Raw genomic sequence first — 60948 nt, 5'->3', positions numbered from 1 at the left:
CCATAAAATTAATTATCATCCTCTATATAATGCAAACTTAATAAAATTCATAAATTAAATCTTTAAATAAACTCATATTTTCATCACTAACAACGTCATATAAAGAATGAAAATATGAGTTTATTTGAAAATTTGAGTTACGGATTTGATGAAATTTGTATTATATTGAAGAATATCATTAATTTTATGGGTTTTGGTTATAAAATTTGATGATTTTTTTGTAAAAAAAAAAATAACATTGTTGACAGTTTAAAACATAAAAGATTAATTTGTCACTTAAAATTAAAATAAAAGGACCAAATCGAAAACAAAAAAAAAGATAAATGACTAAAACATTAACCGAAATTAAGTTAAGGAATCACGAGTGCTATTTAGCCTAAATTATAATAAATGTATAACTTAATTATTTTCATAATTTTATTTAAAAGATATTTAAGAGACACACTACTAATAAAATATATATATATATTTCTTTGAACTAATTGATTCGAGGAAGATCATATTTTAAGTAATTGACTAATAACAAACGATTGTCTCGTGTATGATTTATACCGTAAATAATCATCTGTATAATATAATTTTTATCAAATAATTAATGATTTATAAGATATTTAAAAGACACATCACTAATAAAATATATATATTTATTTTTAAATAATTAATTTGTGAAAGACTATTATTTAACTAATTGATCAGTGACAACCACTAATTTGTCTCGTATATGATTTACGCATAAAATTATAATTAGTATATTATAATTTTCTAAAAAATTTAATGCATAACATATTGAAGAGACAAACTACTAATAAAGTACATATTCTTCTTTTAACTAATTTATTTGTGAAATAAGATTTATTTTTAACTATCTGACCAACATAAAACATCTACCCCGTATATGATTTTATATTTATTTATCTTTTAGTTAAAATATATTTTTAACATCATTTGATGTACACAATAAAAAAAGAAAAGGTTACAAACTTAAACAAATTTAAGGTGTCACTTGGTCCTCCATCCAACCTTGTAGGTTTTAAATCGTTGACTTAAAGATCAACTATCTTAGGATCCCAAATCAAATCTTGATTAATCCCTCTAATAACCTATCAAAAATATTCACATTCTCCCAATGTTTATCATCTTTCAATAGACACTCAGAGCTTAAATTGCTACAATCTCTAAGTATTCTCGCACTTTATACTTCCAATTCCACTTAATAGTAACATATGGTTCAATACATCAAAGTTTAACTCCTTATGTTTATCGAACATCACTAAAAATTCACATTTACCCATTATTGTTTCATCTCAAATCACTATCCATGCTTATTATCTCCTAAACCTCTACGAGATTTGTCACTTACCAATAGAATATATAGTCTCACTCTTATAATCGTCACAAGATTCATAATTAACTATCTAAGTCGCGAATCTAGTTTAACTCGAACGCTCGACCTTATGCCTCAAGGTATCCATTATTTCTCAAAGTATCCTTTATCTATCCCAAGGTATTATTCACCTATAATATGCATTACCCCTTTAAATTCAATACAAGCCTATTTTGTTGACACCTAAGCACCAAATGCTATTCCAAACAGCAGCCCCGTCTCAACCTTATCCTTGCCTGGACCAATGTGTCTAAGCAGTTCAGAGACACTCGTTGACTAATGTTGTATGTTTTAACTACTCTTCTTACTAAAGTGCTACTAGGCACATTGTTTTGAATAAGAAACAATAAACTACTTAAGCATATTGTGCTTCACCCAAGACAACAAAAGACAAAGCACATATCGACTCAAGCTACTTGCTCCAACTAAACCCCGACTCTTGATCAGTTTAGGACACCCGACACGCAAACCCAAGAAATTTAAACCGAGACTCTGATACCACAATGTAACACCTTGAATTTTAACAGTGAAAATGTAACTTTAAAAAAAAAAAAAAACAACTAAATACTTTAGGCTAAAATATTAATAATAGTACTTTAATTTAAATGAGAGTAAAATATTTAATTATAAAATTCTTTTCCAAAACTGACGATTAAAATTTTAGTTGTATTATATAAAATGGTTTCGATATAAATAACTTACTTACAACCGAATAATTCACATTGATCCAAAAAAAATTACAACTATTTCAGATACATAAATTCCATTGCAACAACAACATTGCAATAAGGAAGGAAGAATAAATAAAACTCTTGATTAAAACCCTAAGCTGATCTTGAACTCTAACTGAGGATGAATGAATACTGAGGGTCCACGGATAGCATCAAACCTCACTGCTTTCAATTGTCAATCCAAAATCATGGCTCTGTCACATCTTGCAAATAAATTACGGGTCTTACAAGCAATGTGACCAGAAGCAAATTATACCCCGAGACAACATGATAAGAGGAAATTAGAAAAAGAAGAAAATCAAAAGTATAACAAATCAAAAGAAAAAAAAAATCAAAAGCGAAAACAAATCAAAAGCAAAACAAAATAAAAAACAAAACCCAAATAAGGAGAAGAGACGACTCATAAACATAATAGAGAATCAAAGACATAATCCTGTTTATGGATGATTTAGGGAATAACAATTAGTATATTACATTTAACATAAATTCTATTAATCCTTAACATAATTGAATCAATCAAACAACAATCCATAATGGATGATTTTCAAAGAGTTAAATGCAATTTTTTTTTATAACATTTTCTATATGCTATAAAACTCACAATTTTCTATCGCTCTTATATTTTAACGAAACCCAACATCAAATCCATAAAATAATTTCAAATCAATAAAATAGAATAGAAATTGAACCCATAACCAAATTGCAAAATGTGAAATCAGGTCTAGAAAATAACCCACAGTTTACCAATAAGGGATCCTTTAATTCGAGCTGAGTTGTGGAATTCGCCTGCTTTTCCTAGTCCTTAGCTCTACTGCTTTATATGCATTGGTTTGAATTTCTGACTCTCAAATCTGCTTCGTATCCTTCTTCAATGATACTTTGGACGATTACTGAATTTTGAAATGATGAAATAGACCTCCAAAGAGTTCTAAGGGAATTAGAGTACCTCACGTAATGTTGTTTTTGAAAAAATTTATAAGGGAAGAGAAAAATGAAAAATGGAGAAGATGACGAACAATGACTAATATTAGTTGTGTTTCAGAATATTTATAGAGAAAGTGAAATTTGTTGGTGAAAAAAAAGGTGTACTCAATGGAAAATAAAATTGTAGTTTTTGTTAGTTAAGTCTACCCGTTAGAGAAAGAGAGAGATAAAAGAGAAATATGACTGGTTCCTTCTTTGACACTTGGGTTTGTCAATTCTACATCTTTCCTACCATAACCTTGATACTAATTTAATATTACTAAAATATCGTATTAATAAATAATAAGATTCTATTAATCTAATTATTTCTTTAATCTTGTAAATATTTTATTTTAATAATCTATTTTACTGACATAATTTTTAATAATCTAATTTTAAAAATCTAAATACTATAATATTCTTTTAAGGTAGTGAGAGAGCTGTTATAATTTATCTTTTAAATAATTGATTCATGAAAAACCACTATTTACTTAATTGATTAATGCAAATATTAATTTGTCTAGTGTAGATGATTTATGCATAAAATAATAATTAATCTATTATAATATTCTTCAAAATTTTACGTTAGAACTCATTCTTCAAGAAACACACTATTAATAAAATACATATTCACTTTTTAACCAATTTATGCACATAATGAACTTTTTTAACTAATTGATTAATTAATGACAAATATTTATCCTGCGTACAATTTATACATATTTCTCTTTTAATTAAATGATTTGTTAAACAATCTTATTAAATACAACTTCAGTACATGAACTTTGGTTATTTTATTCTTGGACGAACATATTAAAAAATAATAAATTTAGATTGATTTAGTCTTTTTCACCTTTCATTTATTAAATAAAAACAAAATTTGTTTAATCCATATTTTTGAGTTTTTAAGGGTATAAAAAAAATATTATTAATTAAACCTCGATTTACTAAAAGAATCAAAATTTTCAGACAAAAGTAAATAGCTTAAAGAACCAAAATCGGATTGTAGGGAGGTAATAAACAATGAAAGATATTTGTTCTGATTTATACATAAAGTAGATTTCCAATAAATACTTTATTAATTAAATACATATTTATATTTTTCATGTGTAAGATAGTGTATTACAATTTTATAAACATCTTTAAATTTGAATTAGTTAAAAGATATTTAATATACATCAATAAAATATATATTTATTTTTTAAATAATTGATTATTAAAATACGATTATTTAATTAATTATTTGATAGGAGATATAATTTATAAGGTTGACTTCACGAGTGAGATAGAAAATTAAAATTATAAAATAGAAATTTATAATTTATAAAGTTGACTGTGACGTGGAGGTTCAATTTCAACACTTAAAAAACTAATAATAATACTAATTACTAATATTGACTTTTGTAAAAAACTAATTGTTTAGTGCCGCACATTAATTTAATTGTCTCGAGTATGATTTATGAAAAAAAAAATGTTGTTAGTATAATAATTATGTATAGTAAATATAAACAGTTTGATGCCAACGGTTATCATAAAACATTAATTATTTAATTGATAGAATTTACAATTAAGTATAATGCTTATATCAATTACTTATATTGGTGTAAAATTGAATGCCAAATCTTTTTCTCATTATTTTATTCCTCAACCTTTCATTAACAAAGCAGTACCATCAAATTTACACATTTATTTATTTTACTTAAAAAAAACAGAACGAAGATAAGATTAAGATGAATACATCCTGATCCTAATCCAGAATTGAATTTTCCTTTTTCAATGCATTTAGATAAAATCAAATTAAAATATTTCATTCCTTGTTATTAGTAATTAATTATTTAATCTTATTTTTTTACTCAATTAATTACTTAATTTAATCGCCCTATACTAATAACTCAATTAGTATTGTATTGGATGGTAACGAGCATTAGTAGCGGATCGAGTTTGTTACCACATTGCCAACAACACTATCTACACATGCAATTACCGTTTCACTGCAATTCGTTCACTTCAAAAAATTTCCAACCACTATAAATACACCACGCACATTCAGCGAAATAATATATCAAAACTTTGAGTTTTATAATACTTCCTTTACATTTCAGCGTGATCATTCAATTTTGCATTTGATTCTTTGATTTCGTTGCTATGGATATTGATCTTTCTCCTCAATTGGCGAAGAAGGTGTACGGAGGTAATGGTGGATCGTATTACAGTTGGTCACCTTCCGAGCTTCCAATGTTGCGTGAAGGGAACATTGGTGCTGCAAAATTAGCTCTTGAGAAAAATGGTTTTGCTCTTCCTCGTTACTCTGATTCTTCTAAAGTTGCTTATGTTCTACAAGGTACGGATCATCTAATTATTATTATTATTTTTTATTTTATTTAAATTTGATCATTTCATTATTGCATGTTAGTTATTTAATCTAACTATGGATAATTTTTAAAATAAAATAAAATTAGATTACCTTTTCTTCGTTATTGAGGATCCTTTTATTTTTTATATAATCGATTATTGATTGATGAGCATTTTTGTTCCGATTTATTTTAGTGTTTATTGAGAATCATCGATCAAAGATTTAACTAGACTGGTTTTTGATCGTTGTTCTTTGCTGAGGTTCTATAATAATATATTATTTTAAATCGCATCACGATCCTTGAAATTGTAGACAATTGTCCTCAATTGAGGTTATGACTGCAATTTAAGTGTATGTTTGGTTTCTGCAAAACGGCAAAATCACTGTGAACCATTGTGATTTTGCAAAAATTAGTGAGTGTGCATGTTTGGTTTTGTTGTGGGATTGCAAAATTAGGGTGAGCCATTGTGATTTTGCAAAATCTACATAATGTAGCTTCAACTAAACCACGACGACTTGCCGTGATTTTGCCATTCCCACCATAGAACCAAACATGTCCTACGCGATTGCGGTAGTTTACCGTGATTTTGTCAATTTCAACGGGAAATCAAACACCACTAAAACTATGATCACCATCAATTGTAAGCGTTACTTTTGGATTATTGTATAAATATGCATGTATGGAGTCTTAAAATTCTTGTTTGTTTTTGCATACATTATGGTTTTTATTTCATAATTTTTGTGTGTGTTTTGAGTATTTAATTTTCTATTTCATACAGCTAGTGTGATTACTGATATTCATCATGTGGTAGTAGTATTGTTGTGATGATTAGTGGTGAAAACTTGTTGAAACAGGAAGTGGAGTTGCTGGAATTGTACTCCCAGAATCAGAAGAGAAAGTTATTGCAATTAAGGAGGGCGATGCTTTAGCACTCCCCTTTGGTGTTGTGACATGGTGGTTCAACAAGGAGGACACTGAGTTGGTTGTTCTGTTCTTGGGAGATACTTCGAAAGCACACAAAACTGGCGAGTTTACCGATTTTTTTCTGACTGGTTCTAACGGAATTTTTACTGGATTTTCAACCGAGTTTGTGGGGAGAGCTTGGGACTTGCATGAAGAAAACGTGAAGACCCTTGTCGGAAAACAATTGGGTCAAGGGATTGTGAAGCTTGATGGAAGCATCAACCTTCCTCAGCCTAAAGAGGAACACAAGAAGGGTTTGGCCTTGAACTGTTTAGAGGCTCCATTGGATGTTGACATTAAGAATGGTGGAAGGGTTGTTGTGTTGAACACTAAGAACCTCCCTTTGGTTGGCGAGGTTGGTCTTGGAGCTGACCTTGTGAGGATTGATGGAAGAGCTATGTGCTCTCCTGGATTCTCTTGTGATTCTGCTTTACAGGTTACTTACATTGTTCGTGGGAGTGGCCGTGTTCAAGTTGTTGGTATCGATGGCCGTAGAGTTCTGGATACAACTTTAAAGGCTGGTAATTTGTTCATTGTGCCAAGGTTTTTTGTCGTCTCAAAGATTGCTGACAATGATGGAATGGAGTGGTTTTCTATCATCACTACCCCTAAGTGAGTTTTTCTTATCTCTTAACTTCATTGCAGATATTTTCGTTATGTACTCCCAATTTTGTATTTATATTTGGAATCAAAAGTTCCCTCGATATAAGAGCTTTGATGTGTCTGAGTTTGGTTTCATGGTGGGGAGAGCCAAAAGTAATTCTTGACACATAAATTATGTTCGGGTGATGTCGATTGAAATTTATTTTGCCTCTTGAATTGATTCTAACTTCAAACTAACATTCGTAGCTTTTGACTAATTTTACACTCAAATGCATCTTCAAATACTTTTACATAGATGTATCCAAACATAAACCACTCAATTTTTGTCACCACAAAACCAAACATACACTTCTTATTTCTTTTACATGTAGATATTCAAAATATGTGTGTAAGGCTGGATTATGAACAACTAGTTACCATTTGCGTATACTTGATCTGGTTTATTTTGGGGGAGGGGGTGTTAGTTACACATGTTAATGGTTAGTTGGGTCATGTTTATCCTTTTTCCCTTTGCAAAAAAAAGTTGGGTCATGTTTATCTTTACAATTACTAATTGAAGTGCAATATAACTTTATGAGTAGCACTAGTTTTTATCTAGAATTGGAGTTGCTATGTCAGATGCTGTGCTAGTTTAGTTCTATTCATTAGTTTAGTCCTATTAATGAATTTTACTTTTTCGAAAAAATATAAGATCATATGAGTAGTAATGAAGGAAGCTTATTTTTCTTTGTAACTTGTTGTCAACATATTATGCTTATGATGAATACTTATTGTGGTTATGATTGTTGTTCTTTCAGTCCTGTATTTACACACATGGCTGGAAGCTCATCGGTGTGGAAGGCGTTATCACCGACGGTTCTGCAGGCTGCTTTCAACGTCGATGCAGAAATCGAGAAATTCTTCCGTTCAAAGAGGACTGCTGACGCCATTTTCTTCCCTCCTTCAAATTAAAGTAGAATGGAAAAAGTGTTATAAGCCATTGACAATAGTATATTTTATCTAGTAGCAGCTGTTTGAATTTGCTTGATGTTTGTTCATTGCCTCAATTGCTTGTTGGGCTGACCTCAATTTACTCTTTTCAAGATACAATTTTTCTATAATGAGTTTTACTAAAGACAATAGCTGATAAATAAAATTCAGATTCTCTAAATTTGCAATAGTTTACAATACTTGCGATGCAATCAGGATGGTAATGTTTTTTTCACGATGGAAAGAAAGAAGCAACGAACAAAGAGAGGAGATGAATTAAAATATCAGATACATTTTATTTTTATAATATTATTTAAAATTAAATAATTGTGTACTTGTATTATCTTACGATTACAAAACTATATTTATCAAACTTTCATTTTAATCGGTTAACTTTTTAGTTTCATAATTTCATTAACTGAATTTAATAGTTCCAAAAAAATTAATTAGTTTCATACTAGTGTAAATTTATTTTAATGAGCGATTTAGAAAGAAAAAAAAAAAAAAAGTAATGAGAAGGAGCAGCGTTGGCGAAAGAGAGTGAACCGTTAGAACCCTCTCGGGTGTGGTCTTGGCGGCATCGGTCGAAAATGGCGCCATTGAACTCATTGGAGAAAGAGTATCCACTCATTGACGCTAACTTCCAAACCTTTTGCGCTTCCCACGCCATTTACTCCGGTTCCTTTCCTCTTCTTCCCCCCCCTAATTTTCCCTATTTCATCTTTCAAATTCATCTAACACCATCACTCTTACTTTTTCTTCTTCACAGTTGAAGATTTCCTCCTTCACGATCTCGACGCATTATTCGCTTCTGCATCTAATCCATCTACTTCACACAGACTTAAACAGGTTAGGGTTAGTTAGTTAGCTATTTACCTACGCACTCACTCTTCACTAATCGAATTTTTTATTTGTTAATATTATGTTTTGCTTCTGTTATTAATTAATGTGTATTGTTTAGGGAATTCATCAGCTTCTCTCTATAATTGATGCTTTACATCCACCATTGATAAACGGTTTGCAGCTTATGGAAGATGCTAAACAGAATAAACATGTTTTGTCCACCGGTTGTGAAGGGTACTCTCAGTTTAACCTATAGTTGATGTTATTAAATATAGTATTATGTTAATATGCCTGCCTTGGATGTATTCCCTGTCCTTAAATGTAAGCCAAAATGGGGCAAATAAAGTTATGTATTTGGTCCGAATTTTAGACCAAATGCTTCAACTTTATTTGATTTGTTTTTACTTATATTTCGGACGGAGGGAGTATTATTTTGAAAAGTTATTAAGTGCATTTTGGAATTGCAGTTTCCTAAAATCAGGATGGCACTTTGATTTTGCTACAGCTCTAAAGTGTAGCTTTTGCCAAAATTATGTTGGCGTATCATGATTCCGCCAAACTCACCGTCAATTTAAACATGCACTAAATAACCGTGTTTGCATACCACATTTATGCACAGTTTTTCTAATACTTATGATGTGCAGATAAGTGCCATAATAGGAATTTAAGAAGGTTGAAAGTGAAATGCAACTCATTTACATTCCACCCTACAAATTTTATCCACTCTTATGGCATGAAATTGAGACGACTCAAGTGATTTTCCACCATTTTCACTCTTGTCCTTATTTTTTAGCAATTAGAAGAGTGTTTTATTTTGTCTATGGTGTTCAAAACTTTGCAGTTTATGATACTGAGTTCTTAAATTTGGTTTTTAATAAGGTGTAAGTGGCTTGAAAGTAGCACTGCTCAGTATTTGAATCTGTTTAGTTTAGGATTGATGCGTTGCTAGGAGGTGGATTACGCGCAGGACAATTAACTGAACTTGTTGGGCCATCCTCTTCTGGCAAGACACAGGCAAGAGCTCACTTCTTTTCCGTAGAAATCATATTTTGAGTAGGATTGTTTATAGGTTGGGGCAGGTCTGCCTTATCCCTGCTGGGGATACCCATTTCTAATCATTGGACGGAGATTCTTATTTAGAGGCCGGGAGGGGGGCATGGATATGCCATGGCACCCCCCAATTTTGTAATTTTCTAATTTTCTAATACAAATGTTATGCAATTGGTTATTTTTGAAAACATATATTCATAACGCTCATGTTTGTCCCCTCACATTATGTTTCAGACTCCCTTATTGTGTTTATCCATGTGGAAATGTGGCTTGTGCATATTTAATTGGTAACTTAAAATGAAATTTCCCAACAGGGATATTTACATGGATTTAACATCATGTATACCAAGGTTGTCTGATCATTCAGAACTAAAACTAAAAAAACCCGTGTCGTTTATTTATTTTTCTAATAATTAATTCATACAAATTATTATGTTCTGAATGATGTAAATTTAGTAAAAAATTATTATTATTATTATTATTATTATGATAGATGGTTATTATTATCTCACCATACATACTGGATCTCAATTAAAAGCTAAATGGAACTCAATTGATACAAATCGTTGTGCTTTTCTATTTTGGACACAAATGACTACAGGAATCTTGATTTTTAATGAATCGCATATTGCCCTTGAATTGTACAGTTCACATTCCCCGAAACAAGCTGGGTTGCCCAACCCAGGTTCCAAAATGCAAGTTAGTATTTCTTTCTAGAGGGGCCTAATCAGCCAAAAACAATATTTCAAATAACCCGAGTCAGAATCACCATTGAAGAGCCTAACACACTGCGTTTTTGGTCCCTAATCCCTCGCACAATGCATTTTTTTAATTCTTCTTGCCTGCACAGTGCCTTGCTTGAAGAGATAGGTATAAGAAACTTAAATGCCAAAGTTGATATGGAGGGGGGTAAAATTGAAGAGATAGTTGGAGATGCGGATGAAGAGCTAAGTGACATTGACTTTGGGGATGATAAATAAGACCATAGTGCAGTTAGTAGATTCTGTTTTTGAGGAGTTGAACGCTTGAACTTTGTATAGCCAGCCACTTTTTTTGTCATTTGATTTGGGACTTTTAATTTTGAAGTATTTTGAAGTACATATATGGATGATTTGTTAACTTATAATTTTTGTGCATGTTACTTATTTTTATGCCAAAGTTGATATGGAGGGGGGTAAAATTGAAGAGATAGTTGGAGATGCGGAGGAAGAACATGAAATATCAGAGGATGAAGATGAGCTAAGTGACATTGATTTTGGGGATGATAAATGAGACCATAGTGCAGTTAGTAGATTCTGTTTTTGAGGGGTTGAACACTTGAACTTTGTATAGCCAGCCACTTTTTTTTGTCATTTGATTTGGGACTTTTAAATTTGAAGTACATATATGGATGATTTATCAACTTATAATTTTTGTGCATGTTACTTGTTTTTACTTAAAAATTCCATATTTTTATTGATCATATATCGTACATTTATAATAATATTTGATCAATAATTCAGAAAATAAGTTATTATATTGACTATTTGAATCTTGAATGGATAACCACGTTATAGACTCATTTGACAAAAAAAAAAAAAACTCACTACAAAAAAGAAAAAGAAATTTATGTTCTTATTCATCTTAGGTAAGACAAAACTTCGCAATATATATACAAGTTAAGTACAAAAATGTATTTCATGGTTACTTGCATGGCTATGATCTCTTCTTCTACTCCTTGTTTATTAAATGGGTACTGTCAATATCTCACTTTCCCCATCAAGGCATTTATTTGGTCCATAATCCTGGGTGTCTTAAGAATAAGTGTATAAAAGTAAATGGTTTACCTTGGTCTGTAGATAATCTTTCTGCTACCACAGGTCTCCAGCTATATCATCATTGACATGCACATAATGCCACTGCATAATCTCTTATTTGGTTGACATAATATAAATTGTTATCTTTTATATCTTCATATCTGTCTTGTTCAAGTATAACCTTGGCTTTGTTATGAATAATTATTAGGTTTGTCTGATGTCTGCCTCAACTTTTGCAAAGCATAAGGGTTCAGTTATATATTTAGATACTGGCAACTCATTTTCACCTCAGCGTATTGCACATTTTGTTGGACAGTCTTCTGATTGTGTCTCAGGCAATCAGGTTACTCTGGATTCAGGCTTATCGTCCATTGTTTGGTTCTTGTTTGTTAACTGGTCTTAAATTTGTTTTTTAATAATTCAACTCTTAGGCAGATCGTAGATCTCTACAGAAAGTATTGGACAGGATAATTTGCTATCCGGTGTTTGATGTATATGAGATGTTTGATATGCTGCATCAACTGAAGATCAATTTGACATCTGAGGTTCTCCTTGACATGAATAATTGTAACTGATGCAACTTAATTGCTTTTTAATTTCTTTCTATCAAATAATTGACTACTGAATACTGGCACAGATTGTCAAATCAGACCGTCATGTACAGCTGCTTATTGTTGATTCAATATCTTCATTGATTACTCCCATCCTTAGGGGCAATGGTCCTCAGGGTATAGTACATATTTGCATGTAAAATTCCTTGGTATGCTTACCATTTTACATTTTATTCCCTTTTGTATACCTTTATATCTTGTTCTAGCTCAGAAATGAAAGATACTAGTGGGCACTTGGCAAATTATATTATCAGTTATTCATAATTATGGATCATCATAGTTGTTCTAAACTGCCAATCAAATTACATAATCAGTAATATAGTGTCAGTCCTTAAATTTCCTTGAGTTAATAATCTATTCGACATATATATGCTTTTAAAGGTCAAGTAACTGAGTTTTTAATTTGATCAACTCTGCAGTTGTTGTCCATGTTCATTTTTTAGAAGTTTCCATCCCAATTCCATTCATTTTATCCAATTTACTTGTTTTCTTAATGATCTGTTTAGAAGGAAATTTCTTGAGTTAATCAGCAGTTATGTGTGATTTCAGGACACGCTTTAATGATTTCTGCTGGGTTTTTACTGAAAAAGTTAGCACATGAGCATAATATTGCAGTATTGGTAAGTTTTGTTTTCCTCTTTCTTTCTTGCCAATGATAGTCCTCTAAATAATTGTGTGAAAATCCTTCTAATTAAAAGGATATTTTCTTGGCTCATCTTATGTAACTCTTATTGATATGAAAATCCTTCTAATTAAAAGGATATTTTCTTGGCTCATCTTATGTAACTCTTATTGATATGGATTGGAAATGTAAATTGCTTTGTTTCTTCAATCTGATCTGTCTGACCAAATATGATATTTCAGTTAAAGGTTTGGACTGTATCTTTGAAATGTGTAAGAAACAATAAATTGACTGATCCCTTCTTGAGAATTCCTCATCATGGGAACAGGCTACGTCTAACCATATTGTCTGACCTAATGCTTAGCAACTGTACTTCTCATCCCTGTTTCTCCTTCATCCTTTGTTTTCTCTGAGATGTTATTCTGATTCTTATTTAAAACCATGTTTCTAACAAGATTAAATTCTATACAGTTGTTTTTTCATATTAAATAGTTTCTACCTTAGTTTAGTGCCAATGAAATTTTTAAGTTACTTTTAGGACATTTTAAGTTAGGAACCTGGTATACTTTATTAGGTAAAACAAGGGACCCCCCCTCTTAATTACACTGAAATGTTACTAAACTTCGGGTTTCTCCACCAATGTATCTTACCTTCATAATCAACTAAGTTGTAAAGACATCAAAGCAAGAAGACATAATTAATGAGAGCAGTGTAAAGACAGACAAGGGTTGAGTCACAACAGGGCTTAATTATATATTTAGAAAATTTCAAACATAATTGCAATAATCTGTATTGGCAGGGCAGTTATATTTCCTTCTTTTAACACATTCAATGATACAAATTTTGAAGGTAACAAATCATGTGGTGGGTGGGGAAGACGGTAACTCTAAACCAGCACTTGGAGAGAGTTGGAAGAGTGTCCCTCATGTACGGCTTCTACTTTCACGTGATTGTGGAGGAAATGTCTGCAATATTTCAATAATAAAACATCCAGCTATGGTATGTGTTTGATCAGAAAATTTCTTTATGGTGTGGTATACGCAAGGGGTATGTTTTCCATATGTTGATAGGCTGTGTGGTGTGGTTTGTTTCTATTTTTCAACTAAATTTTGATTTATGGATATGTTACTCCCCATTTCTTGGAACTGCATTATTCTTGGGGTACCATTTGGCCATTGGGATTCTAATTTTGTTTTTTTGTTGAAGATTTGAACCAGTTGTTAAAAATTGAAATTAATCAGTTTGAATTTACTGTTCTGTTTCAGGCTTCTGGTAGGACTGCATCTTCCATCCGTCTGTTTGTTTGAAACTATTCTCGCCGCAAAATGGCGTTGCATCAAAGGAATGTTGTATTTTATAGAAATGTATGTGGAAGCTTATGCTGGTACTGGCACCGGTACTGTTGTCTTCAGAAAATATGGACCAGAAGAACAAACGTGCTAATATATTTTTGCAACAAAAATTTCTATGATTTAATTAAGATCATTTATGTTCTAGTCGCTTCTTTTGATTATAAATAATGGGAATTATAAAAAGGCTAACTAACAATAAGAAAATAAAACTCCTCTCAAATCCTCATTCAAGATATAAACAGAAGCTTCAGGCACTCAAAACTACCATTATGAGCCAGATTAGCAAGGCAGTTAACACTATGATTTGTTTCTCTTTAAGTATGATTAGATAGAACAAGCCCAATGAAAAGAAATCAGCTGCATGGCTTTGTTAAGTAGAGGTTTGAGATGGACATATTAGCATGCATTTTGACTTATTGATCGTTACTGAAGAATCAAACTCAACAATGATCTATATACTATATATAAGGTAAATATTAAGATTAATGTCTTTTTTCTTTTAACTTTTTCCCCATTAAACAACTTTATTTTTCTATAGTGAATTGAATAACATTTTTTTAAAATATTTATATAAAAAGATATCCTGCTTTTTTTTTGGTAATATTTTTCTTTAATTTTAACTTTCTTTTAAACTATTTTATTTGTTCTTAAAGAGTCTAATGATGCACACTAATTATAGAGAAGTGAGGAATCTACCTGCAACATATCGAATGTTTTGCAACTATTATATGAATCGTATTTACAAAGTAAAATCACTTATTTTTTATTCTACATCAAACGGATCAATATGTCTCAATTATAAGTGTCACATTTGTTTGTTTCGCCCATTAAAAAATAGTATAAATAATAATAAATTGTTTTAGCAAATTATCTTTAATATCTTAGTAAGAGATGAGGCATAAACGTTGTTGTGCTCATTCACACGACCATTATACTACACTTGTGCATGAGGAAATAATCACTTCATTTTAGCTTTGGAAATTTGGAGTTGAGTTTGAACAAATAAATAGTGTGTATTCGACCAAAATATTTATGTTTTGTTTAGCAGTAATTTATTTTTCTAATAAATAATTTTTTTTATAATGCATTATATTTGTTCACTTATAACTATTATGAAAATAAAAACTTTATTCTGTTCTATTGTATAATATGCAATCGATCAACTGTGAACTTTATCTTATAATTTCTTGTTTTTGTTCATTTTAAAATAGAAGGGAATAGACAAATTAATTTTTCAAATTGTAAATATCAGTCAAATTAATTTCTGAATTTTGCAAATTAGTAAATACATATTTTTTAATGTAAAATAGTAATTAAAATAATAATTATTTAAATTTTTATTGTTAGAAACTATAATATGACATGCTAATTGAATATTTAATTTCTCTATGTTTATCTTATATTAATATTGTCACAACGTTGTTTGATTTTTCGATGAAATTTAAATATTTCATGGAATAATGTCCATAATTAATCTATGCATAATTACATTTACTCAAATTTATCTATCAGATAATAAAATTTCATTGACATCTCTGTCTTCGAGAAGATAACATTGATGTGAGATAACATAAATAAGTCTCATATTCAATTACAATGCCACGTTAAAATATCTAACGACAAAAATTTACCAATGAACCATTTTGATTGATATTTCATAACTTCAATAATATATTTATCAATTTACAAAATTCAAGGAGTAATGAGACCAACTCTTACGATTTGAAGAACAAATTTGCATATTCACTCTTTAAAATATCCAAGCATACTCTATTTCTTCTCTGTCTAAATCTAGCACAAAACAGCATAACATTACACGAAACACCAATATTGTTTTGACTGTAAAACATAAGTTCGTTCATTCATTCAAATTCAATGATAATATATAAATAAAAGACATGATAAGTTAATAGGCAAGATATGCAGTAAGGTGCAAGAGAGTTTCAAGTCCATCAGTGTTGTGTTGCTGACCGGTAACAGGAAATGTCTTAATAATAGCAAACCCTTTTGCATTCACATACTTTCCTGTTCCTCCAATGATGGCAATTTGTGATTGTGACACTTGTGTTCTGTGTACTCCAAAGAAACTCAAACTATCTGCATAACCATTCTCTTCAAACTTTGCAGTGAAACCCATTACTTGACTTATTCCATCCACTGAACTTGCTATATAAAATCCTCCTGATCCCAACTCTTCCCCTTCTGTTATTTCATCATCAAATACTGTCATTGTACCAAACATCAGCTTTTGCACTGTCGTTCCTTGTGGTACTTGATTCATATTCGTCAACGGGAAACCATTTCCATTGTTCCCGTTATTGTTATTGAACACGCTCCCTGTGTTTCCGCTCAGTCCGGTTAGGAAAGGAAGGTTGTTGTTGTTTAAAACTCCGTTGTTGTTATTGTTTTGGGAAATGCCGTTGTTTAGAGGAATGTTTGCACCGTTGGGCTTTGCGAATGCGACTTGAGCATTGAGGGCGGGATTTGTTACGACTCCGGTCACTGCTCTTGCTGTTGGATTGGAGCCGCCGAGAATGTCATGCATGAAAAATGACAGTGTGTGGTGCTGCTCGGGAATATCACTGGTTGTGGCTGCGACTGCCGGGGCACCGAGTGGAGGGAGAATGGAAGAAACAGGGGACTCTGCAAAATCACCAGCTGGTTCTTCTGGTGTTTCTAGTTCATTGAGGATTCGGCTTGAAGTTGTGGAAGTGACTGTAAGGAATATCAATGCCATAAACATTATGGCTTTGAGTGGTATAGTGGTAGCAATAGTGTCAAAGCGTGCCATGTTTGTTAGTGTTTGATAGTTCAATATTGCGTTTTGATGTGATGATAGAGTTATGGGAACATGTATAAATAGCAAGACTTGAAACACCACTAACAGTAATGTATTATTATTATACAACAAAATGATGGAGTTGATGAGAGGAGTTGTTGTGTATATATGGAGCTGATAACTATCTTTCAGCCCTCCCTCCTTCTCATTGTAGTAGTTAGAACTAAACATCAATTATTATATAAATAATCTGTCACTGGGAATCTCAAGCCAATAAATTCTAAAATACTGATTAATTCTAAATAAATGACAAACCATCAAGCATCATCCTGTATGTAGCTGCATTTGGCTCACAACCATAACATTTTGTAAGCTTCCGTCGTCTTCCCTTCCTTGCAAAGATAATTTATCAATACACTGCATGTTACAACATCTAGGCTTAAGCCGCCTTTTTTTCGTCACAAAAACCCAATGAGACTATTATAAGTAACAACACTTGGCTGTACTCTATTCAGAAGCATTTCATCAAACACTTCACACACTTTTCCTCACTCACCTTTCGCCAACCACCCTTTGATCATTATATTCAACGTGATTGTATTTGGGTCAGGCTCCCCGATGTCCGCGCATTCACGCATTAGAGACATTAATACTTGTTAGATCAAGATCAGACAATTTAAATTTAAATTCAATATTTTAAAATTATAAAATTTAAATTAAAGTTAGTATTTTTTAGAATGTTTGATTAAGATCCAACGACTACTAATGTGTCGAACGCGTGAATGCGTGTACTTTTCCGACAACATGGCTGCAACGAATCTTATTTTCAAGTAGATTTTTTTGAAGCGCTTTGAGTGACTGCAAAATACATACGAAATTAAATTATTATTATTATTTGTTTACTATCATAAAAATTATTATTTTTTAAATGATGTTTAACTTGTTTGAACATAATTATTATGTAGAAACTATTTTTTAAATTACAAAATTACGATAAAAGAAATAAAAAATTGTTTTGTTTGAAAAAATATTTTAGTGAGGATTAGATGGTCGCTGTAGGTAATTTGGTAAAAACAACCATCGATTTTTAAGGAGAACATGATCTTCTCCTTACTATAGGATCCAAAGTCCAAACCCACAAAAAGTTACATTGTCAAAATTAAACTAATGCCCAACCTAAAGAAGATGTAACAAAGAAAATATATTGGGAAGAAAAAAAAGAGAGAAAGATAAAATACATACTACAAATGTAGATAGTGGAAACAATATTGAACTACATACTACATATTTCTTCCATTACCGCTATACCATAAAGTCAGCGGTAAACAAAAATCTTCTTTAAAAAAATTTATGAATTGAAAGAAACTTTGATATTTTCAAATATTTATGGTGAAGTAGTAGTATAAACTAATAAAAGTATCTATTTATTTTTTTTATGGTTTTTAGTGTTACTATAGCATAAAACAAGTGTAGAGTATTCAAACATATTAGAAAGACATCAACATTTTTATCTTCTTCGAAAATTTCGAAATGTAAGATTATGTTTTGAAAGTTTGGGTTTTGAAACTTTAAAAAAAAAAAAATATTTTTGAAATTTTAAAAGTTTCGGAACTTTGCATTTCGAAACTTTTTTTAAAAGACGAAAGTTTCGAAAATATTTTATAAATACAATAAGTTGTATTTTGAAAATTACATATTAATTCAAACTTTTCAAAGTAAACTCATTTTGTATTTCAAAAATTTTATAATCAACCAAAGTTTTAAATTTTTTATAATAATTTTTACTAAAGTATCGAATGTGTGATTGAAAAAAAAAATCAAATTTTTATATATAATAAAAAGGTTAAAATAGTATCTTTAAGTGTTTTAGGAGGTGAGAGGTATACGTGAGATAGTGACAAGTAAAAAATTCAGTCTAATGAAATTTTACTTATAAAAAAATTGATATACCTAATTTGATATGTGTTGTCACACTAGTACTCCCACTATTTCTAAATATAATACTTTTTTGAATTTTTTATCGTCATTTTTTATAAGATAACTTTTCAAATGTTCAACAACAGTACTTATTTCTTTCTCGACATATCCCTAATTAAATTACATATTTTTTTGTAATATGTAATAAAGATTATGGTAAAAGTATTAACTAATTAATTAATCTCTTTATCAAAGGGTAAATTTGTAAAATCATATTAATTGTAAAAAAAAATTAATACTTCATCAAACTTTTTTAATTATCGCGATTTACTTAAAAGTTCTATATTTAAAGACGAATGTAGTAATTACTATGCTAGTAGTTAATATTCTCTCCAATCATTTTTATATGAGACAATTGAGTTATAATTTAATCAACAAAAATTAATGTATTCAATCAACATGAATTAAATATATCAACTTTTATTGATTAAATTATAACTAAATTATTTTTTATAAAAAAAAACGAAGAGAGTAATTGATAAAGCACAAGCATGACATAGATCAAAGCTACAAATCAAAGGAGAGAGACGTAACTAACCAAACTAGGGGAGGGGTGTTTTCTTTATAGGTGAGGGAGGGTTGATAGTATGTAGTTCAACACTTCAACTAACTAACTAACCTGTTGGGGATACTAGTCAATATAGTGAAACAAATGCATCAACTAGGATGTTGAATTTCAATGAATTATGTAACTAAATGTAAGGCCATAGAATTAACACTTGGTTGATATTAAAGTTCAGAGCCTTGGTGTGGAAGTTATACACGATGCTCATAAGTTTCATGAAACAATATTTTGGATTTAAAGATGGATGCAAGTTTTACAAAGGAAATGAGTTAAGAGTGGGAGAAAAGATCAGCCGTAATAATAGTTCATTGTCTTCCAACCCTTTGCCGTCGTAGAACTTTATTGTATTCGGGGATAAAATATCTTTTATACGTTCCTTATAATATTATTCACTTAATTATAGTTTTAATTTCTTTATTTTTATTAATTTGTAAAATAAATTTTTTATTTAAAAATTTGATATTTTTAGTCTATTTTTATGATTTTTTAATTTAAAAAATAATGACGTGTGATATTTTAAATAACGTGACATATAATACAATAATGTAGAATGATTAACACTAGCTGTCAAAAAAGCCTTCAACTTTAAAGTCTTCTTAGTTTTTTTTTTATTAAACCCCTAATATTAGACTCTCTATTAAAATAATTTTTTAAAACTCACAGCCTACTATTTCATGAGGCTTAAGAGAGGGAGCTCACTTATAGACCTCCAATATTTTGTTAATTTTAAGATTTTTTTAAAAAAAATTTTCAAAATTTATTTTATGGAGACTTCACCATAAATATTTGTAAATATCAAAGTTTCTTCACCATTAATTATATTTATTAAAAGATCTCCATTAATTTTTTTTAATAATAAACATATTTGTAATATCTCAATTTTTTTTAACTATTCACGTCCTTTAACTTATTTAGATTTTATTAACTCTTCACGTCCTTTAATTTATTTAAATTTTGTTGACTATTCACATCCTTTTATCTCACAGAGAAGTAACTTTTAGTATTTTATATAATAATATCATTTATAAAGTAAGATGGTCATATAATAGATTTTGGTAAAGTTGCAATAATAATTATTTTATTATGGAATAAGTTTTTATCATACATGTTTTTTAATTTTTTACAAGCCTTTGTAGAAAAAAAATTACAAGTCACATTTAGTGATTACTTCAATTTATTTGTTGTTTGTTTAAGATATAGGTTCGAGATATCTCACTACATAAAATAATAAGTGTAAACCTTTTGACTAGCAATTTTTCATATATTTTAAAATTTAATATGAAAAAAGTTATTGAAAATAATTATTAATTTTTTTTTTGTTTTAAAAAAATTTACCCCTTAAAATAATAATAAAATATATTAACTCAATTTTCTTCCCGTGCGTTGCACGAGTGTACGATCTAGTTTTAACCGATGAAAATTTTATAAAGTTCACCATTAGATTGAAAGTTTATATCATATATATAGATTATTTATGTAAAATTTTGCACAAATTTAAAATTATTTATATATTATTGAGGTACATCAAAATTAATATCTTATGTATTTTATATTAAACATTGTTAATTTTTATTAGTCTCAATAACCAATCAAATGACTTTAGATTTGTGCAAAATTTTACATGAGTGATCTATATGATATAAATTTTCAATTTTTTTATATATAAAAAAAAGAAAAAATAATACATGCACCATCAATGTACATTTTTTACATTAATGTTCAATCATAGTACAATATTTTGTGGCTTATCTTTAAGTTGGAGTTATAAATAAACTTAAGTGAATATACCACGACTTCTCGTTGAATATCCGTGTAAAACTATTTTACACCTACAACATATGGTCATTAATTAATTCTTAAAAATCTATAAATAGAATAGATAACAATATTTTTATTAAATTATTTTTATTAAATATTGATGTATTCACTATTATAATAAATTAAATGTAAAGTGAAAAATATCAATTTAAAAATATGAAAGTACAATTAAAAAAAGGTAACTAATATTGTGTGAAAATTGAAAATGTCAGCATTTTAAATAATTTTTTACTAATAAAGCACTCATTGTAAGACGGAGAGATTAGTAGATAAAATTAATAGTTATATTTAAAAATATATATAATTCATAAAAGTTGATTTAGTCTACACTTTAATATAGTTTCAGAATTAAAAATAAAATATATATTTTGAAATTATATGATTATATAGTTTTGTTTTATATGAAAATAGTTAGATAGCATATCCTCCCGTGCAAGTTGTTACTGAATTAGGCACAGAGATTAAGAGTGGGGACATGATTCTATATCTACGATTAAAATTCGGCAAATTATACTATGAAATGATGCTTGAAATTTTAACAACCGTCGATAAAACTTTTCAAAATTATAAGTTTATAATTCTAGTTAGGATGAAACAATAATCTGATTAATTGATGTTGGTTTAAATTTCAAAACGTGTTTCTGTGGTTTTGCATCGTGCCCATTCGTAGAATTAATGAACCCATAGTGACCAATATTAAACCATCTAGATATTTAAACTTTTCCTTTGTTGTATTTTAGTGCCCAATTATGGACGTATAGAAGACTATTGAACACTACATCGATTTGTTCATAGCCTGAATTTTTTTTCTGGGCCACCTAAACTAATTAAAATTGACACTTATACCAAATCATTTATTAAGGAATTATAGAGTTACTACCCTCAGTGTTTAAAATTAGACCTTGCTTGGACATAAATATTATTTTACCATAATTAGATTGTGGGGGAGGTAAGTAAAAAATAAGAAAAGGGAATTATGTTAGATGTTAAGTTTATGGTTAACACTTGTTCTGATTTAAGTGATTTATGCTCAAAAGACAAAATTTTATAAGAAATTTAACAAATTTTTATTATTATTGTTTGACAAGTTTTTTAGGAATATTTACAATTGTTCTAGATAGCGAATCTTTATCTTAGTTATTATAAATGACAATTTTCATGAATTAATAGTATCAACTTTAGATTTTGTATTGCTTAAAGGAGTGTTAAAGATAACAACTGAAAATCAGATTATCCCTCATCATAGGTTTTATAGATGATGCAATGAATGGTTCATCGATTTGTACATATTATAAAACATGTATTTAGTACTTGAAAATGAAAATGCTACAAACATGAGCTAATACTATCCTAAATTTCATAGTTTATTGGGTGAAACAAAATGTATTGAAAATGATAGCAACTTCATGTCTTTAAAGATTTGCATAGGTTTTGGTTTTTATGAAACCTAAATAAAATATTGTGGATATGAAGTTAAATAAAATTTGAAGATATTAACATTTAAATTAGATAAGTGTGAGTAGAAAACTGAAACTGAACCGACAATCACATAATGCATATTAAAAACTCTAAAATTAGTTCAAAAAATAGAAATAATTTAGTTCACATAAAATAAATAGTTCATCCAACATAAAAAACAAAATTTAATTTGCATAGAAACCAATTCGATTGGTAGAGATTAACAATTTGGTTTTACAAATACAAGTCAATTTAGTTTGAAAATACTGAATGTGATGCACCGATCCTTAAAGTGTTTATCAAAATGTTAAGATTTTGGTTTTTTCCTTTTCTTATTAGGGGTTGTGGTGAATGTGATACTCAGAAGTAAATGAGTATCGCATTGTAAACAAAACATATGAAATATCAAACATAATACTAGAAATCTACCACAATGCCGTATTAATCAGAGCAATATTATTATGTTGTCCAAATAAGTACTGATAATATCATTGGCACATCAGTGTAAACTACTATGATACTATAATTGAACTACTTAAGCGCATCTTCAATTGGTTCCTACATATTGAGATCCTCTATTGCAAGCTCATTGTCTACTCGCAGAGATGATCATACAAGCAACCACAAAAGATACAAACAAAGCGAGTTAACCAAATTCAACAACATTTAGTAACACATACACATCATCATCCTCATCATAATATTTAACACATATCAACGGCTAGCAGTTATATCATTCATCATCATGCACAACATACATATAATATACATCATCAACGTAAAACAAGTAGATAAAGCAAGTTTATAGAATGTATGTTAGCTTTTATGCAACCTAATTACTACTTCGCATTATGGATCCACCATTTGGATATTGACAAGCAAATATGCTATCTCCTTCCCGTCGAACTAGACAGTTTGGTCAAGGTTAATTTGTGTTTTACAAGTTACCCCAACGGTGCCCCACATTTATATAAGGACTTCCCTACCAATGCATCCCTTATAATCCTCGATCTTATTTATAATCTTAACACTTCATAGCATCTAATCAACAATTTGTTTACTGAAGTACATGAGTTAGTCCATGTTGTGACTATACACTCACTATGATTAACTATAAATGTCACTTTTGGATAATTAATCATCATCAATGATATCAACATATACAAAAAATATAGTTAACATCGATACAATTATAATTCACATAATTGTTGATTTAACCCTTAGCACCAATCTATTTTACATATATTATCATATGTATCATCGATTTAAATCATATATCTAGTATTTTTTATATGTACAAGGCATACTTTATTATGTTATTAACTGTATAATATAATAAAGTTTATAGAATAGATAGTTTGGTTAATAGAACATCAAGTGTGACTTAATATTGAGACCAATTTAACATTGAGAACACTATTCTTAAAATATCCATAGTCAAAGTATTATTGTTAATTAGGACGACAACAGTACATCGAAGCTATTACGTGAGTAGACTAATGACCACATCTCATAGGTCATGGATATGAGATATTAAGTCATCAATTAGGTATAAATATTATGAGTAATATTTATACTAGATAGACCCTCCATGAGAATTCTACATGATTATTATGCACATGTTATTAACGGTTCTCATGCGAATGTGGTGAGAAGTCATTCGACTTAAAATCACTACGACCCTACACGGGGAGTTGCAAGCTTTAAGGGCATCATACATTGTTTACAACGTGATAATCATAAAAGTGGCTATTTGATCTGCAATAAACCAAATGAAGACAAACAACCATAATATGTCAAACCATATGAGTTGAGAGAGAGAGACCTAAATGACCAAAAATCTAGAGATTATAATTCTAACAAAAATAACTTGAGGTAGATCATGTTTAATTTTTTATTCTAACTTATGCTACCCTCAAATAATGCATTATGTTTTTAAATTATTCACCATCTCAAAATATGCACAATTTTTGCAACATAGCATTTGAACCAAAATATAAGATAATTTTATTAATGTTCCAAATAACAGTAAATACATTTTGGTTCAAAAAATATTAACCATAAAATAAAATAGAGGATTGAAATAAGGATGTTTCAAAAATATCCCCAAACTTCTCAAGAAGTTGACAATTAGCTGTTTTAGCTCATAATCTTTCTCCCTCAATATTTGACTCTATAATCTTGAAATGAGTTTTCACCAATTTTTGCAAAAAAAAAAAAATGAATCATGAGATCTAAATTTACGAGTAATTTCAGGAACTAGAAATCTGGAAGTTTCTCAACCTATCCCTTGAGGAACAAATGAGTCAAACAATAGAGGAGGTGTAGGAAGTACTCGATCAATTTCAACAACCTTGTTGACATTGATGGAGAAAGTGAATATTTGAGACATTGCACATGATAGTTGTGCATTTTGATTTGGACTCACAAGAGGATAAGGTGGAAAAAAGAATGTGTGTTGTGTAGTGATAAGAGGTTCTTGTTCACCGAGTGTTTCTTATGTAGATGAGATGGTTCCTTCGTTTTCTTCATATTTGTTTTAGGAGTTAAAGATGATCTTCTTTTATTTGAGGCATTTGCAGAGGAGGATTTGATGATAACCTTTTTGGTTGAAGGTTTATCAGCAGAATTGGGCCTCATTTGATTTATGTTTCAAGCAAAAAAGTCATTGTTCATATGAATGGAGTGTTCATAATCTAAAGTGAATTTGAAAATATTTGCGTGAAACAATTTTGATACGATGCTAACCTGACAATCTGTGCAACATTCAATATGAAGCCAAAAATGATGTTTTCTAAGTGAAGAGGACGCTCATACATGAGATGATGGATTAACAATCAATCATTTCTAGTGACATTTTCAAAGCTTCTTGCTATAGGAACAATAGCGTAAACACAAATGTTGTGAATAACTGTTCATATTGGTAGGAGGTTTATGGGGATTTCTTAAGATGGTTTTTAGGACATTGGTACGAGTGGTATCACATAGAGAGTACCATAATTTAGTGAAGATGTGTTGACTTTCATTTCAGGAGAAAGTTCAATGTGAACTTCTTTTAGGACGACATTGAGGACATTGTCACCTTTTGAAACATTTGTTACATCATAGAAAGCTCTAACAAGTTTAGGATATTGAGGTTCAACAAATTTGAGGAGTGTTGTCCATCCTAGTTGATTAAAGATCTCTTCAACATTGAATACTCATTCCTTAAGGGCTTCAATATCAATTGTTTTTCCATTAACTACAAGCTTGTCTTGCCATTTTTCAAAATTTCTTGTTTTCAAATCTTGTGAGCTAATAAGAATAGTTTTGGTATTGATCTGAGGAGTAAGGGACACAAAATGAGTTGGTTTGGGGGAAACTTCCTTTAAAAAGAATATTCTTTTGTGTTAATTTGAAATAAAAATTGAAAACAATTTTTTTGAAAAATTCCCTTAAGGAAGTCGCCTATGCAAACTCGAGTTCCTTATGGAAGCCTCCATTTGCAAAGGTGACTTATAACTAAGCAAAAAATGGGGTATTATGGTATATAGTTTTGAAAATGGAGTAGTTTGATAAAAAATAATTCAAAATTGGGGTAATGAAAAAAAAAAACCTGATTTCTTACTCATTACATTTGAGAACAACGGTTTGCAATTGACACATACTCATTGTCAGTAGTGGATAAGACAATGGTATTTTGTTTTTTGCATGATCAACTGATAAGAGCTTGACCAAGAAATTGACAGACTCCACATATACTTTTTCTTTCTACTTTGTCTCTAACACAATCATCATCACAATAAGCTGTAAGATCAAAATTTGATCATTTTCTATACCATATGCCAAGATCGGTAGTACTAGCAAGATATCTAAAAATTATTTTTACAAAAATAAGATGGGATTGTTTAGGTGATGATTGGAATCTAACACACATACCAACTGCAAATAATATGTCATGTTTGCTGGTTGTCAAGTATAATAGTGAGCTAATCATTCCCTTGTATTCTTTTTTAGATATGGGTTTTCCTTCATCATCTTTTTCTAACATTGAGGATGGATGCATGGGAGTAGCCATTACTTTGACTTTATTCATTTTATATTTTTTTAGAAGGTCTTTTGTATATTTAAAAAAAATAAATAAAGATGTCATTTGTCCATTGTTATATTTATAATCTAAGAAAAAAAATCTTAATTTTCCCATCATACTCATTTTTGATGATATGTTATTCTTATTGCAACATTTACCCTTAATTGTGTTCCAACTAAAGCAGTAGAAAAGACACCATATGAGATATGCATTGGTTGAAGACTAAATATGTCTTTTATGAAGATTTGGGGATGTGAGGTTTATGTGTAACATTTGATTTCTGATAAACTTGGTCCTAAATTTGATAAATGTATATTTGTGAGGTATCCTAAGGAAACTAAATCATACAATTTATATTCCCCTTTGATGACAAATTGTTTGTTGGGAGAATTGATGTATTATTGTTCAAGTAGAACAAAAACCTCATATGTCTGATAGACCACACCATTAACTTTAGAGATATGGACTTAGCCTGACTTAGAAGGGTAACATGTTACTTATGGATCAAGATGAGCCCACAACCTAACAGGAAGCCATGATTGTCCTAGAATATGTGAAATGGTTTGAAGCTATAGGGTCCAAAATGGAATCCATGTACACTAACTAGGTATGAACCTTGGTTGATGCACCTAAAGGGATAACACTCATAGGGTGCAAGTGGGTCTTCAAGGTGAAGATTGACATAGATGTTAAGGTAAATACCTTTAAGACAAGGCTAGTGGATAAAGGTTTTAAACAAATTTGTGGTATAGACTATGATGGAACATACTCTCTTGTAGCAATGCTTAAATTTGTTTGGATTCTACTTGCTATTGTTGCATACTATGATTATGAAATTTTGTAAATGAACATTAAGAATGCATTCCTTAATGAGAATCTTCTCGAGCATGTGTACATAATACAACCTGAGGGTTTTGAAATTCCAAAGCATGTTAGAAATGCATGCAAGCTACAAATGTCCATTTATGGGTAGAAGCAAGGTTCTAGAAGTTGGAATATGTGTTATGATGAAGCTGTAACACAATTTGGATTCATTAAGAATGAAAATGATCCTTGTGTCTACAAGAAGGTTAGTGGGAGCACAATAGTGTTTCTGGTCTGGTATGTGGATGACATACGCTTATTGGAAATGATATTCCTATATTACAAAACATGAAAATGTGGTTATGGAATTGCTTCTCGATGAACGACTTACGTGAAGCCTCATGTTTATCAGGAATTAGAATCTATAGAGATATATCACACAAGTTGCTTGACCTAAGTTAATGTACATATGTTGAAAAAGTGTTTGGGCACTTCAATATACACGACTCCAAGAAAATACTCTTGCCTATGTCACATGGCATATACATGTCCAAAGAATAATGCGGTAATTCATCAAATGAGAGGGAACAAATGAGTAAAATTCCATATGCATCAACAATAGGATCTATCGTGTACGTCATGAGATGTACTAGGCCAGATGTCTCGCATGCATTGAGCATGACGAGTAGATACCAATCAGAACCCAAGGAAGGTTACTGAACTGCAATTAAGAACATCCTTAATTATTTGAGAAGAAATAAGAATTCGTTCTTAGTTTATGGTCGTGAGGAAGAGCTCATTGTAAAGGGTTACATTGATGTTGGCTTCCAAACTGATAAAGATGGATTAAGATTGTAGTTTGACTATATGTTTTGCTTGAATGATGGCGCTATGAGCTGAAAGAGTTCAAAGCAGGAGGTTTCGTTTAATGAAACAAATGAGGTTGTTTATATCATAAAGTTAACTATTGAACTAAATATAGTTTTTAGCATTGTGAATCCAATTGACCTTCGTTGTAATAGTAATAGTGAAATCAGACAAGCTAAGGAACCTAGATCTCACCAGAGATCCAAACATATACTTCATAAATTTCATCTTATTTGAGAGATCATCAATAGAAGAAATGTGAAGATTTACATAATTCCTACCTTGGATAACATTGATGACCCACGTACAAAGCCACTTGCACAACAAAAGCATGATTGTTCCATTAGATCAATGGGTATTAGGAGTATGTCTAGTTGGCTTTAGTGCTAGCGGGAGAGTGTTAGAGTTAGCGCTAAAAGCCAAAAGAAATTCCTTAGTTATTATTTGTATCGTGACATTTAATATTATTTATATAGTAATACGAGAAATTTTGTTGAACCAAGTTGGATTTCCTCTTGTGTTTTTTATGTTAACAAATGTATTTTATGAGAAAAATTTGTTTGGATTAACGAATTTATTAAGTGTGCAACAATTAGAACAAGAAAATCAAAGGAAGGTACTAAAGGAAGAGATCAGAGGAAGCTATTAGAGGAAGTCGCCAGAAGAAGTCACCAAAGGAAGTGACCAGATGATGAGATCAAAAGGATACGCGCCTGCCTCTAATCATATGCCTCTAAAAGCAATGTGCATTTGAAGGTTACGCATACTACCTTTGATGTTTGACTCTGAAGTTTGGGTCTGAAGATTGACTTTGAAACTGAGTCTAAAGACTTAATTTGAAGTAAGTCTCTAAAGCCCTTGTGTGCCTATCTGATGTGCACATACCTGAATCAAAGAAGAGTATGAATATTGATTTGCATTATTAAGTTTTTTTTAACACAATTTGAAATTAGATACGATTCAAAATTATAATTGAAAGAAATATTTGACCAAAGTGAAAAGAAGATATGACTAAAATATTGTTTAAAAGAAGATATGGTCAAAATATTGTTCGCAAGAAGATATAATAAAAATATTATTCACAAGAATATATGGTCAAAATATTGTTGACGAGAAGATATGACCAAAATATTATTCACGAGAAGATATGGTCAAAATATTGTTCACATAAAGATATGCTCAGAATTATTAACATTGTTAATCTTAACTTGAGGATATACAAGTTCTTGGGAGGTTTTTATGAATGGATTTTAACAAATAACACTGGAATATACTTTCTAAAAGAATGATCCAAATATATATTTAAAATTAGTAGAAAGTACATTGAGGATGAGATGAGACTTTTTTAGCACAACTTTGATATTTGATTGTGAATTGCTTTCTCCTTTATTTTTTCCTGAGGATAAGATCAACTCAATTTATAGAAGCCATAACGCTTCAAATATGAGTAGTAGTACAATATATCTTTTTGAGACTTATATGTTGCACATTCTCATATCAGTACGAGGATGAAGATTTTATTTTTTCTATGCTTTTTAGTTTTCCTTTTCCCAACAATTTGAAGGGATTTGCCTTACATGTCAAAGACACCACCTTTATACTTTCAATTATTTTTCGCATATGTGATGATGATTATTGAACTTTAGTATTCTTTAATCATATTTTTGGCAGTTGGATATCCTTATTGCTATTATGTTAGAGCTAAAACTAACATCATCTTCTCTTAATGATATATTAATATCTTAAGAATCTTTATATGATAAAAAATATTAATGACTTGTTTTTAAAAAAATTAATACACTCAAAAACACTAATTAAATAACACATATAATTCAAATCTTTAATTTTTAAAACAATTTCAATTATCTTAAAACATTTGAGAAAAATTGTCTTTGAAATATTCCACAATAACAACACAATCCTCCAAATATAGAAGCACCACACCACTTCAACACAAGTGGATGAAGAATAATATAAACACCTTTTTCGTCTAGTATTAGCACTTCTAATCGGTAGCGATAGCGATTTCGAATTCAAATCCAAAATGAACAATCAAACAAATCAATTATAACAAACTATTATGAAAAGGAAGGAAGTCGATAAATAATTCATAAACCAATTTCAAGAGGAAAAAGAATAAAATCCAAAACTACATAAATGGAAATCCGAAGATCGAAGCTCTTGTAGCAATAAATTCGCGTGATGATGGCGAGGAAAAACCTAGATCCAAAAGATTCCCCTGATACTCTCATTCAAGCAGCAAATCAAAATCAAAATCTGTAGAAAATAGCAAATCTCAAATGAAAAAGAAAAAACTAAACCACATGAAGAAGCAGGAAACCGCATTGAAGGTCGCTAAGACAGAGACGCTTATAGAACTGAGAGATGACGCTTATTGAGGCTTTAAAGATCACGAATATGGAGACATTGAAGGAGAATGGCGAGAACGATGATGGACGCCTTAGGGTTTGCTTCTCTCTTCTCAAGTCTTCTTTTAATTAACATATCAATTTCGCTACAACGGTTTGTCAAAAAACTTAACTGTTTTTTTTTTTTACGTAAATATCCTTTTTTTATTCTAAAAATTTAATAAAATTGCTCTGTGAAAAAATATACTAAATTGCCTACGAGGTTAGAATACGACCATAACTTAAATTTAAATTTTTTTTATTTAACATTTGATTAATGGTTAATTTAATTAATAAAAAATAATTAAAATATTTTAAAAAATATATATTAATAAAATTAAATACAATATATTGGAGTAAAAATAGGAAATAGTTGTTTAGAAAATAGGATTGTGTTGGTATTTTATCTGCAAAATGTTAGAGACATTTTATTTATTTTAGCACATGCACTGTATTTTATTATATTAAATATATTTTGTTTTATTTTATTAAAAATATTTTAATTTTTTAAAAATATTTTTATTAGTTTTTGTTTATTAAATTAACAATATTTTATTATTATTTTTATTATTATTATTATTACTATTATTATTATTATTACTATTATTATTATTTATTTGATCGGAGTAAAAATAGGAGGGAGTCGTTAACAAAATAAAATGATTTTAACACATCTAGTCAATCGCATTAATATAATTTGATGTATTTTTTTTTAATTTAATATATTTTATTTGATTTTATTAATATAATTTTGTTTTTAAATATTTTAATTATTTTTTATTAGTTAAATTAACAATTATTCAAATGTTAAAATAAATAAAAAATTAAACTTAATACATGGTCAAAAATAAATAATTTGGTTGTATATTGAGATGCGACCATGAAAAAAAAAAAGGACAATTTGATATTTTTTTTTTTAAATCATGCAATTTGTTTAAATTTTTGAAAATAAATACATATTTACATAAAAAACCAAAATTAACATATGTTTTTGTATTATATAATTTTTAAATGAATAAAGTAATTTTTTTTAAAGAAAATTTTATAAAGTGATACAGGTAAATATTAGTAAAAATTTATAAATATTAGTTCACAATAAAATCCATAGTAAAATAAAAAAAATTGTTAGGTTTCAGCTGCGGATTTTTATTCTAGTCTAACTTTCTTATTACTTGTTGATTCCGCAGCAAAATCTTTATAGTATTTTTAAAAATTCAATTTTTGAATTGATCTGTTTGTTTAATTTTTTTTTTAAATAAATTAACTTTTTATAATTTATTTTTTATTTTTTTTTATAACGTCTTAAAAAGAAAATTAAAAATAAAGTTTTAAATAAAAAATTGGTTTAAATAGTTAAATATTATCTTAAGTATTTTATCTATTTATTTATTTTTTGATAATGAAATTTTAAAAAGAGATTAAAATTAAAAGCTATTTTGAGAAGTTTTTCATAAAATTTTTTTCAAAGATACATTTTTTTTGAAAAAAAAGTTATAATTTTTATCATGTTAAAATATTTACTAATAAATATCTCAGGTATTGAATATCAAAATTACTTTTTAATTAAATAACAAATGTGTATAAAACGACTTCTACTATTTTTAATTAAATTATCGTAAAAATCATTTGAACCCAATGAAATTTCTTCTGCAGCTAAAAAGCTAATTTATGTGTGTACCCACACCATATTTGGCCAATAAAGTTATTTTGTTGTCTTGGTCTATGGTATTTCTTCTCTCTCACAGCGAGTGCCGTTTAAAATTTATATATATATATTAAAAAATATAATAATTAAAAGAAATAAATAAATTATTTTACCAAATTATTTATCTAATTATTGATACAGATGCAAAGTATTAAAATATTTTGAAAATTATATATATTATAATAATTAAAAAGTAATATAAAAAAATAAAATAAAAAACTTTTAAAATTATAAATAATATTTATTTTAAAGACACATTTTTTTTCTTCTAAAGTAACATTTATTATGAGAGAGCAATTACATAACTGGTTTATAAAAAATCAAAAGAAGTAAAGTAAAGATGATTTTGTAGGAATAGATAGGTCTATTCACATCGGGACGATATCTCTAACCGCCCTTCTAAGATATCAAATAAATGTTTCTTTGCATTCACGTTTTCACATTGAGTTGAGCATAATCTACATTTTTAAGTTTCCTAAAAATCAAGGTCAATATACATTGAAACATGATAATGACAATTCCACAATTAAATCAAACAAATGTAAAGTCAAATTTATGATAGATTAATTTTAGAGGTTACCATTTTATTAAATGTTCAAAAAATAAATAAATTATTTTATATCAAAACAAATTTCAAACAATCCAACCATCACCTCTTTTCTTTGTTTCCGACCACTAAAATATGCAGCTCTCCTCACGAGAGAAGTTTATAATTCTCTTTGTTTGACATCGATTCAATCACCAAAATAATAAAATTAAACATGTCACAAAAATCAACTCATATTTATTTTTGTTGAATTATATATTTTTTTCCAAAAAACATCAATTATACTAATCGTGAGTATGTGCTTAAAAAAGTGATTAAACTTAAATAATTAATGAATTTTAGGTAAAGACTAAATGTATGGGAGAATTCGAATTCAAGTCATAACTAGAACAATTCTTAATCATAATTCACTTAATTATCTCTAAACTGGACTTCAAAAAATGAGGGACCATTCTTCCAAAACAATATCGATGCAAAGTATGATAGATTATTTTTAGAGGTTACTACTTTATTAAATGTTCAAAAAATAAATAAATTATTTTATATCAAACATATTTCACACAATCCAACCATCACCTTGTCTCTTTGTTTTCCACCACTAAAGTATACATGTCTTTTTGTGATAGAAATTTATGATTCTCTTTGTTTGACGTCGATTCAATCACCAAAATAACAAAATTAAACATATCACAAAAATCAACTCATATTTATTTTTGTCGAATTATTTTTTTTCTTCCAAAGAACAACAATTATACTAATCATGAGTACGTGCTTAACAAAGTGATTAAACTCAAATAATTAATAAATTTTAGTTAAAGACTAAATGTACGGGAGAATTCGAATTCAAGTCTTAACTAGAACAATTCTTAATCATAATTGACTTAATTATCTCTAAGCTAGACTTCCAAATATCAGGGACCATTCACCCAAAAAAGTATCATAATTAAAAACAGAAAAAAGTCATGGGTATATGAAATTATGAATGATACAAAATTTATTTTCTCTTTTTAGAAAATGACTTAATTGTCATATTTCACAATAATTTTTACGTGTCAATTTTAAGTTGCATTTAGAAAAAATTACTTAAAATAAATCGCATATTTTGTATAATTTTATATTCGACATATAGTTGGTAGAACAAGCATAACAAATTTTAATTGATTGTGTACTATAATTTTCCAAAGTCAATCTACAATTGTGTCGTATATACATTGAAACTTTATCAAGTTCATCATCCATTGTAAAAGCAGCTGTGAAAGATTCCTTACACATTTTTTTCAAACCCCATTTTTTTCTTCCTTACCGGTAACAATCAATTTTTTCAATTTTTACTTTAACACATCCTCTTGTTATCTTCAAAAAATATATATCTTCTTTGATTGCCAATACCAATTCGTGTACGTATTCTAAAAAAACCATGCATAAATATAAGTTTAATTCACAACACTTCTATGTTTTTAATTCCAAATTAAACCAACATGATTTCTTATTACTCCTTATTAGCTATGATTCTTCTCCTCCTTGTCTTTCTTCTCCAAATTTTCTCATACTTCAACAAAAACAAGAATTCATCATCACAACCGAATTTACACCACCCTCCAAGCCCACCATCAATACCAATAATTGGCCATCTCCATCTCCTCAAACCTCTCATTCACCATTCTTTTCGAGACCTCTCCGAACGATATGGCCCTCTTATATCTCTTCGACTTGGCTCCGCTCGATTCATAGTTGTTAATTCACCATCACTCGCGAAAGAGTTTCTCAAAACAAACGAACTCATTTACTCTCATCGTAAAATGAATATAGCTATCAACATGGTTGTTTACGACGACGCAACTTTTGCTTTCGCCCCTTATGGGACATATTGGAAATTCATGAAAAAACTTAGCACAATTGAGCTCTTGGGAAATCGAACCATCAAACAATTTGCCTCGGTTCGAACCCAAGAACTCCACAATTTCATTCAAACTTTGGCAAATAAGTCTAATTCTGAAGAAAGCTTGAACCTTACTCAAGCTTTGGTAAAACTTTCTAACAACTTAATATCGCGGATGATGTTGAGCATTGAGACCTCGGGAACCAATAGCCAAGCTGAAGAAGCGAGGATATTGGTTCGCGAGGTAACACAAATTTTTGGAGAATTTAATATTTCAGATTTTATAGGATTTTGCAAGAACATAGACTTGAAAGGTTTTAAAAAGAGGGCAATGGACATACATAGAAGGTATGATGCTTTTTTGGAGAAGATTATTTATGATCGAGAGGAATTGAGAAAGAAAGAAATGGTAGAGGGTCGAGGGAATGAAGAAGAGAGAATGAAAGATTTTCTTGATATTTTGCTTGATGTCTATGAGGAGAAAGATTGTGAGGTTAATTTCACTAGAAATCATATCAAATCATTGATCTTGGTACATATATACTCTCTCCTCCTTATGCTTTTATATTTTCTAGAAGATTGTTGATATGATATTTGAATTGCCTTCCTTCAAAAAAATAATATTTTTAACTGCCTTACTTTGAGTTTATACTATTATTTATTCACATACTCCCTCATTTTTGTAACGACGGAGAAATTTAATTATTTCACATATTATTAAAAAAAATAGAAGAGAAAATAATATTTTTACTATACTTATTTAGTAGTATTTTTAATGCAAAGTAAAAGATATTAATTTAAAAATAATGCAATTGGTATTAATTAAAGTGTACAATAAAAAAAAATTATTATTGTTTTTAAAATTGAAAGATCATTAGTTTTGAAACAATTTTTTTTATATAATCATTTATTGTGGTACGGAGGCAAAAAGTTTTTTATGTATAAATAAATATTTTTATTTTTTTCTAATCAATGTTAATAATTAATAATTAATAATATTATTAGTATTTTGGTGAAGGTGAAAATCAAACTTAAAACTTTTTTATTATTACACTATTTAACTCTTCACCCCATTTACTAAACCAAATTATATCCCCATACATTATATATTATAAGTAATTAATTAATATGTTTGTCTAAATAGAATTATTAAATAATTCTTCAAAAGTATTGCTTGTTTTGGAAAGTGTATGTTGAAAACAACTTTGGTTAGTTACACGGTTATGGTAACCGTTATTTTTTAGCAACAACCACCCTATAGTTATATTTTGTTAGGTATGTTGATTTTTGATTAATATAGATAAATATTACAGGATTACTTTACAGCAGGTACTGACACTACTGCCACGTCAGTGGAATGGACAATAACAGAACTATTTAACAATCCAAGTGTGCTGAAAAAAGCACAAAAAGAAGTGGACACAATTGTAGGAAATGAAAGATTAGTGAATGAAGCAGACACTCCAAATCTTCCCTATATAAACTCCATCATAAAAGAAACAATGAGACTTCACCCTCCAATACCAATGATTATGAGGAAAGGAGTGAAAGATTGTGTGGTTGATGGGAACATAATTCCAAAAGACTCAATAGTTTGTGTCAACATTTGGGCCATGGGAAGAGACCAAAAGATATGGAATAATCCATTAGAGTTTAGGCCTGAAAGGTTTTTAGAATATGGTGAAGGGAGTGATATAGATATTAAAGGTCATAACTTTGAATTATTGCCATTTGGTTCTGGAAGGAGAGGTTGTCCTGGTATGCCTTTAGCCATGCACCAATTGCCTACTGTAATTGCTGCTTTAGTACAATGTTTTGATTGGAAAATGCTTGATTCTGAAGGTACAATTTTAGAATATGGAAAAATGATCGATATGAATGAACGGCCTGGATTGACTGTTCCTAGAGCCAATGATCTCATTTGTATTCCAGTTGCAAGATTTAATCCCACTACTTTTCTTCATGTTTAGTAAAAGATATTATTGTTCATGTCTTTCTATTATGTTGGGATCTTCTGCATCGGTTTAATTGTATGTTTAAAGAGACAAATTTTATGGTGTAGTTGAATCTTTTGTATTTTATGGAATTTATATATAGAATGCAACAAATATTTAGTACTTCAATATTATTTCCACCGTTTGTGTTTTGTTGTATAAGGAAATTATTACAATGTTAAAGCATAGTGGCAGTTATGCTAAGGAAAATAATTTGTATACATCCATACAATTCATCAACGTCCATAATAAATATAGAGTATGATGTGATACAAAGAGATATATATAAAGAAAATGTGTTGTCAAATGAATGTCTAAAATTATGAGTGTTTATGTATCATTGTTGTTATGCTAAATATCTACAATAAAGTGATGCAATTGTCCCCTTCTTCTAACTTTCGATTATTTTCCATCGAAATCGCGAGCGCATTCATTTCATCACCGACATCAAAGATGTCTTTAAATCATATATATTATTAATGAATGGATTTTATAAATCAATTAAGATTAGTTCAATTGATAAAAAGTTGACTCACACTCATAAGGTCGTAGATTCAAATATGATTGTCAATGTGAAGACTTCTTTAGGTGCTCAATAACAAATTTATTTGTCCACGTGTGAAACAATTATGTTCACTGTTTTCTCAAAGTACATCTTATTCTACTCAATGCTTCAAATTAATTCATGTTGACATTTAGGGTCTATTCTCTATACCATCCACTAATGGATCACAATTTTTTCTAATCATTATTAACGAGTATTCATGGTATATTGAGCTCTTTCTAATGAAACGTAAACCTGAAACCTGATAATTCCTTTTTCAATCAAATCAATTGTCATTTTAATGCTAAAATTGATCAATCAGCTCTCGTACTGGAGATATTTTTCACTAGATTTTAAAATACTCCTTACAAGATTTTATAACTAGGATTTTAATGAAGAGTTTTCTAAAAATATCTTATAGATTTGTATTATTGAATGACAAAATATAATAAATAAATAAATTATATATAAAAAATAGTACATTTTAGCAACAACTCTCATATTTTATATTAGTGAAAAAAAACTCTTATATCTTATAATAGATTTATCCTTTAAACCCTAAAAAATAATTTTTTGTGTTAAATAATAGATTTTTTTTTTTGAAACAAACACACTCATTATTACCTCTTAAACAAATATGAAACGACTACTCATTCATTGACTAATTGAACGCTACCGAATATGGAATGACTACCAAATATAGAATCGCTACCGAATATGGAATGTTCACTGAGTGATTGCCTAATTGATAGAATTTAAAATAGGAAATAATATTATTAATATAATAATAATAATAAATAATATTAATAAATAATAAAATATATATAGGCCGGTCTGTCAGACCTAATAGGTTTTTTTATAAGCCTGAGTCTGACCTATTTAAACAAATAGGCTTTAAAAACAGCATGAACCTAATTTTTTTATTAAATAGGTCATGCAAGACCAGATCATAAGTAGGCTAGACCTTAGGCCCATGACGGACGGCCTAGCCTATTCCCATCCCTAAGTGTAATGGACAATCTCAGAACTATTTAACATTTAGATGGTGCTGAAAAAAACACAAAAAGCGGTAGACATAGATGTAAGTAGAGCTGTCAAAAAAGCCCCCAACTACTAGGCCCTTAATTTTTTTTCCTATTAAACTCTTAATATTAGGCCCCCTATAAAAATAATTTTTTTAAAATCTTGGCCCATTGTTTCATGGGGCTTATAGGCCCCCAATATTTTGATAAGATTGAGATTTTTTCTTGAAAAATTTTTGAATTTTTTTTTTTTCGAAAAAATTAAAAAATAATTTTTTTTCTCAAAAAATTTTGTGAGAAAAATAAATAAAAAATTCTCGAAAAAAATCAATTTTTATTCTCCAATAAAAAAATTTCGAAAAATAAATTGAAATTTTTTTATCGGTAAAAAAATCGAAAAGAATTAAAAAAAATTGATTTTTTTTTTTTAAAACGTGGCCCTATAAGCCCTCTGAGCCCCCAAAATTTTAGGGGGTTGTGACTTATTTTTTGGGAGCCTTTTAAATTATAAAAAAAATTGTCCCTCCAACATGTGGGTTGGGGCCAATAATTAGAGGGTTTGTTAAATTGACAGCTCTAAATGTAGGAAAGGAAATAGTAGTGCATGAAGCAGACGCTCCAAACCCTCCCTATATAAATGCCATCATACAAGAAACAATTAAACTTCATCCCCCCACCTAATACCAATTCATATGAGAAAGGGAATGAAAAATTGTGTGGTCGATGGGAACATGATTCCAAAAGGATCAATAGTTTGCACCAACATTTGGGCCATAGGAAGAGACCAAAAGATGCGCAAAAGCCCATTAGAGTTTAGGCCCGAAAGGATTTTAGAAAGTGAAGAAGGAAGTAATATTGATATGAAATGACATAATTTTGAATTGTTAGCATTTGGTTCAAGAAGAAAAGTTGTCTTGGTATGCCTTTTGCTAATTGCCTACCTTAATTGGAGCTTTGATACAATGTTTTAATTGGAAAATGCTTGATTTCAAATGTCGACGTTTTTGTCTCTCTTTCTGATTTTTTAACTAAAAAATGATGACGTGAGATGTTTTAAATAACGTAGAATATGATATGATATTGCAAAATGATTAACACTCATGAAATTAGAATAAAGCATAATAAAGACTTAGCTTTCAACTTCGGAAATTTTTCATATTTTTAATTTAATTAATGACATACGAATAAATAATGTATCTAGATGGTTATATATCATAGAATTGTATGTTATGTTATTAAAAATATGTCAATTTCACATTTTTTAGTTCAAAAATTTGAAAGATACACCAAAATTGTCGATTTTTAAAATAAGGAGACCATTAGTTATAATATAGAGACTAAAGTTGCAATTAAGCCTATAATTTTTTTGTGGGTTTAGGTCTTGTGAACGGATTTTCCTTGAAAATTGATGGCCATTTTCATCAAATTATCGATTGGTGATTAAAAATTTAATTTTTATGATTGTAAAGAAAAGGAAATTGCTTTTTTTTCTTCTTCTTCTTCTTCCTAGCTTCTCTCTTTCTAAAAAATGAACAATATTGCTACCCACACTCCTCAAATTTCTAAAAAAACCAAAATGCCCAAAATATCCTTTGATATTTATAATATTTTTTACAATTTTGCTAACTCATAACTCACATTCATCACCATTCATCACATCTCATAACTCATATATCAAAAAATCACCATACCTCACCAACCCTAACTCATAATCATTCAAAACCCACACCACTCACTTATAATCTACACCTCATCAGTTCCGTCATCACATCGTGGTTAAAGTGACCTAAAAAGATATGTTTGTTGGTCTGTTTTTGAGTTTGATTTTTTTTTTCTTTCTAAATCTGATGATTGTACGTGAACTCAGTTCACGTACATTGTGTTGTTACGTGAACTAAATTCACGTATGTTGAAAAAAATTAAAAATTTCAGGAAGTATGCAATCTTCATTCACATAAACGTACATGGTTTAAGATTGTGTAATCAATGGAGTTTGAAAATTAAACATCTCAGTATGTACGCAATCTTAATTCACGTACATTTACGTGAATCAAGGTTGTGTAATCAATGAAGATTAAATATGAATAGCTAAAATAAATTAAATGTGACTAGTAAAAATAAAATATGACTAATTAATATACCGTTATGTCAACTACTTCATCGGCGGGATCAGCGCCATCAACTGCATGAGTGGCATCATCATCTGCATGATCAGTAGGTTTTGCATCAACTGCATGGGCGACATGTTCTTCGTGGACTGGTTCTCTACGAATGATGTATGGATGAGAAATTCTGCGAAACCAGTAAATATAATCATTCGAGCAGACTACATGTCCCTGCACAACTGCGCCAACATCCACTACATGCACATCGTATTGTGTAAACATAATGTCCATTTCCTCTGGTGTGGTCGTTTGACCCACTACCTCTAACGGTGAGCCATGAATGGTTTGGACATTACCGTATTGACACAATACTTTGTCTGGCAGATGCGCATACATCTTCGGACCCCAGCGTATCCACCCTCGAAATAAAGAAACCTCTTCAAAAGATCGCTTCACTTGATGCTCCTCGTATGGTGTCCAACAGACTTCATTAATGTCAATCTCATCAAGAGTTTTCCTAAATAGAAGAACCAAACTCTTATCCCTTTTAGGCTTCCATCTAAGTGCTCTAGGATAGTCTTCAACATAACTAGGAGAAAATTTACAACAATCTCTACATATTGTAGGAAAATATTCATAGACCCACGCTTGCACATATATAATAACATATCATTAGTTTAGAATCATTAATAATAGAAATTATAAACACAATAAACAACCATACAATTTACGTGTAAAAGTGTTAGATACCCTGAAATAGTTCTGGTTTAATACATGTTGGCTTATCGAAGATTGTCATATAGGTAAGCAAGAGGAGTTGTACCCCATGCATATCCCCCCACAAGAATTAAGGTATTGGAAGCAGTCAAGTTAGGCAACACTAATTGCGTAGTCACTCTTATCGTTGAACAGTGTGCAACCGATTAAAAACAAAAGAAATATCCTCGCAGCCATTTGCCAATGCTGGTCACGACAACACTGACATTATACCTCAAGTAACCAATTATACCGAACTGTGGTTGTCTGCGTGACATTAAATTCAACATAAGCAACAGTGTGACTAACTCTAAGAAGGTCTTCCAATATATATGCACCGTCATCTTTGTTAAATACATTAACACTGAAGAATGCATCGGTGATGAGGATATGCAGTAGAGAGGACACGTCGTCCAAAGTAATCGTCATCTCTCCAATTGGGAGATGAAAACTATTGGTATCACAATACCACCTCTATACGAATGCATAAATGATTCATTTGTCGATCATTTTGTAGCTGCATTTTCGCAAAGAATATAGTCCCGAGTTTTTAACCAGTTGTTCAACCTCTTCGTGTTCAATAACAACTTCTATTAATTTTTTACCGTTGCTAAACACCCTTAATTCTCTGCGATCTTGAAATTAATTAAGTGAAATAATATAAGTTAAAAAATATAATTTAACTTTATTTGATTGAAAAAATTATCGCGTCATCCCAAAGTGGAGTCGCCGCATGATCGTCGAATGTCCTAAGGACAGAACTATCAACTGGACCACTAGGATATCCATCATCCTATGGAGGTTCATTTATGTCAGCTGGTTGGGCTTCAGGTTGAGCTTCGGGTTGGGATTCTTCCTGTTGCCGTTGTACCCGTCGTCGTTGTGTCCGTGCACAAGTAGTTGACCTAACACGACGACCCTCCACATTAGAAGTACCTTCATTAAGTATAACACGATGACCCTCCACATTAAAAGATGTTGAATGAAGATGATGAAGATAGAATGAAGAGGAAGAAGATGCTTTAGGTTAATGAAGATGAAAAAGATTGAAATAAAAGGAGCAGTAATTTGATAATTTTGATTTTTTAATACATTTGAAGGGTGTTGGTAGCAAAATTGAAAAATAAATAGATGAATTATTTTAATATTTTTTGTCCTTAGAGTAATTTTCAATTCAGATAGTCCCCTCCATCGAAGTTTCGATTGGAACTGAATGAAATCTTTCTCTCTTCCCGGTTGAATGATGTATCATAGAGCCAACGCGATTAATCGGAATCTATTGTTCTTTCGTTATCATAATGAAAACGTTCTTTTCCACACAAATTCACATCAACCTCAAGGGTCAACTTCAAAGTTTCGCCATCGCAAACACATTCCTTTCATCACCGAAATCAAACATGTTGAAAACTCAGAACAAGCTTTGTCTCTTTTTCACCATTACAACCAACTCGGTTACAAACACTATTACCCTTCCTACGCCGCATTGCTTTACAAACTCGCTCGTTCTAGAAACTTTCATGCCGTCGAAACCATACTCACTCAAATCAAACAAACCAACATGCATTGTAAAGAAACCCTTTTCATCGCTCTCTTTCAACATTACGGTCCCTTAAAAGCCATTCATCTATTTCAAACAATGCCGCAATACAATTGCGTTCGAACTTTGCAGTCGTTAAATGCGCTTCTCAATCTTCTCGTTGACCATCGTATGTTTTCCGAAGCAAACGACGCTTTCGCTCGTTCCTATGAAATGGGTTTTCGTCCAAATACTGTCACGTTCAATATAATGATCAAAGGGTGGTTGGCGAAAGGTGAGTGGGGAAGAGTGTGTGAAGTGTTTGATGAAATGCTTCTGAATAGAGTACAGTGAGTGTGCAAGAGCGTGCGAGGTGTTTGATGAAATGCTTCAGAAGAGAGTTCAGCCAAGTGTTGTTACTTATAATAGTCTCATTGGGTTTTTGTCTAGAAAGGGTGATTTGGATAAAGCTATGACCTTGCTTGATGATATGAAACATAAAGGAAAACGTGCTAATGAAGTTACCTATGCGCTTTTAATGGAAGGCTTGTGCTCTGAAGGAAAGTATGAGGAAGCTAAGAAGCTAATGTTTGATATGGCGTATCGCGGATGTAAACCTAAGCTGGTGAATTTTTCTGTTTTGATGAATGATCTCGGAAAGAGAGGGAAGATTGATGAGGCTATGGTTTTACTCCGCGAGATGAAAAAGAGGCGGCTTAAGCCGGATGTCGTGTCGTACAATGTATTGGTGAATTATCTTTGCAAGGAAGGTAAAACTGTGGATGCTTACAAAATGTTGATGGAGATGCAGATTGGTGGTTGTGAGCCAAATGCAGCTACATACAGGATGATGCTTGATGGTTTGTGCCGGAGTGGGGATTTTGAGCAAGGGTTAAATGTTTTGAATGCAATGTTGGCAAGTAGACATTGCCCGCGGTCCGATACGTTTAATTGTTTGGTTGTTGGATTGTTGAAGTCTGGGAATGTTGATGGTGGATGCTTTGTATTGGAAGAGATGGAGAAGAGAAAGGTAGATTTTGATTTGGAGAGTTGGGAAACTGTGATAAAGTTTGCTTGCAGTGAGGATGATAAGGCTGCAAGTGGTCTTATGAATATAATTACATCTTTGTCCATCTAATTTTAATCAATCAATATTAACCAATTGCATACATCTTTTGTGGTGATTTTTTTGTCTGATCCATTCCAGGGCGTCATCATTTTGAATTCACTTTGCCCTGATTCTAGTAATGGGAAACTGAGATATTGGTTTTCTTGGCACAGAACTGTTTACATTTCAAGGTGATGAACAAATTGTTTTGAGTGGGTGTATAAATGCTGCTGGAAAGATGAGATGAAAGTAAAGTATCAGGAGTCCGTAATTGCTGATATTTTTTATCTGCGGTCTCCCATGGTTGGTATAAAAACTGTTCTGTTGAAAGTTGACCCAAAGGTTGAATTCTGTGTTTCTATTTTGGTTGGAATCCTTAGTGACCGCATACACCATATACTAATTAAAAAAGCATTGATACTAGTGCAAACTTGATATGCAGTTTAATAATTATTTAAAAGATGACATCGCATAATGATTGGTTGAATCTGTCCACTGCGTTGCACATAGACGCTACGTCGAATTTTCATCACTTTGCGGGACTGTTGAACAGCAGAAGAGTGAAGGTAGAAAGCTTCAGCGTTATTTGATTTGCTTGCGTTTGGGTGTTGTGGAAGGGGTGTAATGAGAAGATATTAAAAAATAAGGAGGGGCTGATCGAAACTTGGATAGAGGAAATTCAAACTCTGGCTTGGTGATGGCTAAAAAGCAAAGTGAACGGGTTTGATTACTCTATTAATCAGTGGTTATTACAACCGTTAGAGTGTTTTTGAGGATCTGCTTCAATCTTAATTGGGTGGGTCGTTGATGTTCTCAGGCAATTATAGTTTGTCTTGTGGGTATCTTTTCTGGCGTTCAGGTGCTGGTATCCGGAGATTTCGCAGTAGTGGCATCAGTAATGAAGAGTGAAGGTGCAGTTGCTGATTTTGGCTTTTAACATATGACTGAGGGTCAAGGTGAAATGAGTGTGTTGTCATCTTTTTATTTTATTGTGCTTGTATTAGTCGAGCATGGTGTGGTTTGTGTTGTTTATGTCAGGTGTTTCTTTGTTGGTCTGTTAGAAAGCTTTTTGCTGTAAAATGTACACTTGTATTGGCATCTCATCTCATGCCTCTTTGGTTCTTTTGTTAATAATATTCCTTTTACTTCTTCAAAAAAAAAAATTATTTAAAAGAATGGATTTTATGAGTATTAATATATATTTTCTTTTCAATTAGCCAACTGAATTTGTCATTTATTTAGAATTAATCAGTATTTTAGAATTTATTGGCTTGAGGTTCCCAGTGACAGATTATTTATATAATACTTGATGTTTAGTTCTAACTACTACAATGAGAAAGAGGGAGGGCTGAAAGATAGTTATCAGCTCCATATATACACAACAACTCCTCTCATCAACTCCATCATTTTGTTGTATAATAATAATACATTACTGTTAGTGGTGTTTCAAGTCTTGCTATTTATACATGTTCCCATAACTCTATCATCACATCAAAACGCAATATTGAACTATCAAACACTAACAAACATGGCACGCTTTGACACGATCGCTACCACTATACCCCTCAAACCCATAATGTTTATGGCATTGATATTCCTTACAGTCACTTCCACAACTTCAAGCCGAATCCTCGATGAACTAGAAACACCAGAAGAACCAGCTGGTGATTTTGCAGAGTCCCCTGTTTCTTCCATTCTCCCTCCACTTGGTGCCCCGGCAGTCGCAGCCACAACCAGTGATATTCCCGAGCAGCACCACACACTGTCATTTTTCATGCATGACATTCTCGGCGGCTCCAATCCAACAGCAAGAGCAGTGACCGGAGTCATAACAAATCCCGCCCTCAATGCTCAAGTCGCATTCGCAAAGCCCAACGGTGCAAACATTCCTCTAAACAACGGCATTCCCCAAAACAATAACAACAACGGAATTTTAAACAACAACAACCTTCCTTTCCTAACCGGACTGAGCGGAAACACAGGGAGCGTGTTCAATAACAATAACGGGAACAATGGAAATGGTTTCCCGTTGACGAATATGAATCAAGTACCACAAGGAACGACGGTGCAAAAGCTGATGTTTGGTACAATGACAGTATTTGATGATGAAATAACAGAAGGGGAAGAGAGGGAAAGCACAAGGATTTTATATAGCAAGTTCAGTGGATGGAATAAGTCAAGTAATGGGTTTCACTGCAAAGTTTGAAGAGAATGGTTATGCAGATAGTTTGAGTTTCTTTGGAGTACACAGAACACAAGTGTCACAATCACAAATTGCCATCATTGGAGGAACAGGAAAGTATGTGAATGCAAAAGGGTTTGCTATTATTAAGACATTTCCGGTTACCGGCCAGCAACACAACACTGATGGACTTGAAACTCTCTTGCACCTTACTGCATATCTTGCCTATTAACTTATCATGTCTTTTATTTATATATATATTATCATCAATGAATGAACGAACGAACTTTATGTTTCAGCTTACAAAACTAGCAAAATATTTGTGTTTCGTGTAATGAATCTTAATCAGTGATTGTATTGCACTATATTTCTTTGACTTTGTATTTTTATTCTCTATCATACGAATTCTAATACTAGAATGCCAGGCCTTGAAACACTGTCTAAGACTCTTTTTGGGGTCAAAAAAACACTTAGACTTGAACATGTAGCCTTGCCATCATTACAGTTCTATGATTGTGACTCAGACAGGTTTTCAGATAAGCTGTTCTCTCTTAAATTTGTGTTACTACTATTTGTATTTTAGATTAACTATCTCACATGTTATTCTCAAGTTGAGAATAAAACAAAGGAATAAAATGTAACTATTTGTCTATCCTAAGTAAACAGTAATTTGAAAAAGTGTTTCCATCCCATTAGTAATTTGGTGTTGTTGATAAGGCAATAGAAATTCCCAACTTTGGCATACCCTCTTGCATTTTCATATTTTCCAGTTTCTCCAACTACAGCAACATAGGACTCATGTGTACCCATTCTATGCAAACCAAAGAAACTGATACTATCAGAATTATCATCCTCATATTTTAAATAATTTAGACTATTAATTTAAGATCATACAATTGATATTAAAAAATGCGTGATGCAATAAATACAACAAATCCAGGGCAAACCACATGCCTCAATCTAGTAAGATTGAATTGTATATGATTTACCAGCGCAACCCAATCATATTTGGCTTGGTTGAATAATATTAATTATTTTTTGAAGGTGTTGCTATGGACACTTGTTAACCAAAAATAAAAAAGAAACTTTGCATTTAAGAAAACAAATTTTGAAATTTTAAGAATTTTAACACACCTTTAAAATATTTTTTTGTGAAGACCCATTTTATTTTGTAAGAAAAACTATGAGACTCAACTTGATTAATAAAAAATAAAACACTTTTAATTTTTGAAAAAATAAAACTTGACAACTTAGTCCCTACTTGAATCATCTCAAAAAAAGAAATTTAGGGTCCTAAAAATAATTAAAAAAGAAACCATTTGCCTTCTACAACACAAAAAGTCCCTAACTAGTTTATTCCTCAATAAATTATATATTCACTTTAATTCTTTAATTTCTTTAGCATTCAAATAAAGTTTGAGTAAAAAAAACATTTGAACAAAGTCATCCAATGACAATGATTATTCAATAATATCAACAATATTTGATAATTCTAAAAGATCCACAATATATCAACACAAAAATTATATCAACTGTGTACCAAAAATAAAATACATGATTCTTTTTTACTTAAAAATACATATACTTAGTTCATAGTTCTAACGTTATATTTTTGTACACTGTGATTGTTTGAATGCTAAAAAAGAAAAGAAAAAAAAATATTCTAAGAATCAAATTGTCTCATTTTAATTAATATCAAGAATTAAATTATTATTTTTCAATTATTGTTAAAGACTTAATTATTCTATTTTTAAGATAGTTGGATTAAGAGTTGTTTTTATTTTTCTTAAAGACCAAATTGAATATAAAAAAAAAAAGGAATTATTAAAATATTACAAGTAATGTAAAATTTGTTAAAAACAAGTATAAAATTGCATACTCTATAAATTTCATATACTTTTTATATTGAATACAAATTATATGTTTATTGTACAATAAAACCTTTTTAAAAGTTTATCAATTTTTTTTAAAGCAATCTAATGGTTTGACTTACACACTCCTTTTTTATACATACATCTTTTCTACTATACTAATATCAAAGTGAATGAGACCATTTCAATAGGTAACTCCAAAAAAGTGAATTCTCTTGTCGTTCTTTGTTGTTGGTAGGAATTTAGAATATGATGTTAATAGTGAGAATCAATAGAATTTAACATTAATAATAGAAAACAAAAATATTAATTGAAAAATTAATATATTTTATCTTAATTTTTAATTAAATATATCCATTTTTAACTATCGTTTTTTATTATATTTTATTTCAAAAAAATTATATCATTATAACATATTTCTTTAGTACAAAAGAGATATTATGTTGAGAAAATAACGATGAGATAAACTATTCTCATCCTCGCTAAGTTTTCAATATCTAATGGCAAAAACCTAGATAGAAACTAAAATGAGAATAGTTTACTCAAATCTTTAGGAATGATAAATCTCTTGCCATTTCTCCATTCTCATATATGCTAAAGGTACATAATTTTTATGGGATAATCAAGTTGTGAGTTCAATAGTTATCATAGATAATAAATAGTAATAACAACCTAAACAATTAACTAATTTAAAATATCAAATTTAAATTTAAACGGTATAATATTAATCATCAATGTCTAACTATGTGAATGCGGACCCGTAGAGTATACCGGTCCCTATAACAAACTGCAAAATAAAGTGCAACAGATTAAGGGTAGGTGGTGTAGTGTAAAGTGTATTGTGTGTGTGATGAAAGAGTGCAGGAAAAATTGGTCCCATTAGTAATTTGGTATGACCCACAACAACAAGGTAGCATTTAGCAAACATGGATTTAGGTGAAAAAGAAAATACAAAGAAAAAGAATGCATTCCAAACCAGCCTGTCCTGGCCTTAAGTGCTGCCTGCTACCACACTGTCAGTCTCGCATGCATTAACTTGTCTCCACAACTATTAATTATTTGCAACACTCTTCTCATGCTTAGTGAACACCCATATCATTATCATTGCTTTTCAAGTGCTCCATTTCATGCTATTCATAATTAATTACTCCTTCTATAGCTCAACAATGAATTTCAAGAACATGACCGAATAAAAAGACTAATGAAGTTATATATACTTGAGTGAGGAGTGATCAATAACAAGGAAAGAAAGGGATTCATTAAACCAATCTAACTAAAAGTCTTATTAATTTACACAACACACATTAGGATTGACAAGTCATCAAACTTATAAAAAGGAAATTGCATTTTGGTACTACAAATTGCAATAAAGTTGCTATGACCCCACCAAGTAATCATGCATTCTCACTTTTTTGTACTCACATTCTTAATGATATAAACAAATAATTCACGTTGAAATACAAAATTTGACACAAAATAAGATATAAATACAATATTTTATGAAAAACAATACATAGAAACAATACATGACCTGATCATATCTTATATAGTATTGTATTTATGTCATATTTTATGTCAAATTTAAATTTATATTCCAATAACATTAATAAAAGAGCCACATTCCTTAATGATTACCAAACAAACATTAAAATACATAGGAAAAGGTAGAGGTGGAAAAAAAGTTAATTTATGTGAAATAAGATGATGATAATGTTGGAGAAGACCATAGCTGTGCACTCTTCACCTTGGATACACTCTCCAGTACACTTGATGGCGTCACGTTTCCTACAATGGTTACTTTCTTTGTCTCCATTTCTATGCTGAATGATGTCACTCCTACATAGCATTATCATTAACCAAAACTATAAAAGCTTTTATAAAAATAAAAAAAATTGTACACTTGGGTCCATTTGAAAATGCAAAAAAAAAAAAAAGCTAATATCGTTTAAGCCAATAACTATATTTGTTAACTGTCCATTTAAATATTGATTATAAAAATATTTGTTTATGTTATTTTAATTTTAGTAAATACTTTAAATAAAATTAGCTAACTTAATATATATTCCTCATTTTTGTCAATCAGAATCTTAATATAATATATGGAGAAAGAAAACCATTTATGGAATTTAATCTAACATTGAACTCATAAAAAAAAAAGAACTCCAACCTACCTTCCATTTTTGAGATATGTTTTCTGACTTTTCCTTCGCAGGCTCTGCAGTGCAATGACACCCTTAGAACCACAACCTGCAGGTTTCATAACGATATATATCATTATAGGCGATAAAACTCACACAAACATAAATATTAGACATAAATGCATAATTACCAATAATAATTTAAAAAAAAATAAAAATGATTAAATCATATGCTTCAATGTTGTATTAGGTGTCGGAACCATACAATTCTTTAATAAAAAATATCATTCTTATATGATTATGACTACACATGTCGATGACAGAGTCGAACATCAGACACATCTTTAATTGAAAGTGTCAATGTGATATAGATTATGACAAGATGTGTCCATATGGTTTATGATCTTATGTAACAAAAAAACAAAGTAGTTAATAACAATAAGTTTAACAATCTAAATTCTCCCTACAAAAATACCAACTAACTCTAGTCTCCTTCTCACATTCTATTGAGAAAGAAATAACAAACATAAAACATAATTAATAAAAAATAAAAATAAAAACCTGGTCCTTGGAGGAGAGAGGTGAAGAAGAGAACTTAACAAGAGCATGAGAATCCTTTCTTTTCATATCCATGGACATGGTTTTATCATCAAGCTTAGAAACCATTTTGTTGGACTCAGAAACCCAATCGATGAATGGTTTATCATCAAGGAGATATCTTCTAGAAGAATCAGCAACACTTGGATAATTAGAAGACAAATCTTTAACATGAACAGAACTTTTTCTACGTGTGTCATTGTTTACTTGTTTATCTGCTGAACTCTTTCGGTGTTTCTCAAAGTAAGGCTTAGGATTAATAGGTAGTAATAATTGAGATGAACAAGGAGCACGATGAAGTTGGTTTTTCCTTCTTTCATGTTCGTAGTAGCTTTTGGTGCTTCTGCTTCGTCGAAGCATAATAGAACTTTGATGTATTACTTCTGTTGAAGCAGGGGAAGAACAGAACATGTCCATTCGTTTCATTGATGATATTTGAAATTTTGTAGTTAAGTGAGAATGAGTTATTGGAAGGAAAATGGGTTTTTAACAAGTATATGATGCTAGTGAAGGTAGAGAGAGTGTAACCGAAGGGTGTTTTTAATGATAGAAAAAGAGAGTCATAATGCATTATTTGGTCCCACTTTGTAATGATTCTTTCCAAGATTTCGGATTAATGTGGATCTTCAAAGTTGTATTTTATTTTTATAAGTTGGAAAGTGTTTCATATGCAATATAGTGGGGATATAGAGGGAAGAATCATTCAAAACTATAAGGATGATGGGTTTTTAATAATGATTAGTTTACTCGTAACTAGAAATTCATGATATTATTGATTTTCTATTAAGATGGTATTTCTAAATGAATATTTATGTAAAAATTTTATTAATACATATGTTTTTCTGTTTTTGTTGAATTAATATTGTTTCAGTTAGAAATGTGAACTTTTATTTAATATTAATTGTTATTTAAATTTTAACTAATTTTTAAATATTGCTCAAAAAGTTGTATTAAAAATAAATGATTAAAACAACTATAATTGTCTTTTTTTTTCATATGAAAAATACTTCTTTTCTAATTGTTATTCTAAGAGAATGAATTGAGTTTGTATACATTTCTTATGCTAATATTGGAATAGTATTTTTAGCAATATTTGTGTGACCACTCTCATTTCATAAAGTATTTTGTGTTAGACCGCATGTAATACTTTTTTGCATCTTAACAAATTGCCTTGATTATTTTCCTCATTATTATGTTTTTTAGTTGTTTTGGAATCAGAAAGTGTGCTAGCTAGTCTTTGTTGTGATATGATTACTACCACTAGTTGTGGAATTAACAAAAGTTTAGGGATGACTAGCAACTTCTATTATTGGTGCATCATTGGTTCATAGATGACAATCTCTTTTTCTACAAAACGGTGGGCCCACAATTTAAGTTTTTAGAATTCTAAATATTACTACTTTTTCATGTTTTGGATGCAAATTTGTGGCATGGTGTGCCATTGATGTGGATATGCTAGAAATTAAAAAGTAATGTTTGGGTGCAGCCTACAAACTTAGGAAGACACGTTTAAAGATCAAATTTTGGAAGTGTAGAAAAATAGAACCACTAGAGGACATATTGTGTGAGTGTAACATTTGATTAAATTCAACGAATTACTTACTTACATAAAAGAAAATATAATCACACAGCAAGGTCATAAAATTTTGACACTATAGTTTTTATGTTACACGCTATGTTTTAAAGTTGTTGCCGACGTTTCGAAAATAAAAATAGTTGTCTATTTGGACCATTTGGATTAGAGAGGATAAATAATAGGTCAATAGGTCGGTTATGGAGCACTACACAAGTTTCAACAAAGAGAAAAGGTTGGAAATATTTTTTATTTAGCCGCATGAATTTAGTAAAAGCAAAATGATTAGTATAATGATACATCACTTTTTGTCAAAACAATTACACATCAAGAGGTGCAAAGTGCAAGAAAATATTGAACCTCTACTACTTGTGCTTGTGGAATTTGAGGAAGAACATAGTCTTTGAAGGAGAGGTTGCTTGCTTGTGTTAAGTGTTGGTAGACATCAAATCTTTTTCTTGGCTCAGGTTTAATTCAACGGTGGCATTGAAAATTGACTTATGTGTTTTCAAATTGGTGTGTTAATCATTTATGTTATCTAAGGCGTTTAACCTTTGCACGTTGGTTTGAGTTTTAGTATCCTAGAAATTCTCTTTAATTTCATTTTGTTTATTTAAAAAAAACACGGGTTCCTTGTTTGTGATTTATTTTTCTTTTATTTGTGCATATATAATCATATTTATTTACTAAAATCAAACTAGTGATTCTATCAAGTTATTATAACACATTACAATTTTAGTAGATAAGTACAAATATATAGGTATTTTAGAGTCGGTTTGGTTCCACATAAGGGATTTAGAGATTTCAATGGAGAGGAGAGAAAAAATGAGGGGAAATAAATATATGTTTTGTTAAAAAAAAGAAAATAAAGATTTTTAATAGTTGTGTTTTATTCAAGAGGATGAGAGATATTTGAAATGATTTTTTTAGTTATGTTGAACTCTTCTCATTCCCTCTATCTACCTCCAACCAAACACACTCTTACTAGCTTTAGTGAAAATTTATGTAGAATGAAAAAATATCATTGCATTAAGTCGATCCCTTGCTTTGAGATTTTTGGTAACCAATATCTATATATGGATCACATTCAAACATTTATCCGATTCATTTTTAAAATAATTAGCTATATTAAAATGAAGAGGAGAGAATGAGAGAGGACTACATGAGATATATGTTTAGTTTAAAAGAAGAGATACACAGAAAAAGATTTTAGAACGTAGTATTAATTCTATTGTTTGGTTATTTGATGACAGAATTATGCATAAAGCGTAGAATTATATCTCATACACCTCAAATTAGAGTGAAATCGAAATGTCTCACTCCATTCCATTCATTTTTTAAAAAATCCAAACAATGGAAACTTAATAGTTACCACATTTCATTCATTTTTTAAAAATTCAAACAATAAAATCTCATAAGTTACCACTCTATTCCACCATATTCCATCAATACAAACACAACATTAAATAAATTTTAAGTTATTTTGGTCTTCTCCCCTTCAAACCTCCCAAAATAAATAAGGCAAAAATATTTTAAAAAGATTTTGCTATACTCCGCTTACCTTTTGAATTTAATCAAACACACATTTAAAAAAAAATATTCTCTCATTCCCTACCCTCCAACCAAATTGATCATAGAATTCCATGTTATTTTATGATTGTATAACTACTTAGAGCCCCCTAATTTATCATTAATTCAATTCCACTTCACAAAAATTGGTAACTTTTTCAACATTAACTATCTCTAATGATATCCTTCTCCTTTTACATGTGATCTCTATATTTTTTTCTTTCTAAATAGTCCGACAACAAAACTCTCTCTCACGCACAAGATAGAAATGACATGTATTTTAGATTTTCTATCATATTAAGTGTCTTCGCATCTTTTTCTACGCGTTGTATTTATGAAAAAATATATTTATATTTATATTTATATCGTGGCTTAGTAGTATAAAAGTTTAATTGTAGTTTTGTTCTTCTTATTTTTACCAACTTGACAAAATTGGTCATTCTAATTTAAAATCAAACAGTTTTGGTCTCTCTCGAATTTTTAATTAAAAAAATATGATGTAACATATTTTAAATGATGTGACATATGATATACGATTATATTGAATGATTAAAACTCATGAAATTGCAACAAAATCCTATAAAAAATTTCAGTTTCAATTTAGTGAATTGGTGAAAATATGAAAATTAAAACTGCAATATAGGATAATATAAATTATCAAGGTCATGAACCACCAAAATCTATGGGCCATAACACATGGTGAGTCTACCTCTCTAGAAGAGAAGACCCAAAAAAGCTGGGGCAAACAACCTTTTAGTGCATGTTTGGTACCATTTTTGGAGGAGACAACCTCAACTCTAAAAGCATAAAATTGATTTTGGATCCGTTTACTACAACTTTTTTCAAAAATAATTTTTTTAGTATTATTTATTTTTTGTCACAATTTTTTTAAAAAAATATTAACAATAAATTTTCACATAAAAAAATTGTTTTAAATAAATTATCTTCAAATATTATTTGAAGTATTTCATCTATTTGTTACAATTTTTTTTTATTAATAAAATTTTTAAAAAATAATTAAAATGAAAAACTAATTTGAAAAACTATTCATGAAAATTATTTTTGAGATATACTTTATTTATTTATTTTTTTACGGAAAAGAGATATCTTTAAAAAAAAATGATATAATTTTTACCATAAAAGAATCTCTAATAATAAATATTTAAATTACTGAAGTCGTGTAATTACTTTTTCAATCAGTAATATATGAATTCGAAATTACTTCTATTATTTTTAGATGATTTTTCATAAAAACCATCTTTAAAAATATAAATTCAAAATCACTTTTCAAAAATCTAAAACAAACAAACCCTTTGTCATGTTTTGATGATAGATATCTAGTAGAATTAATTTTGGTTTAAAAAAGCATTTTAACACTAGAATTTATTATTTTACTTACTTTTATCCAAATATATCCAAAAGATTTAATTTATGTACATTATTAGTGTAAAAAAATTTTATGTTGACATAAATAAAACTAAAATCCAAATATACATCCTCTTATTTTTAATTAAATATAATTAATTTAAAATTAATTTTATTCATTGCAAAACCAAATATAGATAAGATTTGAATTCAATAACACGAGATTACAAAACTAAACTCTTATTCAGCCACCACCTCAAATGTTAAACATAGATTCATTGTTTTAGCTATTTTTTGGCCAACAAGTAGTTTAGTTTTTTTTTTTTTAATCAACAATTTTAGTTGAAGTCTTGAAGACCAAATAAAGTTTATCTAATTGGGCCATAAAAATACTAGCACAAACGCAGCCCATCTCACTTGGTAATGCGGCCCAGATCCATCTAAACGTTCGTTGATCTGTCTTTTCTCTCAGGTTAGGGTTTTACGAAGAAAACATATCAAAGCAACCAGAGTTAGACACTCTGTCGAGTATTTTCGCGGCGATTCAAGAGCTTCGCAATGGGTATGTTAAAACGAATCATTCTAAATTATATTTCATTTCCTCAATTACATTCTGATTTATCATTTTTTATTCAGTTTTGTTTAATCTGAATCGTTTAATTTTTGAATGCAAAAGCTAGAATCAAGGTTTACGAGCTCAGGCAAAAAACAAAAGCAGACCTTCTGAATCAATTGAAGGATCTGAAAGCAGAACTTTCGCTCCTTCGCGTCGCCAAGGTCACTGGTGGTGCCCCAAATAAGCTCTCCAAGATGTACGCTCTCTCGTTCTATATACATTTTATTGTGTTTTATTATATTGTTATATAATGTTTATTTCAATTTAATTTACTTGTTTTAGTTTCATAATATTTATATCGCCTGAACTTATCTTAATTTCAATTTGTAGTATTTGATACTATGCTACAAATTATGGTATATTTTTTTAGGGTTTTCATTTATATTACGGTAGATGATAGAAATTGACGTTGATTTTGTCTAGGGATTTGAATTGTTTTATTGTTTGGATGCAGAAAAGTTGTTAGGCTTTCGATAGCGCAGGTTTTGACTGTGATTTCACAGAAGCAAAAGTCAGCATTGAGGGAAGCTTATAAGAATAAGAAATATCTGCCTTTGGATCTCCGCCCTAAGAAGACAAGAGCTATTAGAAGACGCCTCACTAAGCACCAGGTACATTTGTAACTTTCTGCACTGTTACTGTATTCTCTAGTAAAAAGTCTTTGTATAATGGAGAATAGTAAAACATTTTTTCAATGTTTTTGGTGAAATTTTGACTTATTACTTAGTTGATGTTGTGGATGGGTTAAAGCGAAAAGAATGCAGGGGGTGTAGAAAAATTGAGATCTAGGATGATTTGTCAAAATATAGTGAATGGTTTATGAAGTTTTTTGTTGGCTAACTGAACCTACATCAAACCAGTGTGACTTCTAGGTCATGGTTCAACTATTTTAAACTGTTTGAACCAGAAATAAATCACAATCAAACTTCTCTAATTATTGAACTGGAGTCAATGATAGTTCACTGTTCAACTTGGAGAACCGTCTGATTCGTGGTAATAGCCGTTGATTTTGGAATTCTTTCTGACTGTCACTGTGCTGGTTGAAAGCCTCTCTTGTATCGATCAACTACTTTAGATTGTCATTTCCGTATGGAATTTCTAGGATCAGTTACACATTATTGTTTTAAGCTTGCGAATTGGGACATAGCAGATTTGAGTGTATTGTTTAGCCAAAAGCCTCGGCAACTCAAAGATTATGTTTGCTTTGCTTAATTGACATGGTGCAGGACTCAGTATTGTTCAAATACTAAATGATGACTTGATATTTACTCATGTTTCATAAAATTATATGTGGCCAACACATATGGAACTTAACTTTATACACTTTATTTTCATTATGATGCGTATGCTTTTATCACTCTGCTTTTACTGGAGCATAGATGATACAGATGCATTCTTGCGGATTTTAGCTTGAAAACTATTTACTATTTGCTAAAGTATCAGACTTGTGCACATTTTTTGTTTTTATATCTTCTTGGGTGGTGTTATATAGAACTTGATTGTACTATTTTAGCTCCCGTGCATCTATATACTAGTACCTATCTTGATTTTTGGGGACGTTCCTTGTTGTGTAGTTGATTTGAGAACCTTCTTTTCAATAATAGCTTCATACGTTAGTGCTTCATGTGATGTTTGCTATGAATTAGCTCTGTGCAATATAGTTGATATTTCTATTCATATAGGCTTCCTTCATAACACAAATTTACTTTGTATTTCTTACAGCAATCTTTGAAGACAGAGCGTGAGAAGAAGAAGGAAATCTACTTCCCAATGAGAAAATATGCAATTAAGGTGTAATGTTGGGCCCTTATTGCATGACTTCTGATTTGTTATTTGACATAATTATTAAAAATATTTGATCTTGGGTTCTATTTTTGTCTCCTTTTGAGTTGAACTAATCACTGAAATGGAATTTTAAGTAAAATTGTTATCTCTGTTTTTTACTCGTTCCAGTTTCAGATTCCTTACCAAACATTACCCATCTGTTTGATTTATAAAATGAGTTTGGAATCTGTTAAATTCATTACGAACATGTTTACCGATGCATAATAACATCCCCAATTAGGACCCTTGTAGACCTGTACTATAAATTATTAACAAGTTATGATTCATCATGGATACTTGGCTTTTTCAATGGTTAAAATTAGTTTTAATATTTTATTACGTATAGTGTTAGAAGAATTATAAAAGGTTTTCCAGAATCATTGCAGTAGTATCATTTATAATGGTAGTATTATTTGTCGTTAATGGATCTATATAAAAGTATTACACATAAGAAGTTAAAAGTGGCAATTTTAAATATGAAACTGCTCATGTGTTGATTCACTGCACTTAGCTTGGGTTTGAGTCTTGTTAATCACCAAACATGAAGGCGACAGCTGCGTATAGATCTTGGCATAAAGACAGATTAGTATAAATTTGGATTGAAGTTTGTAAACATTAATTTTAGTGAACTTCATTTTTTACACATAGTCTGTAAAAGCAACTATTTATTTACTCATTTTTAATTGAATTTTGAGGTAAGATGAAAGAAAAACTCAAGAAAATGGATTTCATTCAGTCAGCAATTCACGAGGTCCAGTATGTGCATGACCATTAGATTGAGATCTTACTGTCGTTTATTTCAAACGCTGAATTTCAAATTGTGGACCATTCAATATTGATTAATGTTGAGAGTAGGTGGGTTTGTGGCTTTCATGTTGGTATATGGACTCATGGATCTTATGTTTGTCGCAGTCCCTCCCAAGTTCTTAATGTGACTTCTTCAGCCTCTTGTTTAATTTATCCAGTCTCTTTTCCTTTCCAGTGTCAACTTTCAGCATCGTTGCAAATTGTTCAAACTGATATCTACAATACTTGAGCTCAACGTTTTCATTAGTTTGATTCGTCTTAAATTAATTAATCAGTCTGACAAAAGATTATTTAGTTCAAATTTTAATTTGAATACCTATTTGAACTGTATTCCCTTAGTCTTTCAAAATTTACAAAACATTTTTTTTTATTTGAACTGTTTATCTCAACTTACAAATAAGTTTAGTGGTGTTGAATTACGCCAAACTCAAACTTTAAGATGGGTTAGAGCCTTTAATGATCTGTTGGACCACCTATTGTCACACCACTTGTTTAACATTCTAGCTGATCAATTTTGAGTATGAGAGTTGCATTGAAATTTTTATGATTAACACTCTAGCTGTTCAATTTTGAGTATGAGAGGTGTATTGAAATTTTTACATTGGATGTGACATCATCTAAAAAAGTAATGTATAAGTGAGACAAAGTTTAACTTAAAAAAATGTGAGATATTCTTCATCCTAAAAATTGGTTTTGTGGGTTGAGTTAAACTCAACTCACTTTATTAACAATTTACCTTAAATTTGTAGTTTTTTTCAAAAAAAATTGAAAATGACAATTTTTATTATTAAAGTGACCAATTTTACAAATGTACTCGAGAGAGTTTAAACTCAATACCTTGTGGTAATGAGACTAGAACTTACCACTAACTAACACATCAAATAGTTTTTTAAAGCTTCACTATGCTTATATTTAGAAATTTAAATAGTGAAACACACTATCAATTAACTATTTGTAAAAAAAAAAAAACTATCAATCAAATACATTGGTAATCAGAAATTTAGCCTTATATTATTCATTATTCCAAAATGTTTTACTTTAAAAGTGAAAAGTAAACACAATGAATGCAAACACACCAAAGTCATAACTAGACTTAAGTATACGTATGCAAGCTGCATTTGTAGAATGAATTAAGATGGACCGTTTATGTTGAAGAATATCTATAATCAGTTTTGGCGGGCATAAGCTTAACTTTAGGCATACACAAGTAGTAAGCTTTGCATTGTCAAATTAGCTTTTAGTTTTCAATGCGGCTCCTTCATCTTAAGTGTTATTAATTTCCCAATTCCCACTTGTCAGTTGATTACAGAAATAAACAACTCATGTGTCCGTGTTCACTTCTTGTCTTTCTCCTTTGGCTGCACATGGAAGTTTTTTTTTTTTTTATACACAGTTTTACTATATCAATTGATTTGTGACAGTTTTCTCTTTTATAAAATGATTTGTGAATGTTGTATATTTGACACTCCTCCTGCCCACGAGGAAGACTTTCGATACAAAGATTAAATATTAAAATTTACTCTCATTCCTCCATCAAGTTGAAGCATAGCATGTTTTAAGATTTATAAGAGATTTTGATACCACATCTCAAACTAAAACTTTAAGAGATTAAGTATATTAGTCATCTCTCTTATATATCAAACATTTAACTTATTCGTAATCGATGTGAGACTTAACCACTCATACTTTATAGTTTGAGGGGGAGATAGTTGGTTTCAATTGTGTGAATAATTAAGTTTTAGTTGATTAAGAGTGAGTTAAATCTTGGATATATAAAAAACAAGACTTATATAGTTAATACTTTAAAGTTTTAAATAGAAATGTGTCAAAATCTCTTATAGTACTGAAATATTTTACCTTATATTGCTCAGACAAATATTCCACTTTTGTGAGAAATATAAGTAAGAAAGTGCTTCAATTTACCCATTAATCAAGTAAAAAAATTAATTAAACCAAGTTGACTTTTTTTTTACGAAATTAAATAAAGTTGCTGAAATATATAAATCATCAGCATTAAATTGACAATTAAATTGCTTGTCAAAAAAGATTGCTATTTGAAAATGTTTATTTGAGAGAAAAATTAATATTAATTAGAGCTATAGCTACTTTTTAAAGGGAAATAGTATATAACGGATTACATGCGTCCATTTGAAAATTGACTTTAGTATATTTCATCAATTTATAAAGCTATTCACTCGTTGTCTTTAGTGCCTTTTCAGCATGCATGGTTTTCATTTCCTTATT

At 29.9% G+C, this 60948-nt stretch overlaps 8 protein-coding genes across 10 annotated transcripts; 6 read left to right on the top strand and 2 right to left on the bottom strand.

The window, feature by feature from the left end:
* The first annotated feature begins 5042 nt into the window (after positions 1 to 5042).
* LOC101510077 (glutelin type-D 1) lies at positions 5043 to 8148 on the top strand. The gene is made up of 3 exons (XM_004505840.4): positions 5043 to 5419; positions 6287 to 7007; positions 7796 to 8148. Exons 1-3 carry the CDS (start codon positions 5224 to 5226, stop codon positions 7947 to 7949), a joined length of 1071 nt encoding a protein of 356 aa, XP_004505897.1. The 5' UTR covers positions 5043 to 5223; the 3' UTR covers positions 7950 to 8148.
* A 128-nt stretch (positions 8149 to 8276) lies between these two features.
* On the top strand, positions 8277 to 14385 carry LOC101510404 (DNA repair protein RAD51 homolog 4). Of its 3 annotated transcripts, none has more exons than XM_004505842.3 (10): positions 8277 to 8645; positions 8737 to 8816; positions 8941 to 9044; positions 9743 to 9824; positions 11865 to 11999; positions 12088 to 12201; positions 12294 to 12384; positions 12817 to 12887; positions 13739 to 13888; positions 14155 to 14385. In XM_004505842.3, the coding sequence occupies exons 1-10, from the start codon at positions 8558 to 8560 to the stop codon at positions 14194 to 14196; spliced, it is 957 nt and encodes a 318-aa protein (XP_004505899.1). In that variant the 5' UTR covers positions 8277 to 8557; the 3' UTR covers positions 14197 to 14385. The 3 variants fall into 3 exon arrangements, with proteins under 3 accessions (XP_004505899.1, XP_004505898.1, XP_073226280.1); XM_004505841.3 differs by having other exon boundaries at positions 8929 to 9044; XM_073370179.1 differs by lacking the exon at positions 14155 to 14385 and having other exon boundaries at positions 8929 to 9044; positions 12294 to 12403; positions 13739 to 13880.
* Positions 14386 to 15959: 1574 nt separating this feature from the next.
* On the bottom strand, positions 15960 to 17091 carry LOC101510946 (dirigent protein 25-like). The gene has a single exon (XM_004505843.4). It carries the CDS (start codon positions 17030 to 17032, stop codon positions 16148 to 16150), a length of 885 nt encoding a protein of 294 aa, XP_004505900.1. The 5' UTR covers positions 17033 to 17091; the 3' UTR covers positions 15960 to 16147.
* Positions 17092 to 34329: 17238 nt separating this feature from the next.
* On the top strand, positions 34330 to 37418 carry LOC101511254 (cytochrome P450 93B16-like). Its single transcript, XM_004505844.4, has 2 exons — positions 34330 to 35649; positions 36431 to 37418. Exons 1-2 carry the CDS (start codon positions 34717 to 34719, stop codon positions 37085 to 37087), a joined length of 1590 nt encoding a protein of 529 aa, XP_004505901.1. The 5' UTR covers positions 34330 to 34716; the 3' UTR covers positions 37088 to 37418.
* Positions 37419 to 42549: 5131 nt separating this feature from the next.
* LOC101511575 (uncharacterized) lies at positions 42550 to 46711 on the top strand. Its single transcript, XM_027335524.2, has 2 exons — positions 42550 to 43372; positions 43428 to 46711. The coding sequence occupies exons 1-2, from the start codon at positions 42779 to 42781 to the stop codon at positions 44190 to 44192; spliced, it is 1359 nt and encodes a 452-aa protein (XP_027191325.1). The 5' UTR covers positions 42550 to 42778; the 3' UTR covers positions 44193 to 46711.
* LOC101511904 (dirigent protein 25-like) lies at positions 45638 to 46711 on the top strand. Its single transcript, XM_012717292.3, is given in 2 exon segments — positions 45638 to 46289; positions 46291 to 46711. Coding segments are annotated over 2 exon segments (885 nt in total). The 5' UTR covers positions 45638 to 45690; the 3' UTR covers positions 46577 to 46711.
* Positions 46712 to 49728: 3017 nt separating this feature from the next.
* Positions 49729 to 51484, bottom strand: LOC101512232 (protein SODIUM POTASSIUM ROOT DEFECTIVE 3). Its single transcript, XM_004505846.4, has 3 exons — positions 50915 to 51484; positions 50387 to 50462; positions 49729 to 50051 (listed from the first exon to the last, which is right to left on the bottom strand). Exons 1-3 carry the CDS (start codon positions 51374 to 51376, stop codon positions 49903 to 49905), a joined length of 687 nt encoding a protein of 228 aa, XP_004505903.1. The 5' UTR covers positions 51377 to 51484; the 3' UTR covers positions 49729 to 49902.
* A 4400-nt stretch (positions 51485 to 55884) lies between these two features.
* On the top strand, positions 55885 to 58016 carry LOC101512559 (large ribosomal subunit protein uL29). Its single transcript, XM_004505847.4, has 4 exons — positions 55885 to 56019; positions 56134 to 56269; positions 56528 to 56684; positions 57796 to 58016. The coding sequence occupies exons 1-4, from the start codon at positions 56016 to 56018 to the stop codon at positions 57868 to 57870; spliced, it is 372 nt and encodes a 123-aa protein (XP_004505904.1). The 5' UTR covers positions 55885 to 56015; the 3' UTR covers positions 57871 to 58016.
* Positions 58017 to 60948: the final 2932 nt, after the last annotated feature.

This window comes from Cicer arietinum, chromosome 6 (genome assembly GCF_000331145.2).
Source record: "Cicer arietinum cultivar CDC Frontier isolate Library 1 chromosome 6, Cicar.CDCFrontier_v2.0, whole genome shotgun sequence".
Taxonomy (NCBI): Eukaryota; Viridiplantae; Streptophyta; class Magnoliopsida; order Fabales; family Fabaceae; genus Cicer; species Cicer arietinum.
The sequence above is the reverse complement of the archived record's forward strand: the minus strand, read 5'-3'. Positions and strand labels throughout refer to the sequence as shown.

What these genes read in the sequence shown, in the direction of transcription:
- LOC101510077 (XM_004505840.4), top strand. Translation starts at nt 5,224, where the DNA reads ATGGATATTGATCTTTCTCCTCAATTGGCGAAGAAGGTGTACGGAGGT. An exon ending in AGTTGCTTATGTTCTACAAG is followed by an intron (nt 5,420 to 6,286) that starts GTACGGATCATC and finishes TTGTTGAAACAG; the next exon opens with GAAGTGGAGTTGCTGGAATT. An exon ending in TCTATCATCACTACCCCTAA is followed by an intron (nt 7,008 to 7,795) that starts GTGAGTTTTTCT and finishes TTGTTCTTTCAG; the next exon opens with TCCTGTATTTACACACATGG.
- LOC101510404 (XM_004505841.3), top strand. Translation starts at nt 8,558, where the DNA reads ATGGCGCCATTGAACTCATTGGAGAAAGAGTATCCACTCATTGACGCT. An exon ending in TAGGGGCAATGGTCCTCAGG is followed by an intron (nt 12,385 to 12,816) that starts GTATAGTACATA and finishes GTGTGATTTCAG; the next exon opens with GACACGCTTTAATGATTTCT. An exon ending in TAATAAAACATCCAGCTATG is followed by an intron (nt 13,889 to 14,154) that starts GTATGTGTTTGA and finishes GTTCTGTTTCAG; the next exon opens with GCTTCTGGTAGGACTGCATC.
- LOC101510946 (XM_004505843.4), bottom strand. Translation starts at nt 17,032, where the DNA reads ATGGCACGCTTTGACACTATTGCTACCACTATACCACTCAAAGCCATA.
- LOC101511254 (XM_004505844.4), top strand. Translation starts at nt 34,717, where the DNA reads ATGATTTCTTATTACTCCTTATTAGCTATGATTCTTCTCCTCCTTGTC. An exon ending in ATATCAAATCATTGATCTTG is followed by an intron (nt 35,650 to 36,430) that starts GTACATATATAC and finishes TAAATATTACAG; the next exon opens with GATTACTTTACAGCAGGTAC.
- LOC101511575 (XM_027335524.2), top strand. Translation starts at nt 42,779, where the DNA reads ATGATGTATCATAGAGCCAACGCGATTAATCGGAATCTATTGTTCTTT. An exon ending in AGTGGGGAAGAGTGTGTGAA is followed by an intron (nt 43,373 to 43,427) that starts GTGTTTGATGAA and finishes AGAGCGTGCGAG; the next exon opens with GTGTTTGATGAAATGCTTCA.
- LOC101512232 (XM_004505846.4), bottom strand. Translation starts at nt 51,376, where the DNA reads ATGAAACGAATGGACATGTTCTGTTCTTCCCCTGCTTCAACAGAAGTA. An exon ending in CTCTCTCCTCCAAGGACCAG is followed by an intron (nt 50,463 to 50,914) that starts GTTTTTATTTTT and finishes TGAAACCTGCAG; the next exon opens with GTTGTGGTTCTAAGGGTGTC. An exon ending in ACATATCTCAAAAATGGAAG is followed by an intron (nt 50,052 to 50,386) that starts GTAGGTTGGAGT and finishes AATGCTATGTAG; the next exon opens with GAGTGACATCATTCAGCATA.
- LOC101512559 (XM_004505847.4), top strand. An exon ending in CCAAATAAGCTCTCCAAGAT is followed by an intron (nt 56,270 to 56,527) that starts GTACGCTCTCTC and finishes GTTTGGATGCAG; the next exon opens with AAAAGTTGTTAGGCTTTCGA. An exon ending in GACGCCTCACTAAGCACCAG is followed by an intron (nt 56,685 to 57,795) that starts GTACATTTGTAA and finishes TATTTCTTACAG; the next exon opens with CAATCTTTGAAGACAGAGCG.